Raw genomic sequence first — 71,322 nt, forward strand, 5'->3', positions numbered from 1 at the left:
TACAGGCAGTTTAGACAGATAAGACAGACTTGTAAATATCTGTAATGTATATAAAGTTTAGAATGCTTCCATTTTTTATGAGGTAGGAATAGACCTTGTGAAGACTGGGAAAATTTGATAAAAAGAAAACCTACTGTTAACATAAAAACTTTAAATGTGGCATTCCACAATCTATAGTAATCTTTTGAGTTTTAAGAAGGAGAAAGGCTGCCTCATGCAATAAACTTGACATCATTGCAATTTTAAAGCATTTCGTTTTTCTGACAATCTGGGATGTGTCCAAAATATTGTAGAAGACATTTACCCACTTCAGTGCTCTTATGTACATGAAAACTTGTGGGAAATTCCCAGCTATTCTTGCTTTGCCGAGGGTAGTAAGATGCCCACTGCTACAGCCAGATGTGTAGACAACCCATACTCTGATGCATTCATGGTGACAATGTTTCTTTATTCTTTTTCAATGAAATCAGTAATTACCAGTGGGAAATAAAAACACCATTCTGTCATAGTCCCTGTCAGTTTCAAGAATTTGTTAAACTGTTGTAAAAAATAAGAGTTAAAAATATGCTCGGTTTCATTAAGGTTAATGGTTGGTTATTCATTTTGGTTTGCTAATGAAAGTGAATGAACTAATATTTTAGAACTTAATTGGATTGCATGAAAGGATCAAAACACATCAGCGTATTTGTAGAATAGCAATAAGCAGCTTTATATGGTCTGTTCGAACGTAAGCATTTGACAGCATGTAGGCAAAACAACTGATCTGGAGGACAAAATGTTTTCCAAAAATATTCCACTCAGACTAAAAATACATAATTCTATTGCCTTTCTAAATACACATCAAGTGTGCTGGGTTTACCTGCAGTAACCTCCCTTCCCCACCTACAATTATTAGACTCAGAGGTCAAATGGGGAAATGAATGGAAACCATTTCAGAAGGCCCCTTTTATGGTAGAAAAGGTTGCTAAACTTAAAATTGAACATTCTGCTCCCCAAATCCTCCAGCTTCCCACTTTTGAATCCTCCATCATAGAAGAGAAAAAGAATAGTTTGAATTTATACCCCGCTTTTCTCTCCTGTAAGGAAACTCAAGGCAACTTACAAACTTCTTTCTCTTCCTCTCCCCACAACAGACACCTCATGAAGTAGGTGGGACTGAGCAGAGGCATAGAAAGGGGGGAAAGCGCCCGGTGCACTGGTACATCCCCTGCCCCTGCCACACACCCCATAGGGGTGTGCCCCCGCCCTCTTGGAGCTACGCTTCTGGGGTTGAGAGAGTTCTAAAGAACCGTGACTAGGCCAAAGTCACCCAGCAGGCTTCATGAGTAGGAGCGGGGAAACAAATCCAGTTCACCAGATAAGAGTCTGCCGCTCATGTGGCTGAGTGGGGAATCAAACCTGGTTCTCCAGGTTAGAATCCACCTTCTCTTAACCACTACACCACACTTATTGTTTCTTCTGGTTATTGATTGGCTACATGCTGTATATCTCCAACCTGCTCAAACTAAATGTAATTTGATGGCTATTCACAATGCCCAACATGGCCAGGCTGTCTTCATTTGTAACTGAAATCCTGATTGTGAAATAGTGACATCATACAGAGGTTAGGCAAAAAAAAAGCTGCAACATTTAGCACAAATGTATGAATTCTTATTGCACAAATAGTTGAATTGTACATTCCTCTCACCATGCTGACTCCCAACTATGTTAACTACAGGTTTATCTGTTTTGGTAAGAAACTGCAAACTGTTGTTCTCTCTGTCATGAAACTTTACAGGTGTATGAAAGGTCAAATCCAAGTTTTTTAGTGAACAAGATGAACATGCTGCTTGGACTGTTTCAGGTTCCTAATGCAGACCAGTTTAACTTAATAAGGCAAAGCTTTTATTCTTAGGATAGCTTGAGAAAGGCCTTTATGTTTTGAACCTCTTTTGAAAAGCATCATATTTGAGTAATGGTGAAATCTTTTGCGCTTAATATTTCTCATGATTACATCTAAATCCCTCACTACTTTTCAGTACTGTAAATGTTCTAAATTTTAGAAAAACCATAAACCAAAGTTGTCCAGATATATATTGATACAGAACTGGAAGATTCCAAATTGTTTTAATGTTTGCACTGTATAGATTTTTCAAAAAAAAATTCCATTGTGTTAAGTTTTATATCAAGTAGTATAATTGAAATGGCGTTGTCACTGGCATCCCTTTGGCTGCCAAGATTTCCCATGTGACTTTGTACCTCTGATGGGCAACTAAAATCTTGCAACTAATTTAATTCATCCAAAGGAGCTTTGGGCTTTTTAAAAAATAGCAGTTCCACAGCCCTATAACAACTGAAGTAACTTTCGAAAGCAGTTTGTGATGTACCGGAGTTTGGTTTTCGCAGGAAAAAAATTGATAAACTCCTACTAAACCTAACTTCTATTCTCTTGGGATCCCCACCAACACATAGTTGCCTCCATCCTGCAAATAAGATTCACATGTTACTGAAGCATATATATGATGCAATATTTAGCCAGCTCCCATGTAGGGGGTATACATAATTATCCTAAGTTTTTGGTTGCATGCAACGAACTCCCGAGAGATGGTTTGGGGATGCATTTTTATCATGCCGACACTCTTTGAGTCTAAATTAATTTATGGATCCAAATATTGTCCAACACAACATACATAATTAATTTTTTTCTAGGAATGTAATGAGCATTGCAGCTCATCCAGTCTGTAAGGAAAACACGTACGCGTGTTAAGTGCCATCAAGTCACTTCTGACTCATGGCCACCCAGACAACAGATAGTTGTTGCAATTACTTTTTTTAAAAAAACCACCATTCTGATATCATTGACATGGCGCATAGGGGTACAGTAGTTAGGAGTGACAGGTTTACTGGAATTCTCTTTTTGATGACAGATTATCCTCAACAAAGACAGGGAAATGGCTCTTAATCTGTTTCCATGCTCGTTTCTGATTTCTTGCCATCTTCTGAGATATAAGCTTTCTGCAGAAGGCAACCATGGATCACTACTGTTGGAACTTTCAGCAAGAAAAGGGAATTAAAAACACAGGGTCTTATGCACTGTGGCCTTTCAGTCAACACTACATGTCCAACCTTTTCAGGGTTTACTTACAAATATGATGAAGCTATAATATTTGTCTTGGATAAGGAAGTTCTAGGTTCAAATTGTTAATGAACAATGAAACTCATTTAGCATATGCTGCTTATGACCCAATCCAACAGGGTGGGGGGGAGGGATCATGTTATGGAGCTGGCACAGGGCTGTGCTGATGTGTTTGCTCCCTTTACCAGCGTAAGGGGCACTCCTGGAGGGGGCAAACACCCTGGCTACCAGCCACCCCTCAACAGCAGCAAAACTCAGAAGTCTGGACCGCTGTGGATATGCACTAGTGTCTGATTGGTTGCTGTGCAGGAGGGGCCGGGCCAGGGCATTCGCAGGGGTGGATCTAGCATGGGCAAGGGGCATTTTTTTCTGCCTCCCTACACCACCAGAAAGCCCTCTGGAGGAAGTGGGATGGTGCCATAGCAGCACTGCCCTGGGCCGGCTGTGGATTGGGCTGCTCACCTCTTAAGACTGTCAGAACAAAATGAAAATCCCAAATGCCAGCCTGAGGTCTATAGAGGAATGGCAGGATACCCAATTGTGGTGACTCAGTGGGAAAATCAAACAAGGAACTTGTGCATCATGGGGACAGTGAAGAAAGCTAATAGCACAGCACTTCTGCATTCTCTTTCAAAAATCAGCTCATATTAATTGATTTAGTGCAATACTAAACAAAATGTTCCATAATATACTTTTTAGTATGGATTTTTAATAAAGCACTATTTTAAATACATGTCTACCAAAACAATTTTGAGCAAATTACATCTGTATCCATGAGCAAATGGATTGTTGAGAAATCCTTAAATTACTGAAAAGTAGAAAAGAGCTTGTGCACCTCATTTTCAAGTAACTGTGAGCCAGCTAGTATCATCAGATCTCTGTGAAGTCTTTCATACTGGCAGTGTAACTTTCTAAACTGTATAAAACAAAGGGAATGTCTTGGTGAGACCTTGAACTAGCAAGATTTTCCTTAGTATGTGAAGTGTGTTCCCATGGCTCCAAAGCAGCTTGCCAATATTAAAAAAAAACAGAAATACCATTTTAAAAATCCTTTCCTCCTATGTGATGTCACTTTGCATGTTTTTGTATGGCTTCTGATGCACCAGGATATCCCTTTATAAATGAAAAGAGGCAATAGAATTTTTCTGCTTTTCACATGTAATACTGAAGACATGGAGTTTGTTTATGCATTACTAATAAATTCCTCTAAAAGCTGTTATTTATGGCTTCGTTGCGTTTTTCCTACAATTATTTGTAGCATGAGAGGGCTGTCTGCATACTGTTGCATTAAGAGCAATCTTAAATGTGTTTCCTTGGAGGCAACTCAGCTAAAGCAATAGGACTTTTTCCAAACTGGAGGCAGGGGAAAGCAGGCTGCAAGCATTCTTCCTCATCCTTCTTTGTTGTATTGTGCTTCTTGGGAATTGATACAACTGTTCCAGTATTTGAATCACTGGATTCCTCTGAACACCAAGCTTTTAATCAGAGTTAAGCTTCTTGAAGCGGAAGAGGGCTGTAGTTCCCTTTTTAAACCCCCACCACCACCACCAGGTATCCAGTTTCTGTTCTATACTAATAGTTCATCTACAATTAATGAGTATATGGATGGTCTTGTAAATTTCTCAACTGTGTGAGGAGGTTGGCAGCCACCTGCTAGCCTCTTTGATGCTATTTTGGTGATCATGATTCAGTCTGGCATTGTCAGATTATCCTTTTTAAACCATTAGAATACATGTAACTCTTCAGTTTCACTGCAAAGAAAAACAAGACAGTATTGGGTAGTAAGTCATGTTATGTGTAGCCCATGGTGTCCACAGTTTACATTTCAGACAAAAATAAGATTCTCTTCGCTGAAGAACTTACAATTTAAACAGAGATAATGGTACAGGAAGATACTCTATGCATGCATTTTCTCATTGCTGTCTTGTAACTCTCTGCTTAGTAACATGTTTTATTATGTCCCTGCTGCACATTATCCCTTCACATCATACAGAAAACCAGAATTTGTCAGCAGTGAAACTCAAATTTCCTTTATGCCAGGCAGCCAGATTATGACAAACAGGGGGTTTCTGTACGTTTAACAAAAAGAAGCTTTGCCTCCGCTTGTACAGAGGTTCTTGAAGTACAACAGGAACAAGTCAAGTGAAGGAAAGAGGTAATGTGGTGCTACCAACAGTGCAATAAGGATATTGTGCTAAAATCTCTACAGAAGCTTTGAATGAGGTGTAACTGCCAGCTTTCTTCTTCATGATTCCACAGAACAATAAGTACGTAATAAAAGCCAGAGCTTTTCAAAAAGAAACACAAATTTTATCTTTCTAACCTTACATTGATTAACAAGGTGGTTAATAAAACCTTGGAGATTTCAGTCACTGCTTGGTGGAAGTTTGCCCTGTTGCCTTTAAACACCAACTTTGAGAAACAGACTCCTATACTATAACCATATCAAATCAGGCATACGGATTTTCTCCTTGCCCCTTTACTATTAAGTGTAGACCCTAGAAACTCCAATTAAAAAATATAATTGCTTCACAAGCTCACTTGGAATGCTGCAGTTACAGGCAGAGTTTCCATGAATCAATTCAGACTAATCTTGAGTGCACACAAACAAAGAGAGGCTGGTTGGGGAAACAACATGGTTCCTTTCCACCTAGTAAGTGACAGGAACTATAACAGCTGCACTATACCTTCCTTGTGGAGTGCCACTTAAACTTCCTCTTCTTGCTTTAGCGACAGGACTATAGCAGGCCAAGCAACTCTTCCCACAGTTTTGAAAGTGCTAGCTTCACCAAACTTCCAAAGTGGTTCTTTGGAACATTCAGTAGAACACAGTTCTCAAAATGACCTCTTAGAAGAATTAGGTTACTGGTATAGCAACAGATTTACCACAAAAACAAAACCATGGCCAACTGTATAATGCATTACTAAACCACCACCACAAAAAAAAGTGGGGGGGGGGGGGAGGACTATGATCTCTTATTAATGCATGAAGGTTTCATAGGTCAGTGGAGAAAATGCTTATACAAGGTTGTGTCCAAGCAATTCACATTCCCAGTTTCTACTGTTGTTTCCCTATCCATTACAGATACAATAAAATGAGAAGCAATAAAATGAGCCAAATGAGAAGTATGTGCAAAAATATCATCTACTTAAGTATAGCTATGGCTAATGCTGGAATGGAAGATGACATATAACAGATACCTTTACAAAGAGAATCTCTGGCTGTTTCCGCACAGGCGGAATACAGCATCCCAGACACGCTAAAAACAGCGTCCCTGGGGAGGGGTTTGTACAGCCTCGCAACCCCCGAGTGGCATGAAGCTGCTGCTTTCAAACCTCGCTCCCTGAGCGAGGTTTTTCAAAAGCATTGGCTTCAAACCACTGCCGTGCGAACGGCAGCAGCTGGAAGGCGCCATTACCCCCCCCCCTTTCCCAAAAACCTTACCATCCCCTCCTGGCTTCTGGTGTGTCGCACAGGCCAGGGGACATGCCCCCCTGCCCTGCGACTCTAGAGTTGTCACGCGGGGGGGGGGGGTGTTCCCTGGCCTGTGCAATGCGCCGGAAGCCAGGAGGGGACGGTAAGGCGTTTGGGGGACGGCGCAGCTTCTGTGCAGGCTGCGCCATCTTCCCCACCCCTACCAGGACCGTTCAGGAAAACGGTCCCAGGGGGGTGCGTCGGTGTCATACATGCCGATGCACCCCCCAAGCATGGCCCTGCGGAAACGGCCTCTGAGCCAGTGATTTTGATAAGTGAAAGGAAAACGTAGTTTCAAGCAACATTCAATTTGTTTTCACTTAAAGCAAAGACCATCAATGTGACCACCAATAAAGGAGCACTAGGAGCTTTTACCAGAGGTACATTAATATGAAGGCGGGGAGAGAGATAGGGACAAGGCCAACTATGCTAGAGGTAGCATCGACAAAACCCTATGCCAAGATGAAGGGGTGGATTGCAATCTGCTCAGGGTTAAAAATGCAGCAGATTTTAGACCCGCCTGTGAGAGAAACTAGTAAAATACTGAGGGCAGCAGTGGTCAGTATTGAGTGGCTATGTACGACAAAAGCTTGCAAAGAATAGCTCTGATACAGTCAACAAGCAAACAGATTTCCCTAACTTTCCCTATACATGGCTTGCTGTCTAATGAAAGGTAGCAGCAGACTCACGAGGTAACCAAAGGATAAGAGAATTCTTTTTAGCAATAAGGGTAACAAGAGACTGTCCAATAAACTAGAGTTGCAGTCATAACAGAGTTCATAAGCAAAACTCTACAGTAAGCAACTTATAAAGAAAGCATGACCAAGCCGAGAAAACAAGCGGAAACTATTGCAAAAAGCAACTAAGCAGCTGACATGAAAGGAGTGAAAATGGTATGTGGAAGAAAACTGGTTGTTTCTTTGCTAACTGGCATGAAATGCTCAGCTTCTGTTCCCAACGTTACAGCCGCTCTACCTCTTGCCTAATGGATCTGATGCCCTTTGTACTGGGTGGAGCATTTGTAACCCAACACCACACAACTTTCCTTAAAGGAAACATCTTGGCACAAAGAGTGCTTTGATCTCATTCAAGGTGCCCTCTTCCTTTGATAAAATGAATACTGTATTAAGTCATCAAAATCAGTCATACTGATCAGGGAGGGAGTGGCTGAGATGAAAATTTCATCACCATACTCCACTTACTAACTGCAGACAGCTCATACAATTTGGTTGCACCCCTTTATTTACTGTGCTTGAAGTGAGCGTTTTGCTTAAGATGCAAGTTTGATATTATTCATGCTGGGACCCTTGTTCTGGGTTTTTCCAAGGCTAAAAAAATAAGCAAAAACAATTTCCGCCAACAATCTTTCATTTCTTGCTAGCATCCAGGACCCATTTTTCCCTTTCTAAATTTGAACAGAAAGGCAGTCTGAAGTGATAAATAAGTTATTTTCATGCTGCTGGCTGTAAAACAGACAATTTAGTCTAATTCTTGACATTTTTGTCACTGTGTATTGCCTTTTCATTTCCCTCCAATTTATTTCTGAATGAAGGAATGCTTGGAAGCTCACTAAATTATCGACAGCCTTTCTACTGTACACACATTGACAGAATATATGGTGTTTAACAGAATTGTACACTGTTAAAACTACTGATTATGAACTTCTGAAATCTAGTAAGCTTCTAGAAAAGTTTGAACACCATTACATTTTTCTTTCCTCCTTATTTCTCCTTAAGTAATATTCTGCATGAACTATTAATCATCACAACAAAGTTTGACACGTGTTCCATTTATCCGCATTGACATGATTTATTTGAAGATTGTCTAAATTGGAACAGTTTTGGTCAAAAGTGCTGGGTCTGCTAGGGTCCAGTTGAGCTGTTCTTCATGTTATGTTCTCTTCAACCATGAAGTAGGCTCCTTCGCAGAACCTAAAATGGGGCGTGAAACGGGCTTGACGTGGAATGGGTCTGTCACACAGTCCTGTAATCTATTATGTGAATTAAGAAAGGCACTAATGTTGTACAAATGTTGGTTGGAAAAAACTGTACACAGAAAATAATGCTTCTAACCCTTCCCGCTAGTTTCTCACATAAGAAACTAGAGTAAATGTACACAGATGAAAATAATTACTGAATTTTTTTTAAGATTCAAAAAGGTTTTACTCCAGCATAAGAGCTGGAGCGCTGCCCTTATCAGTGGTCTGACTATAAATACTAGAGGTCAAGAACTGCATATTTTGTTCAGGCTCCGCATTTCAACAGTCCAACATGAGTTAGTACCCAGGAAGATCAAGCTTAATGCAGAGGCCTTCAACTAAGGACAAAATCCACCCAGACAACTATGCTACTTCATTAGCCTTCATTTCAGTGAGGCTTGTTCAAGCGCCTCAAAAAGCAAAGAGGCCTTTTACTCAGCAAAACTGGGTAGACCACCTCAGAGTAAGCTTTCTCTGTCAGCCTTACTGTGCTTCCCTTGTCCCTTCTCTGAACTAGTTCTCAGAACTGGAGACTGACAAAATTCCCAGTGCTTTTGTACCTATGTGTTCTTTACAGAACTGCAGCTGCGCTTTAAAAAATAAATAAATATTAAGTATGAAGCACAACAAAATGTGATATAAATTGCAAACTCTGTTCTCTAGCTATCTGGTCAAGGCACAGTTTGGCAATAGCGTATCTGATGAGCATCTATTTATTTTAGTGGGACTTGAGGTCACTGTAATTTGGAGACAGTCAAGTTCACCTGTACTGGGAACAGAGTCCTCAGAGGCCACACATTTTAGGGGGAATTGTAACTTCTACCCTGTAAAATTCTCATAATATAACAAATATATAAAAAACTATGGAGTAGCCATCTTGGCAAGAAAAAAAAATCTAATGGAAAAATAAAGTTCTCTGTTACAGTCCATCAGTTCTCTGTTGAAGCTGCTGCCATTGCTGCCTTCACACTCCCTCGCGTGGATGAAGTTAGTTCCTCAAACTCTGTGTTCAGTTTGCCAATCACCCACTCCAAGGCTTCTCGACCCTGTTGAGGAAGGCACAAGAACTTAGTGGATTTAAAAGATACAGTGCTAAAGATACACTTTTAAATCTTTCCTCTGTCAGATTCTAGAAGATGACTTCAAAACCAAATCGCTTTGTCCCCTTTGGGTTTACAGGTAGGTTTCTTTAAGGCCTTGCACTGCTGAAATTCTACCACGATGTGGTGGGTCCACTCTGGTGGTACAGGAGCTCAAGTGACAGCCTCAGAGGCACTCCGGTCAATATGCTGCTCCCAGTAGTACAATGTCAATGAAATGCAAAATCACAATCTAATTCTATTGCAGGATCCATGGTTAGAGGAGTCTTGCTAGATAGCATCTTATAAGGCACCTGATGGTTTTGATTAGCACTAAAGAAACATCCTGTGAAGAGCTTTTTCCAAAAGCAATCCCAGATCTCCTGCATAGGGCAATATTTCAACTCTAATTATCATGAATTTACTGAAAACAAACCTTATAGAGGGTTCATTTCACCATGCCCTCACCCACACATTCTCTTCCTCCATTTTATTTTTTACATCCAAGAAAAAATTGTGTGATTTAAGATCTTGCATGTCACTTTTTGAAAACTGGTTGGTCCTAACAAGGATATATTACCAGATCTGCTTATCTAGCCCATTTGATTCTTTATCTTGAAGTACTAGGAGCTCGATCCAACGATTTCCTTTTGCTGAGCAAGGAGTCCTTAGGAAAGGGAATCACACAACCTTAACTATGCTCTAGAAGCCCAATAGTTTAGTAGTAGTAAAAACCAACCAAGTAACATAATTTTTGCAAGAATTTAACTTAAGCAAATCTGAATCTTACATTCAAGCCTACAGAATAAAGAAACTAAACAGGGAAGAGCCTGGCACCCAGCCAGTACCATTTTATAGTGACAATATGGACAACTAGCAGCTCACTTAAGGATCAGCTTAGGGTAAACACAAGCTGCTTGTCCAAGTAGAACTTGCCATAGTATGCAGAACATCCCTTTCCAAGCCAGCTATGAAGTAGTGAGGACATTCCCTTTCTCCAGTTTTCCCAGATTTTGATCAAATGTCTGGCAGTACAATACAAAACAGAGGTATGCCATTCTAAGTCAATTGAAGCTCATAAACTGTCACTGTAGTTATCATCTAAGCTACCGCCAATCCTTTTGAAAGTGTACCTTACAATACATGGAACAGAATAAACACATCCACAAATTTGCTTACTAAAGCCCTGTTCTCAAGATCTTCATGCAGAACATGAATGGCCCAATTAATGACCAGTGATGTTTTAATTCGGCGCCAAATATATTGCTTGTTCACCTACATCACCATATGTCTGCATACCATGTTTCCACAAAAATAAGACAGTGTCTTATATTAATTTTTGCTCCCAAAGATGCGCTATGTCTTATTTTCAGGGGATGTCTTATTTTTCTGTGTTCTGTTCATCAGGCTGCTTCCAAACAAAAACTTTGCTATGTCTTACTTTCAGGGGATGCCTTATATTTCGCACTTTAGCAAAACCTCTACTACGTCTTATTTTCAGGGGATGTCTTATATTCGGGGAAACAGGGTAGAGATTAGTTTGAATGGGTGTGGTCCCAATGACAACTAGATAAAAGAGACAGGAAGAATGTTAAGTAGCAGACTCAACTGATAGGCATGAGTTAATTCTAAGCACTTAAAAATCCTTCAGCTCCTCGAATGCGCATTTCCCAATTAAACAGACACTAAATAGACACACTTCCCAATTAAACATCCTATTTGTGCCTTTTCTAAAAAGTGTAAGGTGATGTGATCAAATGCAACATAATAGGACGGGATGACAGAAACAGCAACAGTACAAAAAACTATCAGACAAGATATGTAATGTAAAAGCGAAGTAGAAAACAATGCACTAAGAGAAGGATAGTACATATGACACATAGCTCCCCCCCTTCAAATCTTGGCAACTGGAATCCTTCCTCCCCCATGACTACACTGCTCGGGTTTCCCTGCAGAAAAGAAATAAATCAGTAGCTTAGATGTGTGTGTGTATTGCAGTCAAGTTGCAGCAGACTTATGGTGATCCCAGCAAAAGGCTTTTGAGGCAAGTGAGAAGCAGGCCCGGTTTGCCATTGCCTTCCTCTAATGTCTCCCTTTCTAGCACTGACCCTGTTTCGCTTCCAAGATCCAGCAAAATCAGGCTGCACCAGGCTGCCTTCCCTACCATCCCTGCCTTCCCTAGATAGGCCTCTAAAAACAAAGAAAACATATAGGCCCCACTGCTTTCAGCGAGGCCTATGTGAACATCTTTAATTTTTATTTACTTGGATCTTTTTGAAATACAGAAAAGCAAGTTGATTTTAAAGTCTAGAGCCATGGTGGCGAACCTTTGGCACTCCAGATGTTATGGACTACAATTCCCATCAGCCCCTGCCAGCATGGCCAATTGGGGGCTGGTGGGAATTGTAGTCCATAACATCTGGAGTGCCAAAGGTTCGCCACCACTGGTCTAGAACAATCAGCTTCAGTTCCAAACCCAACAGCACAGCCTGGAATCAAAGTACAAAGTAAGACTAGGGAACCCATTAATATAGTGACCCTGCTCTACTGTGATTTGGTGAGAGAAGAATTCACAGGATCACTGCAGAGTGGAGTGCTGTCACTTTCACATCACCAAGTGTTTCGGCTCATAAATGATCAGGTGCTCGCTTCAACACATTCTGCCAAACAGCATTTCTACTCAACATAAACATTAATTCGAATTGGATCATTACAGTAAATGAGCCTCAGTGCTGTTAACAGAAAGTTTCCTGGGTTTGAAGCAAAACAAATCTGGATCTGAGCACATTCCACAAAGTCACTGAGACAAAACAGTTTAGTCTGATTGGTTCCAAGCTAAAGAAGTTGATCAACATGAAGTCACTGCAGCTTTTTTGAAAACAGAGTTCTGTGGATTCCAGAGTCTCTGAAGCATTTCTTGCAAGGACTGGCTACCCATCCTTTTATAAAGTCACTTAGGGATAGGCCATAAGAGATACTGGAAGAGCCAGGAATGGACCTCCAATGTGTTTTGTATTGCAAGATACCAGCTAGGTCAGCCCCAATTTGGATCAGAGCCACAATGGAGGAAATAGCAACTTGGGGGTGAGGCATTTAGGGTCAAGAAACCAGCATGGGGGGAGGATTCAAGTCCCTTTTCCCCTGTGAAGGCTATTTGTCAACAATAAAAGTGCTGAACATCCACTATGGATATTCATGGGCCTCATCCTGTTTGACCCCAAAAGACTGATTTAATTTCAATCTACTCCGAAGGATTGTTTGACCCAAGTATGCACAACATGAGCAAAATACATTCTGACAGAGGACTGGTTTACAGGATTTCTAACGTACCGTAAAACAGCATATTATGACTTCAAGCAAGCACATTAAACAATTAAAACATGCACCTAAAATGTTAGTGCATATGGTAATAGTACTGCAAGCATACAAAATGCAAGTTTAAAAATGAGGAACAGTATTTTCAGTGGTTAGTATTTTAAACACTTTTGTATGCCCTTAAAGATTAGAATTTGCCTAAAGACTCTCACAGGCTAAACAGTAGAACTGAAAGCATACCAAGCGACTGTCAAATTTTTAGAATATATACACACACTCCAAATTCAAATGTATTCAATATGGCACAACGCAATGACATATTGGTAAGTGTTTGGACTCTATAAGTGGGTAGCAAGCAGACCAAGCACAGGAATGATTTATCTATTTCAAAGTTGGTAAGAAACAAAAAATGAACTGTCAAAGACAGCAGCTAAGATTAGGAACTAGAATTGGATAGAGACAGGTCACTGGGGAGGGGAATATTTCTCCCATGCAACTTCCCTCAATTTAAATCCCATCATGCAAACACCTAACAGAATTGCTTTTGCTTCATTGAAGAAGACACATGAATATCTGTATATTTTCCCTGTAATTGGAAGCTTTTGTAAATGGGGAGTAGATTTAATTCCACAACAATACTGTGGTCCCAATCCAATTCTCCTCTGCCCTAAAGATGCATTTTTTTAAAAGTCTGGGTGATCCTGATGACACCTTTCCTATCCAATACCTACAAGGATGCGAGGGTCAAACAAATAAACAGCTGTTTAAACAGGTGCTAAACATGCCCCTTAATACTCTACACATGTCAGATGTGGCAGACTAGGAATACAATGACAAAACTTATTTTATTCTCACCACAGAGACACTAACATCAAAACATTAAAATAAGGTTTGATAAATAGTGCTGTTTACAATAGATCATCTGCTGCCACCTAAGTTTAAAGCCTCAATAATTGAGAACGGAGTACTAGCGTGATAAACAGTACTCCAAAAGCTGGAGTGTGACATGATGCACAGTAAAAGTAGCCTCCTGTGCACCAGGTCATTACTGCTCCATGGAGTGATGTCACATCACGACATTTACTAGTCAACTATGTTTATGGAGTTATATGCAATTGCCCTCCCCAGTCGTCTACGTTTTACTCCCAGCAAGCTGGGTGCTCATTTTACCAACTTCAGAAGGATGGAAGGCTGAATCAATCATAAACTGGCTTCCTGAAACCAGTGTCTGTCGGGATTGAACCAAGGTCGTGAGCTGAGTTTTGACTGCAGCACTGAGCTTACCAGTCTGAGCCACAGGGCCATGGGCTCTTGCTGTCAAAAACCGTTGCTCTTTCTCATGATAATGTCTAGTAATATAAGATATCTGATGGGAGACAAGACTTTACCTGCCCTCATAGTGCTGTTGTTTTCAGTGACAGCCATTAAACTCATTCCAGCTCCAAGACCATCTTCATTAAATAATCTGACACCATATTGAAGTCTTTTGATCACAAGCAACAAAACTGCATGCTAAAGTACACTCATTTTGCCCAAAAAGTGATATGCTTCTACATCGATGACAAGGTACCGCAAAGCCTGCTACACCACAGGCCAAATCCAGAAATAACTGGAATCACTAACAACCTCAATTATTACTCCCAGAGCTAGTACAAGTCTAGAATCAACACACCTTCCTAAGCAGTAGCTTCAGAGACTCCCAACATGTTTTTAATCAAGTCTAGTGGGTTTTCCCCGACTAATCAGCAAATGGAAGACATCCTAGAACAGAAGGGTGGGCATTATTAATGGTTATTTGGAATTTCTCAATTGTCTTCAGAAGTCACCAATGCTCCCAAATTCCCATGTTAAAAAGAATAAGGGTGCAATTCCTGGATATGCAATGTGTGTATATATATAAGACATGCAAATTTTTTCAAGTAACATCACAAAAACATGCATAGATTTGCTAGAAACTGAAATGCTGTACCAAGATAACAAATGCTGGTATTACCACTAGTTAGTACAAACTGCAGGAGTAGAAAGAGCCTGCTAGCTTAGAGCACTTTCAGAATGTTGAATTGTCCACTCAATAGCATCCCACCCCTGGAGTAACACAGAAAAAATTTACAACTTATGGCACAGGGTTCTTCCAGCATCATTCCAAATACAAGTCTGCAATCTCAAGAGCCCACATATAAAACATTTTCAAGTACCACAGTGAATAACCTCAAAGTTATGTGTGTATCAGAGCAGGATTTTGAAGGCACACATCACAACAGCAGAGATAAGCTCGGCTCAAATTAGCATACATGCTTCTATTCAGTTCGTGCCAACCCAGTCTAAAGGCCACTTCATGTTATCAAATTCTTGCATGGTGACTTCCTTGTAGAAGCCGAATAAGGTTGTGAAATGACATTGCCTTAGAATGCGCAAATAAAGATAGCCAGAGAAGAGCTCACATACTTTTGTAAAGGCTATAACTAAATAATCTTACATGCTGGGGTTTTTTAACATTAAACAGGAAAGATGACAAAAAACTTCAGCAAAACAGCTCAACAGAACCAGCAGTTTATTGCTTTCTGAGGGGCACACAAGCCCACACAAATCTTTCAAGAGGATAGTGAACAGGGAACCAACCATGTTCAGTTTGAGCCACACCTCAGTGGCACATTAATCTGAGTGAAGACGGTGATTAATTTGTTCAGGGTCCAAAAACACACAACCTGTATTCAATCACATTATTTTAGTGCTGTTTTACTCAGCTAAAGCTCTATAGGCCAATCTATCTATCTGTCTGTGCTCAGAAGCTCCAAGGACTTTCTCTCTAGTAAGCATACTTACCATTTTCAGCCTTACAGTAGTAAAATGAGAATATTGGCTACGAGTACAGGGACTAACAATGAGAATGCCATCATGAAAATCCAGCTAGCTGGCCTCGGTAATACTCTTTTGAACTTTATTCAACTCTTCCACCTTCACAAATACATCTGGTGATGCTTTATTCTTGTAAGCCCCCGCACTCCACTGCACTAAATGCATGGGAGACTTGTATGCATCCTCCTTTAAGTACTGCTTTAAGGGAACAGTCACTTTTCACCAACTGATTATGACAAAATTCAAAATGTAACAGGTCAATGAACAAGTTGTGGCAGTTTTACACAGGAAGTAGCTTACATTTACTTCAAGACAATTCCTTCACAGGGAAACTAGAATGTAAATTCCTATGCACAGTCCTTGATACAGAAAGAAACAATAGGCATCTGTATGTAACAGTTTTCTCTGTTGTTGGAACATCTAACTTGTACACAGTTCTCACGTCCAGTGGAATAGCACTGAATACACACATCTTCATATTTAATGTAAGGAAATCATTTCTCAAACTAGAAACAAAGTTTTCTAAGCTCCCAATGCCTAATTGCTTAAAAGCATTGAATTTGCAGAAGACTTTTTAGTGGAATAAAAATAAAGAAACCTTCTGGATTCTGTCAAAAGCAAATTAATGACCACATATGTGGATAATGAAGTCATATGTACGCAAAAGGTTACTCAATTTAAGCCATTAATGATCCAATTTGCTTAAGGCACAATCAGTATGCATATTTCATCCACTTACCTTTCTAGCGTTGGAAGATATTGAACTTGCCATCAATGTTTCCAAGTAACTACTGAGACTAACACCTTTTACTGTAATAATTGCTTCTTGGGTTAGTACCGTTCTAAAAGGGGAGGAGAAATGTTATCAATACAGAAACAACATCATACTGATTTAATGCATTAGACTCAAAAGCAAAGAAGACAATTCAACTTACTGTTCAGGATTTTCAGGGTGAGGCGTATAGACTAATCGTTCATCAACTGATACAAGATTTGTAAGTGTAATCTTAGAGGGGAGAAAAAGGAAAATTCATTTTTTTCAGTGCTGTTTTCTCTTTAGTCTCAATGTCTCCAATTAAGAAGTACTGTCGGCAGCGTATATTCAAACTAGGTTCTTTGCTTTTCTACACAAAACCCAACTTCCTTCCACATGTGTTTGCAAACACATGTGCTTTTTTTAAGTAGCTAGACTAAAGGTAGCACATCAGAACCATAGATGTCTCAACTCCTGTAATCCTACCTACCTCAGCAGTTTCCTCCCTGGAACCCAGTGTCCATGTCTTGAGGTGGGGAGGCGGTTACCCTATGAGTATAGAACCACGGAACTAATGCACAGGAATCTGAGAGAAAAGTATCACTATGCAACATTTCACCTCGAATCCCTCCAGATAAATTCTATAAGACGCAGCGTTCCATGAGTAAGACCGCTGCTATTTCTCAGAAGTTCTATCTGCTATCCAAAGGATTCTAATCCTGTTCTCAGATTCTAGCGCTCGTTTTACCTCCTGTTGTATTTGTTCTATCCCAGAAAGGTAGGACTTTCTATCATTATATTTTTTTAACAAATAAATGGTTTGAACAAAAACATTCATCTTGCATCCAGTTTTAGCTTTATATCGGCATGCTTCTGCTTTGGGAAAGCCTTCAATATGCAGTGCCATAAAACAGCAATCAGGAATCCATTACTTACATTAGTGGAGCACAGCACCATCTTCTTTTCCATTGGATCTACCACAGAATGTTCTTTAATATATGTAATGGTTCTATTTGTCCCCAGAATCTAAAAAGGAAGGACAAACACAAGACTCCAAATTGTCATTGGTGAACGTAGTCAAGGTTACTGATAAAAGTACTTCTTGGAAAGCATACTTTGGTAAGCTCAATCAGAACAACTAGATCTCTCACGCTTGGTTCTCTGCATACATGTTTCCATTCTGAACATGCCCCCCATGTGAACATTTAATACTACAGCAGTTGCATGCAGTGCTGTCACGAGATATGTACTGAAAAAGTGCAAAAATCTTTAAGAGTACTCCTCCTTCAATGAAATCTTCACTCACTGCTTCTCTCTCTCTCTCTCTCTCTCTCACACACACACACTCACACACACACACACACGTGGCAGTACATTTATAGTGGCATTTAAATACTAATAAAACTGACCAAAATGCTGCTAGACTCCTGCTTATTTTTCAGCTTATTTTTCTGCAACTGACCAACACGACCTTTACTCTAAAATTATTCAATTCACAAAAGCTTACAGCTTTAACAATACTTGGCAGCCCCCATTCAGTGCTCAGAAGCCGGTGGCTGTGCAACCTTCCTTCATTATCAAGGCTTCGGTCCAGAACATCAACTCCGACCACAGATGGATTCATGGGATTGGGATACTTTCGCATTGCAGCTTTTATTACAGTGTCCCATGGATGTCTAAGAAAAATGAAACAGAAGAGAAATAACTGATACATTTTTAAGAATTTAATATGTGCAATACTGGCTTAAAACTAATGTCTTGAGATTACATTTGAGGAAATTTCAAATATACACACACACACACAAATGACACAGCTGTACAGAGTTTAACAATTGATTAGCAAACTAGATTTCCGATATTAAACTCACTCCTAAAGTTTGAGGCAGAAGGAAGCGCAAACTGTGTGCCTGTTTGATGTAAAGAATGAAGTATTTTTAAACCAGTGAGTATAGCATTTGGACTAGGATCTAGGAGGCCCAGGCTCAAAACCTTGACCAAGGTCCCACACTCAGCCTGATCTATCTCACTGGGTTGTTATGAGGATAAAGTGGACAAAGCACAAATATTGCAAGCTATTTTCATTCTTGAAGAATAGATCACAGAACCATATTCTTCTGTGTGCACACCAGGCCCAGTGCATCTCTAGACTCAGTGGTGTGGAGTTTGTAATGCATGGATCTGTCTGGTTACAAACCCAGCCATTCTGGTTCAGCAGTGATCGATTAGCAATTTCTCCAACCACAGCAGCTAGCAACACTAAATTGGGCTAGATCAGGGGTCTGCAACCTGCGGCTCTCCAGATGTTAATGGACTACAATTCCCATCAGCCCCTGCCACGATGGCCAATTGGCCCTCAAGTACAGAAGTTCCAATGCAACAGCTTCCCTCTGTATTCCATGTACCACCAGCAAGGTGGTATCAAACCTAAGTTGTTTATTGAAAATAAAACACATTTAGGGATCTACCTGCTCTGCCAACCAGGGATACACACCAGGAAGGTCCAACAGCCTGCAGACTTTTAACAGGGCTGTTAAATAACAAGTAACACAGCAGAAAATTCCAGTACTCCCCAGCCCTTGAGGGATACTCAGCTGCCGGACTGAACATGTTAAGAGCAGCTAAAAGGAACTTAAAGTATTTACACAATACAGTTTAGCCTTTGGCTGTTCTTCCAGACAGCTAAAGAACCAAAAAACCAACCATAAGTAAATGCAAACCAAATGCCAGCAGTCCTAATATAAGTGTTTCAATGCGTACAAACCCTAGGGCATCAAAGTCTAACAGTGAAACCCAAAGGGAAGGGGGATGAAACCACTTAGAAAGTGATGTGACCCAGATGCTTGTACAAATGCAACTTGTGCTGGCATAAGTAACATTTATGCCAGTGCAGAGGCACTTATACTGGTGTTTGGGAACTGCATGGCAGCACAGCCATGGCAGCAGCACTCCTCCAGCTTAGGAGCCCATACTGGTGCCAAGGAGCATGTCTGGGGATAGGGTCAGCTTTACTGAGCTTCACAACTCCTTTCAGGCCAGGAATGCCCCCATCTGCTGGCACAAACTTACACTGGCAAAATCAGTGGTGCGTTCCACTGTGCTACATTGGCCACTTTCACAGGGGAAGGGGCAGTGTCATTATTGGTTTGCTACCTCCAATGTCCTGCATCCTGTCCCGGATTGCACTGTAAATCATAATCCAACCAGCAAACTTCAAATTACAGGACTAAATCTGGATTGAAAAACAATAGGTTCATTGATGCCATAGCATACCTTTACTATACTGCAGAAGAAAAATAAGAAAACAAATAATTTTTGTTTGTTGTGAATATTCCTTGTCGCACAACTTAAGGATTTTCATTCAATTATAATATCTAGAGCAACTAGTATTAGTTTGAATCCTGCAGAGGATTTTCACCAATCCTGATCCCCGCATCAGACATCCAATCCCCCCAGTTATACTGTTCTTTTGGGTCACCCCTCTCCAAGATGCACAATCTCAGGGAGCATTTCAGGTTATGGTGGAGGGGGAAGGAAAACAAGGTCACCTCCACTAACGGAAATCCTTCCGCCAGTGGTCATTTTTGGCATGAACCAATCTATTACACCTAATCGCCAGACAGTCACAAGGGTGTGTTGCTTATGTGTCATGAGTCAGGGCAAGGTATTAATTAAATTGATTTGACATGTTTATGCCACAAGCTCTTTCTGATGTGTAATAAGCAAACTGTCCTTCCCAGAACAAGCTATCTGTACATTTAAATCAAACCAATCTTCCCCGGGGTGGCCCAGTTTGCCCCATTGTAGAACTCCAACAGGACACAGTTACGAGCTAAATGAGGAGGTGAAAAATGTGACAATAATCTCTTCTGATTTCAGCTGCTCTCCCTGAAGTGCTAATTTCCTGTTAAATTGACACACCAAACAATTTCAACAGTATGCTCAGGCCATTCAGCAGCAAGGTTTATTTATCACTTAAGCGGATTCCACACCGCATATTTATAACGAGTTGCAATCATTCTAAATGAACTTGTTTTCCATTTAAGATACACAATTGCAACTCAGTATAAATATACTGTGCGGAATCACTCTTACTGTTTATGGGGAAATCTTTTTTTAAAAAGAGGAGAAAACACCCAATCTGTGACATGCTTTAATTCATCCTCCTTACCATATAACATGAAGTCCTATTAAAGGCTGAAGAATGGGATTGGAGTCTTAAGAGCAGATTCTCCAGGTCTCCTAGCTGACCTTAGGAAGGCCTACCCGCTCCCTGCCAGCAGAATAGCAAGCCAAACAGAACGCATGGGAGTATTTTTAGAAACTAATCCTACCTAGAGGCTCACACTTATGCAGTCAAGACCTGCTCCCATGCCATGACCTCCAAAGAAAAGGTCATCCTCTTTGTCCCTAATAACGTAAGCCTTTGTATAAAGGCACAGGAGGACAGTTCTGTGCATGGACCTTCTGCTTTCCAGAAGAGAAAGAGAGAAAAAGACACAAGTTCGAACAACATGAACTTTTCCACACCAAGCACAGCAAGGACTCTGGAACTTTCCCACATCAAGCAAAGCAGGGACTCTCACCCCTGGCTCTCCCAACCCGGTTCTTTCATAACAGCCCTACTTCAACCTGTGCTGAGGGTTCTGGAAGGGGGTGGTCTTGAAAGGAATTTGTTAGGTGTATCACTCATTTCTTGAAAACAGTAATTTATTTGGGTTCCTGCCAAGTTGTTAATAAGGCCCTTCTCACACTTTTGGTCTGAGAAAGAGAGTTATGAAGTCAAGAAGGTTATCTGCCTTCTGGAATGTGTGTATCTGGGTGAAATTGTCCTCTCCCCTTCTCCTAGCTCTTTCTTTTCTGAAAATACCTCACGGGTGGGAGAAGGGAAAACCTGACGTATTACTGCTGGGAACATATAATCTATGCCTTGTGAAGATCTGGCCAGTTCAGACAATAAAGTTCACAGATTTAAAAAAAAATTAAAAATGTAATTACTAAATCTTTTTTTAAAATCCTAAAGTGAAGACCTGTACAAATTACAGTACAAACGCTAATTTAATCTTTTTGTAACATCAATTTTAATTATAACTATTACAATTTTATCCTAGATCTTTATGTCTATTTGTCTATTCTAATTTTATGCCAATAAAGGTATTTGTACAATGAAGTTATTACCCTATGCTTGCTATTCATAAAACAAGAACTCTACTTCTAAGGTACTGATTATTGTTGTTGAGCAAGGCTGGTGCTGTGACATTCATAAAGGGATCCCATGCAATAGAGTTAACATTTGGGAGCAGACCCGCTGCCATGCGTAAAGTTCTCTAAGCAGCATCCCCGGGGCCAGCGGGGTTTAAAAAGCCGGGCAGGCTGCATGAAACCACCACGAAGGTTTCCAAGGCAAAAATGGGAGGCAGCTGTCCCCAGAACCTGGTCTTTCTCCCCCACCCAAGAAGCGTCACGCCCACCTCGCGCCTTACCCGAACACGTGCTCCGAGCTCCAGATCTTCATCCTGGGGGCTTCGGACTGCGGCGATGGCGGCCAAGCCGGCTGCCTCGTCCGAAGAGAAAAGACGGAGCGCTTCCTTCCCGGCACAGGAATTGTGATGACGACACCTCCTCCACTGACGACACCGGACAAGCTGCGTCAGAGAGACGGCCCCGCCCCCATTGGCGCGGGGATATTTCACTGGAAAGCAAGCGAGGGAAAGACGCCGAATGCGCACAAGTCGCAGCCCGCTCTAGAAAGGAGGAGCGGAATTGCTAGTCAGGCCCGCGGGGCAATGCGTGCTTGCGTCATGGCTTCTCCAAAGGCTCGCCGACCTTGCGCCGCCGGGAGCACGTGATCTCTTCCCAGTATTCTTCGCTCTCGAGGCTCCCTCGAGCCGGGGCTGCACTCTCTCGGGCAATGCCAGAGACTTGAGCTGAGCCTTGTCAGGTTGCCCTTGGAGTGACGCGCGCATACCTTGGCGCCTGCAGAACGAAACCCGGCAGTGTGACCGAGCGTGTAAACGGGTGGCTAACATCGGTTTCACTGCAATGGGTGAAAGAGTGACTTCAAAGCCACTTTCGAGGTTCGAGTTTTACTAGAAAGGTTGTTGGGACGATTATGAAAACACTATAATTCTGTTGTATCATGAAACATGACTTTTCAGATGGCGTTTCAAAAAGGAAATGGAATCGGTTCCTAAAATTATCAGTCCAGTAGCATCTGAGGCCCCTTCTGCACAGCAAATGTATAACGGATTGGAGGCATGGTAAAGGAACGCGTTTTCCTGTTCACATGCCGTCTGTGCAGACAGTGAGTGGAGGCCACAGAAACAGTCCGGGTTGCTGTCACGCCTTCACATGGAGACGCTTCTCTTTTTTAATTATTGTCCTACAACACATGCATAGCTACACAGGCAGGCTGAAATGAACTCCAACAGCCATACGGATGTTCCACAATATGACTAGCTGCACCTGCACAGCTGCAAGCCACAAAATTAAAAAAGGATCACCTGTTTAGCGATTTTCAAAAAACCCAGGTTGGGGAAAATAAAACGGGGCAGACTCATTTTGGTGGTGGGACCTGTGCGACGCGTGCCCCCCATACAGCTCCCCCCCCCCATTTTTTTTTACCTGTGCGGAATGGGCCTTAGATATTAACAAGATTTTCTAAGGTGTTACTAGACTCAAATCTTAACAGTTTACTGCAGACCTACAGGGTACTTCCTAAAACAACTTTACGCCAGTGTCAAAATATTGCAGCTGGAAGTTTGGGCGAATATCCCCTTTGCCGAGATCTCTGGATTTTCACAGGGAAAAAAACAGCAACTATGCAAGGTGGGTTGCGGGAGGCACACCGCCTGATAGGCTGGCTGGGTTTCAACACAGCTGACAGCAACCCATCCAAACACGGATGAGCGCCCTCCAAGGTTATGCCTCATCATTGAACATTCTCCTCGAAATCTATGGGGCTAACGAAGACGCTGTCGGAAGCCAGCAGATGTGGCATTTTAAGCGGGTGAACTGCAGAGAAATGAACTTTAGCCTACTTTCCTCAGCAGTTGGCACCACGGCCACGTGGTTCCTGACAGCTCATCTTGCCCCATGGCCTGGACAGACCGCTCCCTTCCCTGCTGAAAGCAACCTACGGACGCCCTCGGCGCTTGCCAAAATGTCCAGGACCTCGGCACTTTCCCAAGCTGTGTCAAAGTGACTCAGCTGGAGGGGGGAGCAGTCCCAGCCTGGGGGAGGGGGCGAGGTTGTATGCGTGACTTCATTGAGCGTGACTTCACTGAGAATCTTCATTTTTGGACGGGTGAAAGTTTCTCCCCTCTCCTATGAAGTAGTAGTATTTTTAACTAAAGTATTTCAGAAAAAGCTCCGTTGGGCTTGGTGGGATATTTGTTTATTAGTAAGCATATACATGATTGGATTATACTGCAGATGATTTAAACAAAAGACTGAGCCTTGGTAGTTGACCAAGAAGCTGCTAACCTAGCTCATGAATTGGCCATGAAAACACTGTAACCCCACGCAGAAACAAGAGCCAAGTGGCCCTTTAAAGACTCACAAAATATATTCCAGTGTCAGCTTTTCTGAGTCAGAGCTGATTTGCGTCAGATGCATGGAGATATAATTTATGCTGTGTTTAAGTTACAAGCACCAGAAAAGCGAGAGCGGAGAGAGGTTTATAGTCTCCTAAAGACAGGTCTAATGCATCTGATGAAGTCAGTTCTGGGTCTAGGTTGAAGGCGCTACAGAAGTTCTTCCAGATTTTGCTGCAGCAGACTAACACGATTGCTCTGCCGGAATTATACCTACCGAATAATCCATACCATGTAACGCAGACCATCTCAGCACAGTATTGCCTTTGCCTTGGTAAAACTCCGCCCGTTACGGGCACGGAAGTCCCTGAGGCTTACAACTAGTGCACGAGAGCAGGACACAAGATTGCATCTATGGCCCATCCACTTCCGCTGAGGCAAACAGTGGCTATTTTTCATTTTAACTTTATAAGGAAGAAACTGCTGCTACATCGTCGAAGAACCACCCAAAACCCTTAATGGAACTAGTAACATTCTAAGTGGGGGACAGAAAGTGAGGGAGCACGTGCGACGCAGGGGTTGTGAGTGGAGAGACGTGGTTACGTCACACGGCGCGCCGGAGGCGGGTTCTGATGTCGTATGCGCGCGCGTGTATCTCTATGTGTGAGAGTGAGTGAGAGGTGGGTTGGGTAAGGGGGCCCCGCTTGGCTCGCCATGGCTCACCGCTACCTGTGGCTGTCGCGGGGTTGCTGCCGCCGCCGCTGCTCCCCCAGCGGGCTCCCTGGACCTCAGCAGCAGCAACAAGTCGTTTGGAGCCGCGGCCTGACGGCGCCTTCGCCCTGCCCGAGGCTGGTGAGTGACAAGGCAAGGACACACCGGGGGCTCCAGGCCGCCGCCCCCTATCATAGGAAGGGCCCGCCCGGGAGCACAGCAGCCTTCTCGAGAAGCCTCCGTCGAATGCCTTTGTGGCCTGTGTTGATTTCCCCGCTACAGGTTGAAATTGCAGGTCTCACGAAGGCCACGACAGTAAATGCTGGATGCTTGTTTTCCAGTGCTCAGAGCTATACGCAATTGTCCTATAGTCTTTGCAATTGCTTCGTATGGTAAATATAGACCACCGTTTCCATTATACAGATGGTGAGGTTGAGAGAGAGGTGCTAGGCTTTGGCCGCCAGGTAAAATTAAGGGAGAGGTGAAATTTCTTCCAGGCTCTTCCTGATTGCTGTTTGGTGTGCTGATTCTCTTTCAGCTCTCGATCGGCTCCTCTAATGTGTAAGCAAATGGGAGGCTGAAGTGAGCTAAGAGGTTGTTATGGCGGTTTAACTGATGGTAAGTTCCTACTTATCAGACTAGGGAGAGAAGTACAGTTTCTCTTCCTTTGCTAGTCATATTCTGCATTTTTTTGGGAAACTGCATGCAGATTTCCCAGGCCTATTATGCAGGGTCTACCAGTCAATTTCTGGTCAGATGAGAGTCCTGCAAATGATGCTGGACTGGATAGGTACCACATGTTCTTAAGCAAGAGTGTATACACAGGATTACAACACAGTGATCTTTAGATATGCTAGCAGCCATTAAGAGATTGAGTAGCCTTTGTACATCATGATTATGTTGTGGCCAGAAGATAACTGTTCATTCCTGAAAACACTGAAAGATAGTATAGTGAGTGCTTAGAGTTCTAGGCTGGGATCTGGGTAGGCCCAGGTGTTACACAGCTCATTGGATTATCTTGGGCCAGTCACACACACACATGCTCTCTCTCTCAACCTAACCTTTCTCTCAGGATTGATGTAAGGATAAAACGCAGAAGGCCCGTGTATGCTGCTCTGATATCCTTGGTTGAAGGGGGATGTGTAAATGTGCCAAATAAATACAGCAATGCTATTAAAAATGTGTTTCTTGCATCATATTGGCGTAAGGACAGGGCTACAGTTAGATGAATTTTGTTAAATAACCAGACCTTCAGTGTGTAAGAAGGGACTTCGCAATTATGTTGCTTTGTACCAGATCCCCATAGTACAAGCTTGAGCAGCTTACTAGTTGCTTCCACATAGAGCTTGCACTGGTACAAAATAACATGTGAATAACAACCAATGATGAAATGCAATGTCATTGGCTTTTCTGTCCCATAAGGTGTTTCATAATCAGGATTATATATGCCTTAAACTTTCCCAAACTATAGGTGAAATTGTTTGCATTTATTTGGGGCATGTGTTTACCAACACTAATGTTAATGTTCAGCTTTAGGATAGTACATATCTAATGGTATAAAGCCAGTTCGTTATTCTTATAGAGATTACTCTTAATTTTTCAGCTTCAAGACCAAATTGCCACCCAGGTTCCTGCAAGTCGAAATAATGCCCTTGTAAATGTAATTGCTGCTTACAGACGACTCTGCTCCCAACCTCCGAAAGGTAATTATTGCTGCCTGGTAACACTGTAGAGAGGCTTATAGAACACTGAATCCTTTTATTGTGGAGCTGGTCTTGTTGATGGCAAGGATTGTAGTTGCAGCTAACTCTGAATAGAGAAAACTATGATCTGCTAATCATAATGCCTTTTACACAAAATAATATTTGGTTTCTATTTTGCCTGCATTGCTGTAACTTCATAAAATAGGCATTTGTCAGATATTTAATACCATACAATAGTGGATCAGGCTGGGAAACCCAGTTAGCTGAAATCAGTGGATCTTCCACATGGTATCTATAGGATAATCCTTAAGTCTCTGCATGAAGCTGCTTTTGAAGATTGTTCAGCTGTGTTCAGAGTGTTGATAGGGTCTGGCAGCTGCAAGTACAACTGTGTTGGCTGCCAGTGTGCTGTGAGGTCCTTCACTGCTTCATATGGATTTCGTATTGTAAACTGCCTTGAGTGTTCATCTGTAAATAGGCAGGGTATCAGTGGTCTAAATAAGTGATTAAAAGTCTTGGGGTTCCCTGTCTTAGGCTGATCTGTTTTTTTGCTTTTTAATCTTAGAAAATATCTCCTTCTGCCCTCTGAAGCTGCTTGTGTGGAAGGTTTCCAAAAGAAAGGAGGCTGATAATTTCAACAATGCATAACGCCTTCTTCTGAAGTCATGTAACTTTTAGAATGTTTACTGAAGATGAATGGTCAGCAGCCAGACTTGTGGTTGATAATATGCAAACATTAATTTCCCCTCCCCTGTTTTCTCATCATCACCACCTGTATGAGTTCCAGAGCCTCAGGTGTCCTTTTCCTGTCCATCCCATTCAGTTGATAACAAGTCATTCTTCAGCTCCTCTTTCACTGGCACCCAGAATCCTTTTAGTCACCCTGCTTTTTGTATGCACAAAACCGGGCCAAGCCATGTAAAAAATGGAACCTTCCCATTGCTTGATTTGTGAAACAGATCAAGAATCTGTTTTCAAAGCCAAGGCTCATTGGATCCAGAAAATATAGTCCCTCCTTTCCTTGATAAGAATCAAGCCTGCACCTTGTTCTTGCTTGCTTTCTGACTTATTCCCAAAAGTGGAGACATGGAGATGGATATTGTGTACTGTATGTGGAAGGAGCTGTTGGGATCTCTCCCTTCCCTCAGCAGTTCCCTATGAGTATCAAAAGGGCACCAGAGGAGCTGAGAACATCATCATCATCATCATCTGTTTTGTACCAGCAGGAATACTGCTGACATGATGTAGAATTGTTCCCCCTCCCACCTCTTCCCTCCCATTTTGCAATGGAGTTTTTGCCCGCACAGATCCCCCGATTCCCCACCTCACTTTTTGAGCATTCTCAGGGAGCACAGATGGAAAGCCAGGAAAATCAGCTTCTCTTCTGTCCTCTGAGAGAACTGTGAGGATCTCCCATCTCCCTCTCCTTACTTCTGCCCAGATACTTGCATTCCCTATATTACATAGGTGACTTTTACTTTTGTTTTCTTCCCTCTTAACAGGATTTGAAAAATATTTTCCTGATGAGAAAAAAGCTAATGAAACAAAAGCATCAGATGGAGACACAAAAGGTACAAAGAATCTGTTCAGTCTGTGACCTCTGTTTAGAATAAATACTGTTGCTATACATTTTGACTATTTATGAATTAAAGCTGTGACAGACTCCTGTTTTTACACACACCCCACCATCCAAGTCCTATCTCTGACTGTAGATATTAATTGCATCACAGAACATTATTATGAAGAAGACTCCTTTTACAGTGATCTAGTTCCTATGGTTGGCTTATATTTTGCAGCAGTCATCTTACCTTTTAGATAGCCTTGCTGTAGTTCCATTTTCAAATTATTAAATACAACTTTTGAGTTCTCTATCAGGCTTTTATATATCTGGAACAGCTTGTTCCCAAATATAAAAAGATTTAAAGGTGCCCACCCACAGGGGGGTGGGGAGGGAGGAGGATCAGGGAGGGGGCCCATCATCTGGTCATGGGCTACCCACCCTTTGGGGAAAGTTATGGGAAGGGGGCCTGTCATCTTGTTGTTGCCTGCCTACCCTAGGGGGAGGGGGATCTTTAGAAAAAGATCTAAAGATCTTTTTAAATCTGAAATAACTAATGCTGCTATCCCCCTTTACATTCCCAATCTTGTGTAGTTTTTGAAGTTGCTTACCAGTAATGATTTTGGTGTCAGTTTGTGATCTGAAGCAAGGAACTGAATCTTCTGTATGCACAGTGACAGGAGGCAGGGTGACAAGGCAGGGGCATACACAGAGCTTGCTTCCTGAAATAAAATTGTTTATGTTCTTGTCCTAGTGACAATTACTTGTATCTTAATAATGAACTTTATGTCTAATTGATGGGTCAAATGATGGGCATGACCTGAAAAACTGAGTGTGGAACATTTCTCTAAGAAAAAACTAATTGCAATCTGAGCAGAAGTCTGTATCTGATTAGATATGGTTTTGTTCCTTAGAACCTTGGCCATAAGTTTTTTACAGCAGAGTGATTTTCTCCAAGTATCTTGTGATGTGTGTTCTGAAGAGCTTTCAGCTATCCAAACCCAGAGGTGGTAGGGCGTGGCACTGATGCATCGACTCCTCCAAAAGGGCTTTTTGGCGATGCGGAGAACATGGAAAAGCCCTGAAACCTCTCCGCTGCCCAAAAGCCCCATAGGGCTCACAGGACATACACTACCCAAAGGGAGGCATAAGCTAAGGGGTGGTTCACCATGCTACTGGCTCTCAGTCCCAGAAGGGAGATGACTATGCCCCTGGGAATTTCCTGGCCACCCCCTCCCACACTGGTTTTCAAGTGGGACACTAACGCAGCCCCACCACAGCCTGGAGTTCTGGGTTCTGTAGTGGTGAAGCTGTGTAATGGGTGGCTGCCAGCGTGTCTCTTCCTCCTCTGGGGTGAGTGCCCTGGGGAATGCAAGCACACTGGTGCGAGGGCATGGTGCTCCCTCAAACCCTTTGGAATGGGCTCTCACCATTTAAATTTTGACATGTCCTGTTCTAAGCATAAGTTGGCTTGGGTAGCTTTTAGTAATTCAAGTATTTATCCTTCAAAAATGCCAGTTTTCTTGGATTTTCTGTATGAGTCCTAATTTGTGCAGAGGAGTTTCTAGCTCATACCTCATGCTGGTAATCAGCTCTTATAAGATCTGATTGCTACTATCAAACTAAATATTATGGTGTTTCTGCTGAAAACGGCTGCCTCCCATCTAGTTTTTCCCTTTATAGTTTCTAGTTTCTTAGCTCATGTAGTGATATAATATCCTTCATTTCCACATCCTGTGTTGCCAGCAGCCTGTAACATTAGATCATGCAGAGGTTCATGTCATGATACAACTTTTACCAGATTTAAGGTTGAAAGAAATTCGATATTGAGCAGCAGTTATTGTAGGTAGCTCCTTATTTACTGGAGTGTCTCATTTGACCTTTATTAGCTTTATAACTCTCGGAAAATACAAGTATGACAGAATTTATGAAGGGCTTTAGAATCTTACTTTTTTTTCTTTTTTAGATGTAAAACCAAATAATTCCCAGCGGCCTGCCAGAAGCAGCACTGGAGGAGGTGGAGGGAGCAGTGGCGGCACTGGTGGCAGCGGGGGGAAAAAAGGTGGCAAGAAAGAAGATACTGGCTGGTGGTCTAGATTACAAAAGGTCAGCATGAGGGGGTGAGGGTGGCTGGGTGGCTCTTCCACCTTCTGGTCAGCTGGTGGTAGTCTGTATTGGTGTTGCCTAATGTGCCAGTACATGGCCTTCTTTAAAGCTAAATTGAGCCAATAGACTGAGCATGACATTCTTGTGTTCTAAATATTGGTTATTGGCTCTTGTGAGGTTTGCCAATAAAGACGTGTGATCATTTCAGTTAATGATACTCAGGTAAAGTTCACGTTGGAAATTCTGTTGAGTGGAAATTCTATTTAAATGATGCTGTTCAGTCACTCTGAAACAGGTTGTGTGAAGTATGTTGTTTAGCGGTGTGTTGTGCTTGTGGATATATTTGTGGTCCAGTGAGCTCTTACCAGAGCAGGCATCCATGTTCATTTCAATATAGCATGTAGCAAAGCACTTGCATCCCTTGTTTTGGCTCCAGGTATACCCCCTCCCATCTGCCCCACAGCTGAAACAAATACGAAAATGCTTTATGTAAGGTATTTGTATGTTAACCTTCTTAACGAAGCTATTTCAAGACACTGAGGTTATTTCCTTTTAGCTAACTGTATATTTTCTGTCTTCCACCATCTGATTTATGTTGGAATTAGGAAGGGTGGCTGTGTGCATGAATGTGAGCATTCCAGAGCAAAAGAAAACCAACTCACTTGCAACACTTCCTGATACTTACTATGTATTCAGTGATTGTAGTTTTATCGGCCACATTTAAAAATAGTGGCTTGTGCATGTGGGTGTACGTGTGTGTAAAACAGAAAGGCAGGCTGAGGACCAGAGTTACAGCATTCTGGCCAGTTTGTTCAATGCCACTATGCCAACAGTTTGTTCAATGCCAACAGTTTGTTCAATGCCACTATGACCCATGTGACGTGCTAGGTGACCTTTCCATGGAGTCAAGCATCTCCAGCCCTCTGGCCAGCACTACAACATAAGGGGAAGTGGCCCCGAAGCAGCAGAAATGGTTGGAGCTCAACAAGCCTAGTCTGAACCAGTTAGGCTATCACCAAGAAAGATTTGGTGCCAAGCAAGAACTGGGCAAGCCTGTATATTCGGGCTGAGGGGGAAGGGCAGAGCGATGTGAATAAAAGTCAAAAGAAAGACTCACAGGACCATGATGTCATCAGCTCTACAAAGGAGGGAATGAAGACAGGCAAAGTTTTACTGTCCATCGTTGGAACTCTGTGCTTGAGCAATCCTTGCATGCATCTGGGCCTGGTCAGTCACTAGGGTGAGTGTGACTATTGGGAAACACATGTAATTTCAATACAGCTTTCAGTTTGTTAAAAGATCCAGGCCTAGGACTGTCCTTCCATCTATTGATGATGCAGGGCCTACAAGCCCAGCTTCCTGTCCAAGGGGCTGATCAGCCCTTGATTGAAGGTAAACAGGGCAAAGGTGCAGCTCTGTACCTAACAAACTGTCCTCTTAATTGAAGTGATAAGGGAAGGGCTTGTGGGTAGGTAATTTTAAGTTATCCCATGGTTTCATTGAATTGTAAAACTGGAAATCAATAGTCCTATGTAAGAACAGCTTATCCTAATCCATTTTTTCTTTTTTCCCTTTTTTTGTAGGGGGAGTTTCCCTGGGATGACAAAGAATTTCGTTTCTATTTTATGGGCAGTACTATTTTCTGGGCTGGTGTTACATATTACTTTTTCTTCAGAAATGCTGGGAGAGAAATCACATGGAAAGACTTTGTCAACAACTATCTTTCAAAAGGAGTGGTAAGTACTGCAGGAGATTCTTAGTAAGCAGCGATTGTTGTAGATGCGTATGAACTGATAAGAACTGTAAAATCTGGAAAATATAAGTCAGTTTCAGTTAAAGCAGTGGTTGCAACTTGGACCCATATTTTACTCCCGCCCACTTGATCCGCTGAGCTCGAAGCATATGACAGGAAGTTGTGTAATACCACTGTCACATAGCAGGCAGAGGAGGAGCCCAAGTTATGACCTTCCTTACAAGGGGTAACAAAGCAAGACAGCCCAAGGAAGGAAACACCAGCTTCCTCCCTTAAAATATGCCTGTCAATTTATTATTTATTTATTAATTAAATTTATAGGCTGCCTCATCCCCGAAGGGCTCGAGGCGGCTCACAACATGGCTGTTTCCAGCAGCAATTTAATACAGCATAAAAACTGAATCCACTAAAACACAACAGCAGTTAATAACAATAAATAGATTAAAACAACTAAATTGTGTAAAACATACACACACAGGCGCCCGATCTAAAAGGCCAAAAGAAGAAAAAAGAAGGGGAGGAGGTAGGCAGGGGCCAGGATGGAATTAGGGTCCAACCAAGGTGATCCAGACAGGCAGCTTTGATTTCAGTGGGGGGCGATGGGACCGCGGCCGGCCCCTCCAAAAGCCCGGTGGAATAGCTCTGTCTTACAGGCCCTGCGGAACTCACCAAGGTCCCGCAGGGCCCGGACAGCTGGAGGTAGAGCATTCCACCAGGCAGAGGCCAGAGCCGTAAAGGCCCTGGCCCAGGTCGAGGCCAGCCGCATTGTCGCAGGGCCAGGGATCACCAGCAGTTCTGCCGCTGCCAACACCTTCAAAAGTTCTGGCAAACAGGCAGACCTTGCTGTGCCTCCTGAAGCTCTCCAAGGAGGGACTGCCCTCAACTCTTGAGGGAGTCCATTTTACAGAGCCAGAACAACTATGGAACAGGCTTTGATCTGTGGCAGAGGGGCCACTCTAAGTGGTGGAATAGCCACAGATGACTTTAGTTGGCACAGAGCGGAGTATGGAGGGAGATGGTCCTTCACATATCTGGGTCCCAGGTCAAGGAAGGTTTTGAAGGTCATAACAGCACCATGAATTGAATTTGAAAGCAGTCTATGGCTCTTTCAAATTGGGCAATGTATTTTCCTGGTGACTAGCCCCCAACAATAGTTGGGCTGTACCAGTATAAACTGGGGCAGGGCAGTATTCAGATACCTTTCTGCTGTGCCAGAAGAGATACATCCCATAGCCTAAGTTTCAAAACCAAAAGTCCTACCAATTGTACTTTGTCTTGCAGATGTGTCTGATCCACTGGGGTTCATGGTCTGGTATGGAGAGCTGTTTCTAACATTGGGGCCAAAGTATTGATGGTGATATTACACTTGAGAGGGCATAGACGATGGTGGCTGTGGGTGCTGAACCTTTCTGCACCTGCCATTTCTTCCTACAGCTATTCTCACCCAGCTGAAAAAAAGACATTAGCGATTGGCTAGAAAAAGACTGATGTTGCAGAGGGACTGCAGAAAGAAACAGACCTGTGGGGAGCGTGTCCAACTTGTACTTTAAGTCGTACAAACATGTATACTCCTTGGTTCATGTGTTTCTATGGCAGATCCCTATTTAGAGACCCTGGTTGGCCTCTGTCAGGGCCATTCAGCCCTCCAGTTGTTCAAGTCCTTTGAAGCTCTACGGGGCTGGTGAGGAATGAAGTTAAGAATGCCGTTAAAATCCTAATCATTTGCCTCTGAAAAGATAGTTCTACTATGATTATTTTGCTGTTACAAACTCCTTATTATTGCTTAAATACATGCACACTGGGAGTTGTTCATAATTTCTTCTGTGTCTTCACAGGTGGACAAGCTAGAAGTAGTTAACAAGCGCTTTGTCAGAGTGGTCTTTACTCCTGGAAAGTCACCTATTGATGGGGTAACTTGTATTAGTTTGGCTAAATGCATTAAATGGGGTAAAATTCTTAAAAAATGTTAAATAGAAGTTTGACTTTTAAACTAAGTTGTTGGGCAGAAACAATGTCTGCTATATATCAAGAATATATAAAATTTTCTGTGTGCTTCAAAACTCTGTAAAATTTATATTCTGATGTTACTGGATTTTTTTTAAAAAAATCCAGTAAATGTATTTTTTAATTTGCCTTTAAAATGAGGGGTTGGTTATTTCTAATTTAAGCTTAGTTTCGTGAAATCTGAAGGCTCTACGCTGTTCTAAGTACACTAACTTGGAAGTAAACACCAATTAATTTAGTGGGATTTAATCCTGAAGAAATAGGCATAGATGGAGCTGTACATTTAATTTTGTGTAATGTTATGGTAGGAAGAGAGGAGATGGGTATTTCTTTGGTGGAAAACTCCTTTAGACCAAGAGTTTCCAGGAAAGTACCCTGGAAATCATCACCACCACCACTCAGGACCTCCTGAGATCCTCTAGAGCAGGGGTAGGGAACCTGCGGCTCTCCAGATGTTCAGGAACTACAATTCCCATCAGCCCCTACCAGCATGGCCAATTGGCCATGCTGACAGAGGCTGATGGGAATTGTAGTTCCTGAACATCTGGAGAGCCGCAGGTTCCCTACCCCTGCTCTAGAGTGAGCCCTGACAAATGCAGTAGTCTTCTAATGCAGTACTAGAACAATAACAAAATACCTTATAACAAAGCTGGTAGCGTCCATGTAGTCTAGTATATGGAAAACAGATTAAGAGAAATATGCAAGAGAAATAGATTGCTCTAGTGAAACCTAAAAATGCTTTTATAAATAGGTTATTGGAAAAAAGAGAAAAAAGGGGGAAGCGTGACTGGATTAAATAGGGGTGGAAAAAGGCAAAACAAAATACAAGAAATCACACAGCAACAACAACAGAGATCTTCAAACAAAAAGCAGTGCAGTTGAATTAAGTTAAACACAGTACCTATGCTGTAGCTTGTTCCTCAGAGCATATGCAGTTTCTTGTGGTGACAAGAAGTCAAAGGAATCTTTAACCCTACCCAACTTCCTGAGGACACAGTTTCCACTGAAAACTGAAGATAGAGAAAATCCAAAATGAACAGATATTTATAATAAATGTACAGATATTTATGTTAAGCCAGCCTCCTTTCTAAGAATGACTGGTGTATTTCTCCCACCCTATGATAATTCCCATCTCTGATGTCAGCAGCTGCTTTTATTAATGAGAGCCATATCCCATATAGTCCCACCTCCATCAGGCGATAGCTCTGAACTTCCACAACAAATAGCTGGTCTGGTCTAAATTGGGTTTTGTTTATCCCTTTTTACAGCAATATGTCTGGTTTAATATTGGAAGTGTGGACACTTTTGAACGAAACTTGGAAACTGCGCAGCTTGAGATGGGAATAGAAGGAGAGAACAGATTGCCTGTAGTATATTCAGCAGAGAGTGATGGGTGAGACCTGGACACAGTGGGAATTGTGATAGTTTATTGTATATTGCCTTGGTCCATTCTTTTTGGCAGTTTTGCTGTCTTTTAAAAGCTCAGTTTGCTAGACTAAATCATGAATAATGGCACCATTGTAAGACCAGCTGCTCTACAAAAAGTGTTGAGTGACTGTCACTGGACTGTTGTAATTGGACAGCAAAAGTAAACAGATTTCTCTGAGCAGCTGTTTCTGTTACCTGGTGGTTATCTCTAAGATGTTATTGTAAACATTACATTCTAAACAAACAATTACTTTCTAGCTGCCCTTTAAAAGTACTGTTTTTAAATCCCATTTTAAATAGTTGCAGCGATCCAAAGAGCAATTCAAGTTCACACACATCTCTTGATTTTTTTTCTTTCAAGCTAATGTTGTATCACTAATTGCTTTTGAGTCTTCCATCAGTTTCAAAATCAATTTGCTATGAGATATTTGGGAGTGGGCTGCAATTCAAGAAAAGCACGTCTAAAGTAATCTGGGGCTCATAGCTGTACTTTCATGAGTCCTTGGATCTTCCTAAAACTTGCCCAATCTTTGGTTTTCCCTTTCCATAAGCTTTCCTTAAGTAAATCATCCTGCTACCTTGTAATGACAAAAAGAAAGAGTTGTGAACCGAGACACCAAAATACCGGCTTTCCTTCCCAGCAACTGTCTCCTAGTTTTTCCCTCTGTCCTCCTCCCCCAGGTCCTCTGGCGTGAGAGAAAAGCAGGGATAGCTCTTGTTCCTCCTAGAGCCAGAAAAAAGTATAAAATGGCAGAAGCCTGCCATAATTCTTCTCTAAACATTAGTGCAAGAGACTAAAACTCTCCATGTCTCCCTTGAGCCTCCTTTGTGTATTGGAGGATTTTAGGGCAGATCCTTTCTCACCTTGAAAAAGGTAAACATCAGGCCCTTCTCCAAACCAAGGAATGGAGCCTGTGTTTTTCAGCAACTTACTTGCCAGAAATCATCAAACATTTACCCCTGACTCTTGGTAGATCTTATTTGGGGAATGGTTTGGAAAGGAATGACACATTTTCAGTTTTATTCTGCAAAACAATTTTTTGCTATTACTCTGACTTCTATAAATAACACATCTATATATTTTTAAAATTCACTAGACTTAGAAAGGGATGAATTCCTGAAATGTGACAGGAATTAAGTTGCTTCTTTCTTGAAGCAAACCAGAAGGCAGAGCTAAAAAAGCTGCTGTGAACTCTTTTATTACAGAAATCTTTGTATGTAATAGCAATCTTTGTGTGTAGTAATAACACAGCGTATTTTCAGTGCAATCACACTTCCCTGGGGTGATTGCTGAGAAAATACCTTTGTGCATGAGCTTTTGCTTGTCTCTGTCTTTCCTCTGTGCTATGAAAAAAATCTGTTCCTAATTGTCGGCATTTACCCATGTTTTCAGCTCATTTCTTCTGAGTATGCTGCCAACAGTGCTGATAGTTGGCTTCTTGCTCTACACGTTAAGAAGAGGACCTGCTGGAATGGGCCGGACGGGACGGGGAATGGGCGGACTCTTCAGCGTGGGTGAAACAACAGCCAAAGTTCTAAAGGATGAAATAGATGTAAAGTTCAAAGATGTCGCTGGCTGTGAGGAGGCCAAACTGGAAATAATGGAGTTTGTTAACTTTCTGAAAAACCCAAAGCAATATCAAGATCTTGGAGCAAAGATCCCAAAGGTGAGATTTTCTGCTTCTGAAAAAAAGGAAGGGTTGTAGGGGACCTAAATATACAAAAACCAGATTAAATGGGGGCTGTAACAAGATAAGAAATTGAAACATTTGTGTTTGGTTGCTGTCATGAAGTCACAGATTCTTAAGGGAAACACAGGACTGGTAGAGTTCAAAATAAATAAATCTATTTTAAAGTTCTTATAATTTGAAATTAATTTTTTCCTCTTTCAGGGAGCCATTTTGACAGGACCCCCAGGCACTGGGAAAACACTTCTAGCTAAAGCCACAGCCGGAGAAGCCAGTGTTCCTTTTATTACAGTCAATGGGTCTGAATTCCTAGAGATGTTTGTTGGTGTGGGTCCTAAGCTAAGAGGTAAGCTCTATGTCTCTGCTTGAAGTTATTGCAGTGTCAGTTGCTAAAGGCCGCTCTCTAGTTTGGCAAGGCCAAAAACATGGTTATGCAATAGCCTGCATCAATTGCCCAACTATTTTAATTAAGAACTATCAGTTATAGAACACTCAGGTGCTAGAAAAGTTTATTGCTATTGTGGCCTGCAATTTTTTTACTTCATATTAATAATTAATCATGTTAGGGATATTGAAGTATAATATAAACATAGCTACTGCATTTGTTGGAAGAGTGGCTTTATTTATCAGCAGCACATTAGCAACATATGCAAGGCTGAGAACTGACACAGCAACAGTGAGCTAATCAACGTCTGAAAAATGTTGTTAGGAAAAGCTGTTTATTGTCCCAGCAAAGTATGGTATTAGCAAGGCATTCATGTTTAGGTGTTTAAGCAGGAACATGCCACAAACTGTCCAGAAAGAATTCCCTGAAACGGATTTTGCAGTTTACAACTCCACAGTAAAGAGAGATGGTTAGAATTTGTTGAATATTATCCCCACTTCAGGGAGACTATTAAACCCTGACAATTTAATGTGGTTGCAGTGTTAACTAAGATTTAGTCAGCCAGTCCAGTCATTTACGCTTTCTCTGGGACTGTGAGGAGAAAGAGTTCAGTGTGAGGTGAATGGCTGTCATAGTTTGTGTTGTAGCTTTTAAAATATAAATGAAAACAGTGATGCAAAAGCCGGAGAATATAGAAGTATCATAGAAATATTGTCTTCTGCTGTATATCTTAATCAGTTGTGTTACAGCATACATAAACAATTGTGTCATCACTCTTTAGTACAGCTGGTTTCTGTTCCAACATGCAGTAAATGGTTGCCATCTTTCTAATAAGTATACGGGAGCTAGCCGTGCTTGCTAGTCATGCTTGCCCGTGGTTGTCATAATTTGGCATACTCTCAATAATAATGCCCTAGAAAACAATAAAGGAGATTCAGTAAATATATTGTTTGGTATGTTTGAAGTATGTAATAACTTCATTCCATGTGTCTTAGTTCTTATCAGAAATCCAATCATTAGATCATACTTTGTTATAAAGTTATGGGGTTGCCTGAGCCGTAAATAATCTTTATAAGTAGCTTGAGGAGCAGGAGTTGATGGTGAGTTTAAGAACAGGTTACAAAACGCCATTGGATTTTCTTTTCTTTTATACTGTGTATGGTGAAGTCTATGTAGCATTTCATTCTGACAAAACATTTATTTCAAGCTGCTATTTAGACATAAAAACTTTGTTCTGCTACTTTCCATGGTTTTCTAGAGTTTTGTGAAGGTGAATGTTTAGTTTATTTCATTATTATCATATTGGCTAGAATATAATCTTCCTAATAGTCATGCAAATTACCCCATTTGTATCCATATTTGAAGAATATGAATATAGTTTTGGTGGTGTATTCTAAAGTCTAGGAAAATTGGGTGGATAGCATTACATGATTGAAAATACTTTGTGTTTTCTTTTACAGGTTCGGGATTTATTTGCTCTGGCTCGTAAAAATGCCCCTTGCATTCTCTTCATTGATGAAATAGATGCAGTGGGAAGGAAGAGAGGAAGGGGTAACTTTGGAGGGCAAAGTGAACAAGAAAACACACTCAACCAACTACTGGTTGAAATGGATGGTAACTATTTCATTTTGTAAACCTGGTACACCTCTCCCCTTGTATATTAGAGCAACACCTCAGTTGTAAACAAACTATTGCTCTGGAAATACCGTATATACTCGTGTATAAGTCGACCCGTGTATAAGCGAGGCACCTAATTTTACTACCAAAAACTGAGAAAACTTATTGACTCATGTATAAGTCTAGGGTGGTAACTCCAAAGCAGGCGGGGGCAGGGAAGAGTCAGGGTGCCCGCTCCCTACCAGATCACCCCCCCCCCCCCCCCGGCCGCCTCCTGGATCCCCACAGCAGCCCCAGCCCTTTGCTGCTCTGGCGTTTCCTTGCTTGCGAGCAAGGAAACACCAGACAGAGCATTCGCCTGCTTTTGGGGTTTCCTTGCTTGCAAGCAAGGAAACCCCAAAAGCAGACGACTGCTCTGTCTGGCGTTTCCTTGCTCGCAAGCAAGGAGACTCCAAAGCAGGCGGGGGCAGGGAAGAGCCAGGGTGCCCACTCCCCACCGGTCACCCCCGCCTCCCGGATCCCCACAGCAGCCCCAGCCTTTGGCTGCTCTGGCGTTTTCTTGCTTGCAAGCAAGGAAACGCCAGAGCAGGCGGGGGCAGGGAAGAGCTGGGGCCACCCATGATGCTGGGCGCATGCCTGTGGGGCGCCCAGCAGGCTCCTGCCCACCGCCACCTGTTCGATGCTGCTGCTGCTCACTCACTCATCTTTTTCTTTCCCTGCAGGCTCGGTTCAGGGAAGCTGCCACTCCGGGCAGCCTGTTTCTATCTTTCTTAAAAGGGCAATGCTCCAAAGATTGCTTAAGCTTAAAAGGAGCATTGCCCTTTTAAGAAAGATAGAGACAGGCTGCCCGGAGCAGCAGCTTCCCTGAAACCAAGCCTGTAGAGCCTGCAGGGAAAGAAAAAGATGAGTGAGTGAAGGGGATGACAGGTGGCGGCGGCTGCCAGTGGCTTGCATATAAGTCGAGGAGGGCTTTTTCAGCACAAAAAAAGGTGCTGAAAAACTCGATTTATCCGCGAGTATATACGGTAGCTCTGATACGAGTGCTATCAAGTAAATTTCTTGGGGGAGGGGGTTATAGTTAAAAGTACAATAAAGAGCTATGACATGTTGTTAAAAGGGATAGTTAAAAGTAAGAGATCCAGTGTGGTGTACTGGTTAAGGTTTCAGACTAGGATCTCAGAAACCCAGGTTTGAATCCCCTCTGCCATGGAAACCTTCTTGGATGACCTTAATCCAGTCACACACTCTCAGCCTCAGCCCTGGCAGGTATTTGGATGGGAGACCTCCCAAGGAATGCTAAGCGTGTGATCTGGAGGCAAGCAGTGGCAGGCCACTTCTGAACATCTCTTGCCTTAAGAGACAAGATTGCTGCAAGTCAGCTCTGACTTGATGGCAAAAAAAAGGTAAAGCAACTTCTCCAGGTGCTATGATTCGTGCTATCAGTACTATCAAATCAGTCATCTCCAGACTGATACTTCTGATGTTTCCTCAGCGCAGCAAAGAGGTTTTCATTATCTGTTCATTTGAAATAAAACATTCTAAAAGTTGTTTGAAATGGCAAAGTTCCCTTTCTTTTTAGTTTGTTGAGTAACTAAGTGAATGATGTGGAGGCAGGCAATGGCAGACTGCAGTTCCAAGTTAAGAGTAAAATTTCCTGCTGCGGCCCCCAGTCCTAAGGGTCAGCGAACCTTTGGGAGCAGAATGAGACGCAGCACGAGAGGCTGACCAGATCTGCGTGAGTGGACCCAAGGTCACAGAATGGTTTTCTTGGTAAACATGCAAAAGTGCACTTATTATGGTTGTGAAAAGGTTGTGTGTGCTCATAGCAGTCGTACTTGTACATAATTAGGTGCTTGGTTTTTATTCTGTTCCTAGGGTTCAATACTACAACAAATGTAGTTATTCTAGCAGGGACCAACAGACCAGATATCCTAGACCCTGCGCTTATGAGGCCTGGACGGTTTGATAGACAAATCTTTATTGGTAAGCTACCCCCCATGTTGGGGAGGACATAATATTTTTATTTCACATTTATAACCCTGGGAGAGGCTAAGGGTGGCATACATGGGGGTTATTCCAATTTAGCCCCTGTGAGGCCGATGAGATGGAAAGTGCTGAAGGTCATGCAGTGAGTTTTATGGGAAGCATGTTGGAACTAGTTCTAACTACATTGCTGCAGATTAGTAAGAACTGTTAATGCTTAGAACATTTTTCATAAACAGTAGATTTAAAAAATCTTTTTCTTTTAAACTCCTTTAGGGCCACCAGATATAAAGGGAAGAGCATCTATTTTCAAAGTTCACCTAAGACCCTTGAAGTTGGATAGTAGCTTGGATAAAGATAATTTAGCACGGAAACTTGCCTCTCTGACGCCTGGATTTTCAGGTAGGTACTCTTATGAAACATTCATTATTTTGGAATTGGTATAATATGTTACTTGTTGGCATCCCATGAACCAGAGGTGATATAGTGGACGTTTATTCTTCATTGCTCTCATGTTTCTTTATAAGAAGGCAATACCGTATATACTAGGCCACCAAAAAGAGAAAATAATGAGCCAGAGATGACCTTTGCCAACCATCTGCAGTGACTCTCGAGCAGTTCAAGGGAAGTCCACCTCAGCATTTCAAAACTCTGTTGTGCTTGCTGTCCCCATGGGTGGTCAGAATTCAGTGTACAAATTGGCTGACTGCCTCATGACAATGAAGTATTTCTCACCTTCTGATCTTTCACTTAGGGTGATTCTGCATGGACCAAGTAAAATGGGTCAATGCCCCTTTTAAAGTATGGGGGGGGGGGGAAGATCCCATAGAACTGCCCCCACCCCAGACTTCTAACCAATTTTTTTTGGCCAGAACCCAGGTTAAATGAAAATCACGACATTAGCGACTTTTTTTGTTTAACCCAGGTTTCAGGTGTTTCCTGCTTGCCCGTAGAAACTACAGCCCCTGTGATGCACCAGGAGACGAGGGACGGTGTTCAGGGACGGTGCAGCCTGTGCAAAGGCTGCACCGCCACCTCCACCCCTACTTGGATCGTCCATGCGAACGGTCCCCGGGGGGGGGGGGGGCGTGCCTCTGCATTGTTTATGCCGACGCACCCCGTACTCGCGCCCGTGCGGAAAGGGCCTTTGTTCCGTTGGGAAGTTTCAGATCCACATTGTAAATAACTCTGATTTTAATTTTTTGGATCTTGCTGGTCAGTGACCGTAAATAAACTATCTATCTAACTCTGATTCTTTTCTGTGTGCCCCCTTCCTTCATTCCATCTTCCTTCTGGAAGATTAATCTGTCCTGACTCCAATTTTAAAAGTGTGCTGGGCACAACTGCTGTTTCCTCTTCTGAACATTAAATTTTGAGTTGGCACCTAAAAGAGTATTGTAGTGCTTTATTTCCCAGGATGGCGGGAATTTAGCCTCTGTCATAAGCCTCTGTCTTTTAAAAGACATTGACTGGATCCAAAGGTCTGTTCTAGTAGCTTTATATTCCCAAAGGGAATATAAGCAGGAAGCCCTCCATTCTGCATATCTTTTTGGAACTCAAGGGGAGTCTCATGTGGCAGGGCGATCTGCTGTTCAAAGAAAAACAAACTTCAAAGGATGTACCTAAAGAAACTGTCTGAATTCCCAACTGTCTGAATCCCAGATGATAAATTTCCCTTAAATATATAGGACAAACCCTTAATGCTGGATAATTATACAGAATGAGTTGCTTTAGCATAGTATATAAATGAACCATGGCTTTAATAGATAGTTTAAAGTTGCAGGCACAAATAAATTTTAATCTGTTACTAGTAATATTTTTTTTCCACTGGAATGTTAACTATTTTTTTAGAAAAAAATCTAAAATTATCTCCTTTGTGGATGAATATTGTAACTAAAAGTAGTTCTGTTTGTCTTCTCTTGGTTTTTTTAGGTGCAGATATAGCTAATGTGTGCAATGAAGCAGCTTTGATTGCTGCCAGACATCTTTCAGATGCCATAAACCAAAAGCACTTTGAACAAGCAATTGAACGAGTGATAGGAGGTGAGAGAATAACTTCCTGAGACTGCATTATCAGCACCATTGGTGTGGCAATGTTCTTTTGAAGTTCCTTGTCTTTAAATAATTGTGTTGCTTTGTAGTGAATATTTGTAGTGAAAAATTGTCTTCTGCCTTGACTTTCAATCCCTCAATCAAGGGATGTTAGAAAGGAGAGAAAAATGGAAAGGGTGCTATCTCATTAATTCCTAAAAATATTGCTTTTCTTTCCTTTTTTGACTGTGTGATGCATGAGAATCAGAATCCCAAAAGGACGAGAAACAGAAATTGTTTTTTCAACTATTTGGGTGTAATGTGTGTAATAAAAACTTTTTCTTTAAATGAAAGGCTTGGAAAAGAAAACCCAAGTTCTGCAGCCAGAGGAGAAAAAGACAGTAGCCTATCATGAAGCTGGACACGCCGTTGCTGGATGGTTTCTGCAACATGCTGATCCACTTCTGAAGGTAGGTTGGCTTGATAAGCAATCATTATTAAGAGCCTCTTGTGCCAAAAGATATGTCCTTGGGCTTGTGGAGCATTTTATGGTTAGCTGCACTGAGTATTATGATGCAGCCCAACTATTCCTTTTAGCTAAGTAAATCTTGGTGGAGGAGAGTCAGTTTGTCACTGTCAAACTATTCGTGACTGAAATGTTCTCGTACAAACCAGAATAGAAGACTATTGGACATTGTGTGTAGGTAGGCAGAAATGTGCAGTGGATCTTTTGACTTACATCAGAGGTTGTTTTTGTGCTAGGATAAAGTCTGAATCATGAGGCACCACACACTCACAAGGAGTCTGAGAAATGGTAGCATTCCACCGATGGGTGTCCTTGCTTGGGGTTAGTGAAATGAAGAGTTTGATTACGGGTGCAGATGGTCTAGCACACGCTCATAGTGGTGTGATCCAAGATTCCCGCACAGGTGTCCACACAGCTGCATTCTCATTCGGCACTTCAATGCCAAGTACTTGTGGAATTTATTATGATCTTAACCCCTGTGTCAAGGGGAGGAGATATCCCTTCATTTCCCTGAACTCCAAGCAATCTATTACTCCTGCACTCACCAAACTAACCAGAATGGTACAGAATTTGAGAAGAACAACACAATGTCTCCTCCCATTTTACTGCTCCTCCTTGAGCCACAACTTCCACACAAGTAGCAGCTGAGGTAGGAGAAGATATGTGGTGAAAACAAGACTGAATTTTTAATCTGATTTCTCAGCAGAGACATTCATTTGCTCCCTTTTCTTATACTCTGAGCTACATTGACCTTTAATGATGATCCAGTCAACCTAGTCTTGATTTTCAGAGTACTCTTGATCTATTTTAACTTGTGTCTCATAATAGCTAACATTAACCACAACTGCTTTTCTTTTTAATTTACATGCATCCTTGCAGGAATAATCATAATGTGAAGCACAGATCTGTCTTACATTAGGATGCCTTTTTTGTTTCCTCTCTGGCACAAGGTATCTATTATTCCACGCGGCAAAGGATTGGGGTACGCTCAGTACTTGCCTAAAGAACAGTATCTGTACACCAAGGAACAGCTGCTTGACAGAATGTGCATGACTTTGGGAGGCCGTGTGTCAGAACAAATCTTCTTTGGCAGAATTACAACAGGAGCCCAAGATGATCTAAGGAAAGTTACTCAGAGTGCATATGCTCAGGTTTGTGTTTCTTCTGTAAGCCTCTTTTGCTTTCTATTGCTGTCACTGTACACTTGATTCATCTCTTTATCTGATGGATTCCAAAAGAGCCAGTGTGGTGTAGTGGTTAAGAGCAGGTCCACTCTAATCTGGAGAACCGGGTTTGACTCCCTGCTCTGCCACTTGATCTGTGGAGGCTTATCTGGTGAACTAGATTAGCTTGTGCACTCCACATGCCTACTGGGACCCCTTGGACTAGTCACAGTTCTTCCGAGTTCTCTCAGCCCCACCTACCTCACAGGGTGTTTGTTGTGAGGGGGGAAGGGAAATGAGTTTGTAAGCCCCTTTGAGTCTCCTTACAGGAGAGAAAGGGGGAATATAAATCCAACTCTTCTTCTTGGCATCCAACATCATCATCTTGGCATTGTTTGGATCTTAGTGTACATATTATTAAATTGTTATAAATTGACTTAACAAATTATTTTAAAATACTGAAGGACATGGAAGATTTGGGGTGGCTGTTTGCTTTTTTGGAGTGTAGCTAACAGTATGCAGAAGCAGTTTTAATATCCTGAGAATGATACCATTTTTGCTGCTTTTATTTAATAGTTCAACACATGTGTAGTATTCAAGGAGTGTTTAAAGAGCAGAGAACTTAACAAAGCATGAAGAGTAATGCACATGTTTTAAAGGGTAAACATAGATCTTGATTGAAGAGGTGTGTAGAGAAATAATCCTAATGATTCCTTGGAACTTCTTAGAAGTTCACATTTAAACATGTAAATGTTCAATGTGGTCAGCAGTGACTGCTGTGGCTAAATAACCAAAGCTGGAATAAAAGCTCTACATGTTGTCACTCATAGTTCAGGCTTTTTAAGAAACAACATTGCACCAATGTATCTGCTATACTGTTGAACCCTCAGATCGTTCAGTTTGGCATGAACGAAAAAGTTGGCCAGATCTCATTTGACCTTCCTCGGCAAGGAGACATGGTGTTAGAGAAACCATACAGTGAGGCTACAGCAAGATTAATAGATGAAGAAGTGCGAAAGCTTATTAACACAGCTTATGAGCTGACATTGTCCCTTCTGACTGAAAAGAAGGCTGAAGTGGAAAAGGTACGTGCCTAAATAAATTGTTAATATTGTTGCTTATTTGTCTGGAACACAGATATTTAACAAAACTGCTGTGATCAGATTGATGAGAAAGTAATGGTCATAATTCAAGCACAGCTCTGGTGGTCCCATTTTCCTCTACAAGAGCAAACATTTTCCTCCTACGTTAGTGGAGAAAGCATGCGTGTAGAGGAGATGAATATGCGGGGCTTACTGCAACTCCTTTATCCACAGAAAGTGAACAGTGTCATTTGAGTCTTGGAGATTGCAGACAAAATCACTGGGTATATTGGACATCCTATATAATAATTCCCAAGTGTGCCCCCTATGTGTGGATACTTTGGGGCATGCTTACCCCAAACAGATGTTTCATCCAACTTGGGTTACTGCCCAAGTTTCTAGAAAACTTGGGTTTAAATTGGGTTTAAATTCTTCCCCCCACCCCACCCCAATAAAAAAGTGTTGCAGAGAACGCACTTCCTTTGGCGGCAGCCTCCAGCCGGACCCCGGATGTGCAGCTGTCATGGAATTGCAGTGGTGGATCCCCGGATCCCCTCCAGGCCTGCCCAAAGCAGCCCCCTGCTACCGCTGAGCTGGAATGTGAGTGAGAGTGAAATCCGATCTACCCCGTCACACACAGGTTTTGCAGAGCCCCGCTTGTCCCGTATAATTTCCATGGGACTTCATACTAGTTGCTACTTAGAACGTGTGATACTAGCTGCTGGTAGTCTGTTGCTCTTGATTCTAGGTTCTGACCACACACTAGTGAAATTTCAAAAGCTAGATTACTCTTCTGTCCGTTATGAAAGCCAAATAATTAGGAACTTAATTAGGTGTAATCTGATTTGTTCTAGGTTGCTTTACGACTCTTGGAGAAGGAGGTGTTGGATAAGAGCGATATGATCGAACTGCTTGGTCCCAGGCCATTTGCTGAAAAATCTACTTACGAAGAATTTGTTGAAGGCACAGGCAGCTTAGATGAAGACACCTCACTTCCAGAAGGCCTTAAAGACTGGAACAAAGATCGCGAGAAAGAGAAAGAGGAGACAACAGATGAACAGGTAGCCAGACAAATCACAGGAGACATGCCATTTTAGTGTTGAAATGTGGCATTGTATAAACTGGTACAGTATTTTTCGTGCGCACGGAAATGGAACAGTGCGCTTGTCCCAGAGACTGGCCTTCTGCTCCTGGAAAGCAGCAAACGAGCCATGGTGGAATGAGGAAGAAATCTTTTTTTTAAGCTAAGAAATATCCCAATGTCATTGGAAGTCATGTCCTGGAAATTATTCCCTGAAAGAGACCTTGCAGCTAATGGGTATATGCTGTGAATATACCCTTCCAGATACGTATCCAGATTGTATAACACCTGCCCATCAATGGGAATATTTAATCTGACGTGGAGTCAGAGTCAGCCGAGAAACTTCAAAAAGTCTACAAAAGTTAAGACTTTCTGTCAAATACAAGTTGCAAACTGTGCATCACTTGACCCTTTTATCAGGAAGTCAAGGTAATTCATAAAAGCACTTTCTGTTCTACAGAAACATCCAGTTTTCATTTGCTGCCGACTTAATTTCATCACTTCACCTTGCTGTCCGTAAAGATTAAGCCAGTAACTGTAATGTATATTGGCAGTGAAACTGGAAACCTACTAAAGAGCTTTTCTGTCATTTATGGATCTGTGACTACAATGAAGTGTAAAACCTAAATTATATGATTGCAGTTTTAATAAGGGTGTTTTCTATAGGGACCTGTAAGATATCGAACACATGAATATACTGAGGTTTTTGTAAATACAGTTTGGAAACAATAAAATCAGATATTGGACTTTGAACAGACACATTTTCGTGTACCTTAAAATAGTTGTCCGAAGGATTTGAGTAAATATTACTACAGATATTTTATTTAGTTGCAATCACTTTTAGGAGTAGTTGGTGTACCTCTGAAGATAAGGTGCTAGATTTATGGATGAGCTTTTATTTTTCCATACAGGATATCAGCACAAGCCTTTGGAAGGGTTCTGAAGGTTGGCATCACTCTTGCATTATTTCCATATACTGAAAAATCCTACTTTTAGGAGTACCTGAAGTGACTGAAGTAGAATCAGGAAATGATAGTAAGCTTACATTAAAGATGCAAGAACTATCCTGGCAATTGCAAATAATAAAAAGGTCATGCTGAATAAGCTAAACCAGTGGTTCCCATACAGTGCTCTTTAGCAGCAGTAGCGTAGGAGGTTAAGAGCTCATGTATCTAATCTGGAGGAACCAGGTTTGATTCCCAGCTCTGCCACCTGAGCTGTGGAGGCTTATCTGGGGAATTCAGATTAGCCTGTACACTCCCACGCACGCCAGCTGGGTGACGTTGGGCTAGTCACAGCTTCTCGGAGCTCTCTCAGCCCCACCTACCTCACAGGGTGTTTGTTGTGAGGGGGGAAGGGCAAGGAGATTGTAAGCCCCTTTGAGTCTCCTGCAGGAGAGAAAGGGGGGATAGAAATCCAAACTCTTCTTCTTCTTCAGAGCCCTTGGTGCTCCAGTAAACATATCCAAGCATCTCTGCAAAGAGATCTCAAAATTGTGAATTTGTGATGTTTTGAAAAAAACAATATTTAAAGTTCTAATTTTTTATAAAATGTTTTGATCAGAATTTAAGCTATTGAGAATTTAAAATAATTTGTACTTTTGCTATGTGCATGATAAAAAACTAAAAGCTTAAAAAATACAGTTAGATAAAAACAGCCAAGAATGCACCTACGTGCCTTTGGCATAAGGGTGACAGTAGTGCTCCGTGATGAATTTCTCTCCTGAAAAGTGTCCACAACTTGAAAGTTTGGAGAATATTTGAGCTAGACACTTGAATTGGGTTAAAGTTTTTAGAGAGCATCAGCACGCAATTTAAACCAATAATTTTCAAATTACATAATCTGCTGTTAAGAACATTTTATACAAGAGATCTCAGAGGAAAAGCAAGTCTGATTTTGCCACTGGGTTGCCTCTATCCTGTGAATAATAAAACATCTGCAGAATGGGGCACTCTCCCTTCTCACCACTTTTAGGGGGCACAGACCCTCAGCAGTAGCTACAGTGGAAGGAGGATTGGGCAGAAATGATACTCTCCTCTGCCAAGGAAAGTGCTATTCTACTAGTGTTGCTATTAGAACAGTGAAGTGGTATCTTCAGATTCAAGTCAGAGTCTTTGTATAATATCTTTAAAGTCCTGAAGTGTCTTAGATCTTCACATTTCACGTAGAAATAAGTTTGTGCTTACTGGACTTTAATTTTTATTAAGCATGATAGAATTCTGCTGAAAAGTAGCAGCATTGCAAGGGGTACCTTTAGATCTTTTCTATATTTTAAAGTACAAATAATTTCAAATAGGGTTTCTTTCTCAATTTGTCCTTTCCTCAACTGCTGGCTCACAACAGTGCGGGGGCCTGAAGGTAAAGGAAACTGGAGATGTGCAAAATATGCTGTGAAACAAAGCTGCGAAAATGTTCATTTGTCAGATGCCTTTCACTTTTTTAATACATATATGCAGAACCTGTGGTGGGTGACTCTCTCCCTTTCTTAGTAGCAGTAGCAAAGAGATAACAGTGATATTCCAAATGGAAGAGTAAACATGAACTCTTTGCCTCCAAAGGACAGTTATCCTCCTGACTCCAGTGCCAGCTTTGTCGTCTGGGGTCTTCATAGCTAATCAGAACGTACCCCTTTTTAAAAAAAATTGCACAAGCACTGGGAAATAGAATGTATTCCACTACTGGTGGCTCACTTCATCCAGTACTCAAAAAGCAATAAGCTTGTCACCAGGCTGTGGAATGGAAAATTGTTTTAATCAAAGCTGACAGTTCACTGAGTATCTCCATTGTGACAGCTGTTTCAACACACAGTAGACAAGAGAAAATCCAGTTCCAAAATAAGTGGCTATTAAAACATGCTTTACGAGGTTGTGTTAAGAATATAGCTGCTATTTTAGAAGCTGTTGGGAGTTAAAGTTACTCACCCACTTCTGAAGTCTGAAAAGGTACTACTTAGCAGGGCAAAAAATGGTTTGTCTCATTTTCTGCATTCCTCAGAGCTTAAACTTAGCAGCTTTCAGTGTGTTGTCATTTTGTTTTGCTGTCCTATTCATAGCAAGATAACCAAAAAAAGCTATTTAACTCACCAGACCTAGTAATTTCTCCAGCCTGAGCACACCTTTAATAATTTTCTTGGCAAGTTTCTGCTTGTTCACAGGAGAAGAATTCAGTTTAGGATTTTGTTGAGCAAGGTCAGATTACAGCTAGAAGGGCTGCATGGGCAGAAATTAGGGTAGTTAGTCCAAAGCACACCCCTATACCATTCCTGCTTTTAATTCAAGACCAAAAGTTGAAAGAGCTTCATGTCAATTCAAATCAACATAATTTGAACCTTAGAGACTATACCTTGGAAACATCATAAACCCAGTCTGTCAGAATTCCTAAATAATAAAGAGGAATAGTGAGTTATCCTGATATGTTACATTTTACTTATTTGGGGAGTTATGGAATCTTCAGCTAGTATTTTAAAAACTGTTTTAAAGGCCCTGCTTTGTTACCATTATAAATAACTGTGGGGGGAAGTGCCCTTAATCTCAGCCACTCCCTAAACTCCTGCAGCTTAAAGAGCATGCATGTTGCGGACATGCTTGTTGAAGATTGAAGATTGGAATAGGCTTGCAATGTTGGAATTTCGTCTTGTGCAAAGATAAAAGATCTCCTTTGGTTATTTTGATCTAGATCCGTGGTGGCGAACCTTTGGCACTCCAGATGTTATGGACTACAATTCCCATATGCCCCTGCCAGCATGGTCAATTGGCCATGCTGGCAGGGGCTGATGGGAATTGTAGTCCATAACATCTGGAGTGCCAAAGGTTCGCCACCACGGATCTAAAGGGTCACCTTGATTGAACCTCAGAAGAACATATTACAAAGACTTCTTCAAGAGGTGTAAATTATGTAAATCAATTCTGTAGACACTATTAGAAGTTACAACACAAAGAATTTGGCTCTACCTCGTGCTATGTGATTTTAAAGATGTGCTTTGAATAAACCAAATATCTGAACTCATTCCAGAAAGATGAGAACTAAATCCATCAAGAGTCCTCATCTATTCAGTGTAAAATGAGTGTACCAGAAGGGAGCATTTAAAAAATCCAACGAAGGATAGTTAATTGGTCATGCTTGATATCAGCTACTAACACAAGTCATAAAAGAACAATTACTTACTACCTTTTTAGTTGGATTGCCAATATATGTGTATCTGCAAGCACTGATTCATAAACATAATATAGAGAAGATGAGACTTTTTCCACTATTTTTATTAGTAGAGTTTGTTCCCGGCAACTCACCGCTGTATAGTCAGTACAGAATAGCACACAAAAGACTCAGCACAGCAATTCTCACTATAATTACTAGAAAGTCCCACTGATCTCAGTAATACTGACTTTATTTATATTTCAAATTTATAGGCCGCCTCTTCCCCAAGGGGCTCGCCTCTTCCAGTAACTGTCCATAAGATCACAGCCTCAGGTGTTTTTTTTCTGGTTAATCACTGTTCAATCACTCCTGGGAGATAGGTGAAATTATTTGTTTGGTGATACTAGTACTGGCAATAAGCCAGAGTTCTACCAAAAGTATAAATTACTTGATCAACCAGAGCAGAATCTTAGGTTCCCATCTAGTAAGGAACGCTCACTTCCATCCCAGAACCAATCAATAGAGGCTGAAAAGGTAAGCTTTGAAAGATAAGCTCTACATGTCTACTATCCTGAAAAAGCAGAACTGGATTTGGGAATGTTGGGATTGGACAAAAGACTATTCATTAATTTCTTCTTCATCATCTTCAAATGTTTCTTCTCCATCATTTGCTGTAGCTTCTTGGTACTGCTGGTATTCCGACACCAAGTCATTCATGTTGCTTTCCGCTTCTGTAAATTCCATTTCATCCATTCCTTCTCCTGTAAACCAATGAAGAAATGCTTTTCTCCGGAACATAGCAGAGAATTGCTCAGAGATTCTTTTGAAGAGCTCTTGAATAGCTGTGCTGTTGCCAATAAAGGTGGAAGCCATCTTGAGGCCACGGGGTGCTATGTCACAAACTGCCACTTTTACATTGTTTGGAATCCATTCCACAAAGTAGCTGCTGTTCTTGTTCTGGATGGCCAACATCTGTTCATCAACCTCTTTCATGGACATGGGACCTCGGAAGACTGTAGCAACTGTCAGATATCGTCCATGTCTTGGATCACAAGCCGCCATCATGTTTTTGGCATCAAACATCTGTTGCGTGAGCTCTGGAACAGTAAGGGCTCGGTATTGCTGGCTTCCTCTAGCTGTCAAAGGGGCAAATCCTGGCATAAAAAAGTGTAAACGTGGGAAAGGAACCATATTTACCGCCAGCTTACGAAGGTCTGCATTTAGCTGGCCTGGAAAGCGTAGTGATGTAGTTACCCCACTCATCGTAGCAGACACCAAATGGTTCAGATCTCCATATGTTGGGGTTGTAAGCTTCAGGGTGCGGAAGCAAATATCATACAGTGCCTCGTTATCAATACAGTAAGTTTCGTCTGTATTTTCAACTAGTTGATGGACTGAAAGTGTGGCATTATATGGTTCCACCACAGTGTCAGAGACTTTAGGAGAGGGCATGACACTAAAGGTATTCATTATCCTATCAGGATATTCCTCTCGGATTTTGCTGATCAGTAGAGTTCCCATCCCAGAACCTGTTCCTCCTCCGAGAGAATGAGTGAGCTGAAATCCTTGCAAGCAATCACAGTGTTCACATTCTTTCCTTACTATATCAAGAACTGAATCTACAAGTTCTGCTCCTTCTGTATAGTGTCCTTTTGCCCAGTTATTTCCAGCACCGGTTTGTCCTAAGGAAAGAAAAGGGAGAGAGGTTAATAGATTTACTGAGTCACAGAGACAGACTTCAAATATTAGTAGCAGGGTCATTTTTAATTCCATAGTTGTGTATATGTGAGCAAACTCTTTCGGACAAGCAAGCTGCCAGTTCTAACAATTCCTAAAAACTGCCATGTTTGATCTTATGTTGTGCATGGGGGCACCACAGAATTGATGAAGAGTACAGGCTTGCCTCCACCAGAGCTTTTGCATGTGTGGAAGGGTTTCCAACTGCAGAGCATGTTATTCTTACCTCCCTGATCATGCTGCAGCTTAAAATGCCTTCCAAAGTGATGTTCTTGGGGATCCCTATGCCTCAGGGATAGCATTTCAGTGGTAGTGAGAAAGTCACACTCCACAGAGAGGAGTTCTTCTACTTAGGGCAAAGCTCTGGTGGATCCAAGCCAATGTTTCTTTCTGTCCCTTGCCCCTCAGCCCCCCTTACGCTCTGTTTAGCGCACTAACTTACAACAGACAGACAGCGTGGTGTAGTGGTTGAGAACAGTGGACTCCAATCTGGAGAACCGGATTTGATTCCCCACTCCTCCATATGAGCAGCAGATTCTTATCTCGTGAACTGGATTTGTTTTCCCACTCCTAGCCATGAAGCCTCTGGGTGACCTTGGGCTAGTCACAGTTTTCTCTCAGAAGTCTCCCAGCCCCACCTACCTCACAAGGTGTCCGTTGTGGGGAAAGGGAGAGGAGGAGGTTGTAAGCTGCTTTGAGACTCCTTAAGGTTGAAAAAAGCAAGTTATAAATCCAAACTCTTCCCTCGTTACTTTATTACTAGTGACAAACTGCAATCCTGAAGCCCTACTACTTCACAATGTTGTTATCTACATAAACCCTTTAAAGTTAATTTGGGATTACCTGATTAAAATATTGATTTAATGTACTTTTTGTAGCAATGGCTTAGACAATTATTTTAAAATCTACTAATTTTAAAAATTAAACCAAAGGTATTATGTTCATTAAACTAAAGGTCTCCTTTCACTTAGAATTAAACGATGACTTACATCTTGATTTCTTTCCATTTACAAGGCAAGCCTAGAATTAAACCAAAATCATTTGTTTCAAGCCACGTAAAGTTATCTCATGCATATGTAATCACATAAGGAGACTTTAATTTTTGTACAAGTCATCACATTGTAAAATATTTAATTGGGAAAAGGCATTGGAATGCCTGCACTTGCAGTCTAAAGCCGAGAGTTGTCTCACAGCACCAGACTGCCGCCTCCTGGAAGCAGAAGCTAGCGCACAGACAACTCCGACAAAGAGTTAACACACAGCTTAGTTGACTTTATTCTGAGGGTAGCAAAGCAGCACAGGTTTATCATCTTAGTTCCAGGAACATAAATTAAAATTTTGATTTCATACAGGAGCTGGCTGGAATCAATAATCACCTCAAAATATAATCATCAGCACAGATCCTTGAGCAAGGAACTCAGGACTGGGCTTTTCCCCAGGTATGCTATCAAAAATAGAGGGAGTTGTCTTACATTAACATACAAGCTACTGTTATGTCCAGTATTTTGTTTTTATGCTCAGGGTTTTTTCCCTTTCAGGTAACTACGGTACATCTCATGTTAGCCAAAGCATTACTAACTTTAGGCCAGGAGTTTAATAAGGGAGGAAAACATATTTTCTTACAACCATATGTGAGCATTACAGTAGTTTTTCCAGGAAAAGTCTCACAGTGCAATTATAAACACTTATATGCTTCCAAACCCACTGGGATATCTCTTAGGTAAGCACTGCCAGTTTCTCAACTACTGCTTGATAGGACAGCTTTTGCAATATCCTCTAGAACCGTGGTGGCGAACCTATGGCACTCCAGATGTTCATGGACTACAATTCTCATCAGCCCCTGCCATCATGGAGTGCCATAGGTTCGCCACCACTGCTCTTCAGTTTTTGTATTTTCTCACTGTAGAAACCTTCAGATAGGGGCCACTCTGTGATGTTTATATTCCAAAGCTACTCACCATGACAACTGTGTCATATCCAACTAATATTTTGCTTTATAATGGCCAGCCAGTAGGTCATCCAAACTGCTGTGTAGATACTAAAGTACACTGAGCTGCTGTTTTTTTCATTTTTCTTGCATTTCTGATGGGCTAACATGCTCAGCATGTATCTGTTTTCATAGAAACAGTGTTGGTAGCTGTGTTTCCCACTAGTTGTGTAAAGGTCAAAATTATAATATGCCATTCAATGGCATTAGAAATCTTGCAACCCTCCAAAAAACAAATATTACAACCATGGTCCTAAGTCATTAACAGGGCTATCCTAAGCCTAATTATGCCTTTCGAAGTCCATTAATGTCAACAACCTTAGAAAGGTAACTCTGTTTAGGACTGCATGGTAATTTACAGATTAGGTTATAGACTAGTCTCAGTGGTAGGCAGCAACTGATAACCACATGCTCCTTGAACTTTTGCATCAGTACATTCAAATCCCTGCTTTGCCATGATACTCTCTAGTTGAACTTTGGCCAGCCACACTCTCTGTGTGCCTAACCTATCTCACAGGATTGTCATGTTGATTAGATGATGGAGGCCACACATATGCCACTCCAAGCGAGATCCTTGAGGATGATGAAATACATCCAAATATTAAATGACTGAAGTATGTATATCTAAAATGGGAATAACCACATGTAATTACTTGACCATCCCAATTTCATAAATGCAGGTATTTGTTTGAAATTATTTGTGAAAATGCCATATCTACGTTATTTATTTTCCCCTTTATTTATACTCTTTATCCCCAATGGGGACTCAAAGCCGCTTACATCAATCTCCTAGCCTCCATTTCATGCTCACAATCTGTGAGGTAGCTTAGGTCAAAAATTTGTGACTGGCCCAAAGTCATCCAGTAAGCTGCCATGATGGCAAATGGTTTTTTGTCCTGTGCGTCCCACCTCCTTCACAGTTGCACAGAGAAATATACATTTATAGAAGGCTGAAACATCTGAACTCTGTCCAGTATGATATCTTGAATAATTTTTCATGTGGGACAGTTTCAGAGCAACGACTCCTTTACAAGTGAGAAGCATTGATGTCATCACATAAGACTTCTACCACTTCAGATATATGAACTCTGAGGTCATTCATATACTTCTGGACTAAGATTATGTGGATTTTCCTACATAACTACTGATTGAATTTGAAACTTAACAATAAAATCAAAAGAAGAATTCTCAGAATGAGCGCTGAAATGGTTTCTGATCTATATTACTTTGAACATCTTTATATTTCTTTCTATCTTGTTCCTAAGACTCTGGTACAAATTGTTAACATGTTTTTAAACTGACCAGTGAAACAATGAGGTAGTCATTTTATCATTTCCCAGTGGGGAAAAATGGGTTTCTGAAGGTTGTAGCATTCAGCTTTGGGCAACATGTATTACTGGGATATTAAGAGACATACTGTCACCAAAATGTCCAGTAAGCAAGAATACACATGTTTTTCAACACATCTTATTTGAAAATTCAGTCATCATCACAGAAAATCAACATACCAAAGATGAAATTGTCAGGTCTAAAGAGTTGTCCAAATGGGCCAGATCGTACACTATCCATGGTTCCTGGTTCCAAATCCACCAAGATTGCTCTGGGCACATATTTTTGTGCTAGAAGAAAAATCAAATGCATCTGTATTTGGGATTTAGTCCATAAATATGAATTGCCACAATTCTATCTTATGCAACTGTATTAATAACTGTATCAGTTTCAGACATCTTTATGCAAATATACATTAGCTTATTCCTAGATGACCTTGGTAAAGAGCAACTAACCTACACTTTTGTTAATCTGGACAAGTCAGACACTTAGCTAAATTATTACAATAAAAGAATTATTTCCAAACTGTATAAGCCTAAGTAAGTCACAATATCACAGTATTTCTCAAAACTTCTCTCTTGCCATATCATATCAAAGCCCTTGGTGTGAGCTTAGGTACACGTATTAAACTATGCATGATAACAGTGCACACAAAATGCTTTTTAAAAAATCCCTAGATTTATAATCTACAGAAGAACCATGCATGTATGAGAAAGGAAATGAACTGAGAACAAAGAAAGAAAAAAATAATGTAATAAAGGACACTGAAAAAAATTACAAGTTTCCACATAAACTTGCTCTATCCAGGAACAAGGATTAAAACTAGCTTTACTGAGAATAAAATGCCATTTCTCTCTCAGCCTTGTAGTAAGTATTCATATTTGCTGATTCAAGAAATATGGATTTGCTGGTTCAAGCAAGTCCTTCATATTTGCCTGTCAGTTTGTTCTTTAAACATTTTTACAAGGTAGACCTCATATGACATGCAAATTGTATAAGAACGTTCCCTTTCCTCACAGCACTAATTTGAAGCATCCTTTAACATTCATTAGCAGTTGCAGTCATCCAGTCTGTGGGCTTGCCAGAGGCAGCTAGCACGACACTGTGTGAACAGAATGCTGGACTTTATGGGCCTTTGATCTGATCCAGTATGCCTCTTTATGTTAGAATTTCCTTCTGAGCTCAAGCCTCAGTTCTTCAGTTTTCAGAAGTTAACCACTGGTCAAGGCCATGGGAAGAATGAAAACTTGAGACAGGACCAGATAACTCACACAATTTTCCATGCAGAGTCAGCAGCTAAATGCTTATGAAAACAGGATGCTGCAATACCTACTCCAGATACTACTGAAAGTAGGAGATACACTGATGGGCAAGGGAAAGCTCAGTCCTGCATGTCCTCAGGCAAGACACATAGACAGTGAGTTTGGGAGTGCTGGAGACAGGGAGAAGCTCATCTCAAAACCAAGTGTGCTTACTTAAAGCAGCTTGACTCTTTGCTAACCAGAGAAAACTGCTCTGACAGCATGTTCTGTGCAAAAACAAAAAAAATCAAGCAAAGCTGAATTCTGCTACAAGTAAATTTATATGCAAGTTTGACATAAAGTATATTTTGCATATTGTCTTCAACTTCTGTTCAGAGAGCAGTTCAACCTTTCTTCCATTTTGAGTACGTAACACTTGACTTCAGCCCATTTACAGCCTTTAAGCAAAACAAAAGAGAGGCATTCAAGATTCTAAATTCATTCCAGATATCTGCTATAGTGCAGCAGACAAGAGAATGAGCTGCGCTCAGGTAGGTCCCCAATTCAGCTTGGCCATTAATTCAGAAGATGCCTTAGGCAAGATTTGTTCTCTCAGCCTCATGGGCAATAGCTAGATGATAATAATAATGTCAGCTACTTTTCATGATTTTTGGAAGGATTGCACAAAGCAAGTCTATATGCCTAAACCACTGCACACTGGATAGAGTTGTCATTATCTACTGGTTTCCATAGTTGGGATCGCAGAGTTGCAGAACATAGAGCTGTGATCCAGAGCCACACAATTCATTCGAAAATTATTACCATGTTATTAACATTACAGATCAGCTGCCTGAGACTAACAAAGAACAAAACAAAAGACTTTTTTAATGTGTGTGTGTGATATGTTAAAAGAGATCATTTGGGATAAACTTTCATATAGTCCACACCCTGCCCTCATTTTTAAGCCACCTCCTTGCTATTTCCCAGAAAGTTAACAAGCAACATTCCACAAGTTAGTCTGCAAGCAGCAAAGTAAAGCAGGAGTCCAGAGGCACCTTAAAGACTAAACACAACTTCATGGGAACATAGGTTTCTGAGCCAGGGCTCCCTTGAGCAGAAGTGAATTCTGGTTCCAGAAAGCTTGTGCTGCAAGAAATGATGTGCAGCCCTTGAACGTGGATTCCTGTTTTATTTAGCAAGCAGCATGTCATTGCAGCGGCTGGATGGCTGAGTCCTAATATGAAACCAAGTCACGTCAATTCAAGTTGAGCAACTTCTTGCCTTCCTTCATCGTGCCACCCCATCCCCCTTCCCCACAACTTACAGGAAGATTCATTGTAATAGACGTTGATCCTCTCCAGCTGGAGCACCGAGTCCCCGACGTAGCCGCCTGATGGGTCAATCCCATGCTCATCGCTGATCACTTCCCAAAACTTGGAGGCGCGACAGGGAAAGACAAAACGAGGGACACTCAGCTAAGTGCCGCCTGACCCCCAGAACCCCCGCCCCCGGTCCCCTTGCTTGTCTGTCTCCCCATCACTGCCATAACTGACAGGTCACCCAGCGCCACCCCACCTGGCAGGGGCAGAGTGAGGCATGTGGTCCAGCGACAGCTGCTGCATTCTTGGCACACTTGCGAGCTGCTGCTCGTCTGAGCCCCTCCCAGGCCCTCTGTGCACAGCGGAGACGGGAAAGGGTGGGGCTGGAAAATGAGTCCCAAAAGCTAAAACACATCAGGATTTCAAACCCAAGAGAAAACGGCCAAGAGTCGACCGATTGTCTATTTTGGGTCCCTTTCCCCCGCTGCTTTCCCCTGTCCCTCCCGCCCCCGTCCCGGTCCAGTTTTTCCAAAGCCTTTTATGGTCAACGTGAAAGAGACGAGCCATTTAGTTCCCATTTTGAGGCTCCTCTAGTTCTGTAGGGAAGGGAGACAGAAGCAGCGGCAGAATCAGACTTTGCTACCCCCATCCCAAAAGAACATTTCCCTCCCCCCCCCCAAAAAAAAACCTTACAGTGGGCTCTTTCTAGAACTTGTCTTGAATCAATGTACTAAGGAGTGAGAGATGCCCCTCCTAAAACATTTGGGTTGGTTCGTTTTTCTTTCAAACACTTGATAGAAAACTGAGTACCAATATCAAAGGAAGCTTCCTACACCTATTCTGGAACTACTAGAGGCATCTTTAATACTACTACTACTACTACTAGTAATAGTAATAAGTTGTAATGAAAGACCAACAACAACCAGCTAAAGAACTGTGATAGCAAACAAAATTAAGTAATAATAAGTGGCTGAAGAGCATTTTCTTTTACCTTTGTTCCAATTTGGTTTCCACATTGACCAGCCTGGATGTGAACTATTTCCCTCATGGTGCTACTGAAACTTGTGCAAGCCCCGGTCGGTCTCTCTTCCTGAATCTTTACACAGCGTCTGTGCCTCAATGAACGTTTTATTGGTTCCTGGGCTGTGATTCACCCTCCCTGCTCTGCTCACTCTGCAACTTCGGGGAAGAATGAAAGGGGTGGGGGAGCAGCTGGCTCTGTCCAGCCTTCCTGGGGCCGTCTCTTGTCTGAACGGCATTTCATGTCATTGACTCAAAGCTCTCCTTTAACATTTGGGGGAATCACCTATTATAAAAGAATTTCACGTGCATTTCAGTATTCCCCTTTAACAACATTATTTATGAATTTTGGCTATTGATTGCAGACATACTGGGGTGTGAATTACCTCCGGTGACTGGGTTCAAGAGGAGTAAGAGTTTGGGAGACCTGTAGATGCACTCTGATATGCAAACCAGTGATGAGCTTATTATGAAATTAAAGGATCGTTATGAATTTGGTAATTGTAGAGCATGTCATTTTGCTATGGAGACAAAGGAGTTTCAACACCCTTCTAAAACTTACAGTAAACCGTTATGACGTTATTCTAACTGTAATACAAACAATGTAATATATTTGGTGAAATGTCCATGTGATCGCATCTACATCCATAGCACTATCAGACTGGTGTTTTAAAACAAAAATCTAGAATATGTAATAGACTTTTACAGGCTCTGGTTTCTCATTTCCTATCTGAAAATCACAGATCTGAAAACCTGTCATTTTTAATTTTGATGAAATATATTGGCCATGGGTACAATACGATCAATATCAAAAAACGGCTGTTACACCAAGAGGTGTTTTATATTTTTGAGTTAGATACTTTGGAACTAAATGGGCTTAATTCACAGTTAGATTTATGAGCCTACCGGTATATATTTTTTCAGGAGCCAGCTTACTTCTTTGTGTAACTGTATTGACATTTCTGTATATATTCACTAGTAGAATGAATAGTTAGTAAGGACTTATGCAATTGATACTCATGTATGTGATCCGGCGCAGTCCATAAGGTATAGTGATTCTCTTGTTCATATATTGTAATGCCTTATGATGTTTTTGTAATCAAATGTGTAGTTTAAATGCATCTTTATAAATTTTATTTAGAAAAGATTTGTTAAAAATTCATTTGGAAGACATTCCTGCCTCTGACGAAGGGGAGATGAAACAATCAATTACCAGAGGCTTATAACACAAAAAGAAAAAGAGAATGACTAAGAAGATTTAAAATTGCCATATAACTAGATTTGGAATTAGTATAAAAATTTTGGACAGTATGAACATTTGCACTTTTGCAGTGACAAATGAAAATGCATTTGCAAAGACAGTGATTAAAATCTATAGATACGCAATTGGGATACATGATGATTTATTAATTTTGTTTATATTTGAAACAAGAAACAAGTTGTGATTGTTAGATTTGATTTCTTGTATAACCGTGAATACATTGGTGTGTAACTTTGGTTTTGGTACAGTTTTTTGTTTTCTGATTTTGCTTGTTATACCTGTATCCAACCCCCCACCCCACCCCCGTTCAGAGCACCCAGCATGGCTGGCTGAGGTTTCCAGTTGTGGTTGCTGTGCACCACCTTCTCTAGCTGGGAATCAGATGCTTCCATGCAAAGAGGGAAAGCAAGATGAGCTGGCCACAAGGGGTTCAGGAAGATGGGCATTGGGGCAATCTCCAACTGAAATGGTAGATAATTTTCCCCCCGTTTACATAAGGATGACTAAACAGGATGTAATACAAATATATCAAACTGAGCATGAGTTGGATAAAATGGAGAGACAATATTTTTTCTCTTGCTCCCATCAATATATCTAATTTTCAACATGGTCCCATCCGTCACTTAAATCTGGAGACTGTGGCCATGGACATACCAGACAGATCTTTCTGCAAACCTGAGAAAAACACTAAGTTTGCAGAAAAATCTGAACTCTTAAAAATGCTTTGATAAGTTATAAAATGCAACAAAATAGACTGGTAGTTTTGCCTGCATTGGGTTATGGTGCCACTCTGTGTGGGCATTCACCATGGCAAGGCCATCTTTGACTTTTTTCCTTTGTTTTCCATGATTTCTTCATACTTTTCCACAGGTATTTAAGTCCACAATTAACTGGGAGAATTGCTTGGGTTATTTTATTCTAATGTAAATATTCTATATAGTCTTGTCATAATTTCTTCTATTAGTACAAGATTATTTCCACAAGCAGTGGTGTATATAGTTCATACAAGTCCTGAGTTACTAAGCATGCAAATGACTTCTTAGTATCTCCAGATGGCTCCTTTTTGAAGAGTGTCATTTAATAAAATTGTCATGACTCACTTTGCTGTGCAAAATGGCCCTTCCTTGCTGCTTCAAAATGATCAACATAGACTCTAGTGGGCAGCTGACTGCTCCACGCAGCTGGAATCTGAGTCATGTCCACCTGCTAGGGTGGGGTCTGGAACAGCTTTGTATAGAAGAGGGCTGGGAGACGAACTGAAAGCAACAGGTTTGTACAGGGATGACAGCAAGTTTATTTACATTTGGAAGGAACATATAGAACATCCGTTGCTTTGGAACGTGCAGTGCCTATCTGTGTATGTGCTCCTGAAATGTTTCAACCTGAATGCACATAAATAAAGGGATAATTTCAAAAACTCCAAGAGCACAAGCCAGTCAAAGTCAAACCTTTTTAAATGTGGGGAAGGAAGGTGGCATGCTATAACCTAATCTCATCAGATTTTGGAAGCTAAGAAGGGTTGGTACTTGGAAAGGCCACCGAGGAAGACTCTGCAGAGTAAGGCAACGCCAAACCACTAGCTTCTCACTTGCTTTGAAAGCCCTTTGCTGCAGTTGCCATGAATCAGATGTGGCTGGATGGCACTTTACACAGTTTAAATAGGACAGTTTAATAATGCTTAATTTCATTTTAGAAATAAATGAATAGATGTAAAATAGTGACATTTAAAACGGCTTCATTTTGATTGGGTCTAACCTGGATGGCCAGGCTAGCTTGAGCTGGTAAGGTCTTAGAAAATAAACAGGGTCAGCCTTGGTTAGTAATTGAATGAGATTCCACCAAGGGATTTCAGGTTTAATATGCAAAGGCAGATTACCTCTGTTAGTCTCTTGCCTTGAAAACCATTTGGGGTTGCCATGGGTTGGCTGCAGCTTTCCACCATCAACTGGTTGGACTGAGTCTTTAATACCTGAAGTGCATTCATTCCCAAAGGAAAGTCTGTTCTGAACCAGCAGAATTGGAGGCACAGGATCAAATCCCTTGGTCAATTGACCCTTCCTGGTTTCTCACCCTAATCTGCTGGTGGTGGTGGAAAGTGCTCCCAAGTCACAGCCAATCCTGCTTAGCTTCTAAGATCTGACGAGATCTTGAGCCATCCAGATCAGGGCCAACCTAATCTATCTCAAAGCATTGTTCAAAGGGTTACAAAAGGGAGTACTATGTATGCTGGCCTAAGATCAAATGTAATAAAATAAAATAGTCCTAAAACAGAAAAGTATTTCTGAGAAATGTATATATATTAGGATGCATGCACACCCTTTCCCCCAACACAGTCAGAACCCAGGGCTTGTGATACTAGATAAAAAAAAACACTGTAAAGATGTGAATGAACAGATACAACACAGTTAAAACTTCAATATTAGATTAATTTAAACACTGGTAAAAACAGGTAATTAAACACATAATTAAAACAGTTAAATGAGAGCCTACTAAAACTGCCTCATAATCTCTTTTAAACAATTCTCTTTTTACAGCCTCACCAGAAGCCCCCAGGGATCAGTGTCTGCCTTACTCCTTTCAGGAGGCCATTTCATAATAGCGAACCACCCAACAAGAGGTAGAGAAATGTAGAGTGACAGACAAGGACAATTGGTTTCAGATCCTATACTCAGCCTACCTTATGACCTTGGTTCAATTACAATATTTCAACCTTAAGTAAAGAGGGGAGGAAACAATGTGAATAGCCACTTTAGACTCCTGATCAGGCAAAAAGTGGAATGTGAAAAAAAAATAAGCACATTTAAAAAGCAACAAAAAAACCCCCTCAGCATGAGTTGTTACAGTCTATTCCCTTGACAGTGAGAGGGCTGCTATGAGATCCTGTCGTTAGGAGAGCATTTGGTATACGTTCATATCAGAAGACTGATCCTTCATGTGTAGTCACAAAGAGCTTTGTAATATATATCTGAATCATAAAATAAATATTTAGGCATACAGAATCAGGACAAGGAGCTAAATTGATAATATATTATTACAGTACACCAAAAGTAAAGGAGTGTGTTAGCAATTTCACATCCTGCATGTGAGCTCTCAAGGGCACCTGTTGGGCCACTGTGAGTAGCAGAGAGCTGGACTAGATGGACTCTGGTCTGATCCAGCTGGCTTGTTCTTATGTTCTTAGTGTAGTACCTATGAACTATGAATTCGTTTGCTTGTAATGCAGCTCTATGAAATGACTAAAATGATAACTTTAACTTGAGAAAAATATATAGTATTGCTTTAAACTGTTTATTTTTCATATAGAGTTATTCAGTACTGAGACTAATCTGTTTTGTTGCCTAGTGGATAGAGAGGAGAATTAGCCCAGTGACAAAAAGAGTGGACTAATGGAGGATGGGGCTATCAATGACATGAGTAACAATGGCTAATAACTGGAATGAATATCTACTTCCTGCAGTACCACAGATATATGCCACTCTATATCAGTTGCAGGGAACACGGGCGAGAGGATGGTGTTTGCTTGAGGCAACTGGTGTGCTATTGTATCAAGTATGCTGGACTTGGTTTGTTCTGATCCAGCATGGATCTTATATTCTTAAAGTAAAACAGAGATTGCTTCATCTTCCCCCTCAGGGCCTTCATCATATACAATCTACTGCTCTAACTTTTTCCCATACTAAATGGTCAGGAGTAAACTCAAGCTTCCATAGGTCAGGTTCCAATTTTTCATCTCACTGTTCATACTCTCTCCAGTGTGACTAATTTTGGCTGTTGTGACCATTAAGACTGGCCAAGCATCAGAACCTAAATTATGTTTTGGAATTCTTTGAATCAGGTGTGAAGACATGAAGGTGACAAACCACGATGGGGGAGTGGGGTGGATACTTTCCTCCTTTTGCTGTATCATGACTGTGCTCCCTAAGGGTAACTGTGTTAAAGAAAAAAATATTAATATGTGGTACAATATACAAAATAAAAGGATGAAGATCATGTTGGTAATATTTGGGTTCCTGAGAGAGAGAGAGAGAGAGAGAGAGAGAGAGAGAGAGAGAGAGAGAGAGACTCCATGAAAGAAAAAAACTTTATGAAAAATATATACTTGAATGTAGCTTCAATGAACTGAGAAGGCATACAAAGGCCATAACATTGCTTACACTGCACTGATTGAATGCAATTTGTCAGTCTGTTTTGTACATATAAACAAATGTGGAGAAGGAACAACTGAAAAAAAATTAACAGTTAAACTGTACCATCCATGCAATTTGCAAAGGAAAAGGATTAATGTTCATGTGACCTTTTTACATTCTGCTACAACCAGAGGCAGACAATTCAACGATTTAAATTTTCCATATTAATGTGCCCTCCAATAGAACATGTTTGTTAGTTTGCTAGTTTCACATGCTGCCCTTCTTTACCTACACAATCTAGTAGATTCGCCATTGGTGGCATCAGGCTTAGATAACCTATCTGAGAATACCTGAGGCCTTTTAGCAAATTATTCACTCACATTACATTCATAGATAGTATAGGGTAGCTGAGAAATCCCAACTGGATTAAAATTTGCCACTAAAAATGCAGTTCAGCAGCTCTCACCCTATTTTTCAACGAACGTGAAAAGGCATAGTTCTGATTCCCTGACCATACTGCCTCTCCCTGTGGTCAATGCAGAACAAAGTATTTCTGTACTGGCCACAGGAAAACAATGAAAGCAGGGTCTTTTCAGCAGAACACTGAAGGAATATGGTAAAAGTTCACATTTAGAGGAATTGTCACATACTTGCATGTGATTTATTTTGGAAACTTTTCCTGCAGAGCCAAAACCAGTTGTTACATTCAGATGGACACCACAAGCAATGTTACCATGCCAGTGACTTAAAGGCATATGAATGCCAAGAATTTAAAGAGGACACAGTAGCCTCTGTTTATCTGAGCCCGTTCCATAGCTCGCCTACATTGAAAGATCCATTTGTTAAACAGCATGCCCAGAATATTGGATTCACATTACACATCATTTGCTCAACAGAATGCATTGTGTTGAGAAAGGAGGGCAAATGCACTGTTGTAATCACCATGCTTGCAAAATGTAACGAGATGTACCTTGTTTTACAAAACCACAGCTCTTACCAGTTGTTTAATGTTAAAAATGTTCAATTGATCTCCTTCATTATCTCTTGCACAATGATTCATATCTATGTAACACTGATCTATTCTATTATACACAAAATAGTTTGGAAAGTTTTTTTTAAATTGTGATGGTAATCAAAAGGCAAATATATCAAGGTCTGCTTAGACACCAGTATGGAAAGGGAAATTTGGAATGCGTATGGACACAGAGTCTTAACCAAAAGGCTATAGCAACAGAGGACAAGTGATCATGGATTCTAGGGTTTCTATTATAGAGTTTTAGCCCAAATATCCGATCATCCTGTGTTGCTGGCAACATGATGATGCCACTTCCAGCGCAAGCCATAAGTGTCATCATTGCATCTCCAGCAGCACAGGAGGCATCTTGTTGCTACCAGTAAATCCCCTCCCACCACCAACTGGTTGCCAGGGAGGACAGAGCAACCCTAGCTCCACCCCTTTTAGCTTCCATTTTGTTCTTGGTCCCATCTCCTGCAGCAGCCATTGTGTGGTTTCATCTACCATCCTGGGTCAGAATTACAAAGGAGCATGAAGGCTCAAAAAGTATAGAACTAGTATAGAATTAAAAAGGCATGCTTAAAATATACTCAAAGTATGTTGTACATACATATTCTTTACAATACAACAAATGCAGACATGATTGATAACCAGAATTTGGAAATCTGTTCTAGCAGTTACTAGAGGTCATTATTATGTCATTTTGCTAATAAATGGGATTCACCTGAAAGATAAAAGCAAATAATTGGTGATTTGCAAAACAAAGTCTGATATAGAAACACTTTGCCATTTTAAATATTTGAATGAGGAATTTAAACTTTGGAATCTAATTTGTGTTGTCGAATCAATCTGACAAATGGAGGACCCTACAATGATTTGTGGGTGGATTCTTACTTTTCCCTGTATCCCCTGCCCCATTATTTCCTTTCCTTTTTTTGTAGTTCCCATAATTTCTCTCCTTTGCCTGCTTCCTATGCTCCTTCTCATCAACCAGCCAGCCTACTTTGATATGTGTCCCTGTTTTCAGCTTTCCCTCTTTCCTCCCACTGGAAGCCTTTTCTTGGATAAAGTCTGACTGAGTTGTACAGTGGATTGGGGTGGTGCTTCCTTCATCAGATACCAATATAAACATCAATAGCTCCCTCAATATAAACATCAATAGCTCCCTCAAGAATCTCCGCTTTTCCAAATGGCATTACTTCTGTCTCTTCATGATTCTGCCTCAGCATGTTCTTCTTCAGCATCTCTACCACAATTGTCACACAATGTCTTAACGTGATGACAACTGCTTCTGGAAGCTTACTTAACGTAATTATAAAGGTTGTCATCAGTATATTGATTACAATGTGCAAGGAATGTACATGTTGAATTGCATTCCCCCCCCCTTTGTTGACCCAACAGTGAAGCTAGACCAGGGGTAGGGAACCTGCGGCTCTCCAGATGTTCAGGAACTACAATTCCCATCAGCCCCTACCAGCATGGCCAATTGGCCATGCTGACAGAGGCTGATGGGAATTGTAGTTCCTGAACATCTGGAGAGCCGCAGGTTCCCTACCCCTGAGCTAGACTGTGAGGTGTCAGAATATCTGACGGAAAGGTTTCTGACAATTCGTCAGTGTCCAAAGTAATTCTGTTCTAATTTGGAGCAGTATGGTATTTATGACTGAACATGATTTGGGTCTTATCTTGATTAGTTTTTAAGTGTTTAGTTTTTATTGTGTTTAGTTGTATTATGATTTAATTTTGTTGTACACCGCCCAGAGCCCTTCGGGAATAGGGCGGTATATAAAACTAAACAATTATATACCGCCTTATATATATATATATATATTCCTTGCACATTGTAATATAAATAAATAAATAAGTAAGTAAGTAAGTAAGTAAGTAAGTAAGTAAGTAAGTAAGTAAATAAGTAAATAAGTAAGTAAGTAAGTAAATAAATAAATAAATAAATAGTTGTGTTTAGAAGAATAGTTTGGCAGGAACGGAGGAGACAGCATGTCTTTTCGGCGAGTGAGAGAAGCAGGGGGCAACTCTGCAGTCCTGTTTCTTCCCAAGCCCTTTTATTGACCGTTTACAAGAGGAAAAACAAACAAGGCAGGCAGGCAGGGGGTTGCAGCACCTGGATACAAAACAATGAACAGAGCAAAGGGCGCAGGGGGATTTGGGCAGGGGATATGGCATTTGCACGTACACACATTGGAGACAGAGGGTCTGCAATGTCAGCAGTTTTCTCCGAAACCACATTTTGGAAGGAGAGATCAGTCGGGGGAGTGTGGAATACCCTTTTCCGGTGGTGTGCCCCCATACTCGAGCGTTTCCCAGGCACTCAGGCCCTCCAACATCTGATGGCACATTTCTAATGAATAGTGCTTGTTGATGGAAGTTGTGAATTTTCACTGAGAGGTGAGTAATGGAGGAAGAGAAGTCAGAAGTTAACTATCTCTAATGTCCTGAAAGAAACACACATCTAATTATATAACCATTACCGCACATCATAGAAGTAGAATTGCTGTCCGCTGAATGAGATAATCATTTAGGATTGGAATCTGTGAATAGAATAGAATAGAATCTTTATTGGCCAAGTGTGATTGGACACACAAGGAATTTGTCTCCGGTGCATATGCTCTCAGTGTACATAAAAGAACAGATTTACAATTTCTGACCAGAAGCGGGCTACTCCAGGGAAGCATGTGAGTATAGCTAACCTGCAAAATGCATTTATGAATGCTTAAATGTTTCTTAAGGAAGAAAGAATGGCATATTCATCCTAAATATTAGATAACTTATGGTTTGAATAAATATGGCATCTTCCTTTTCATCCCTTGTAAAATATAGGATAATGTATACAAACAGCAGAGACAATAAACTCAGAAACTCTGATTAACTATTAAAGGCAGTCCACACATTCTATTTCTACACTTTTTATATTTGTTTGGCATAACTATAGGTGAATGAGTCCTGTAATTAATTTTGTGCCATGATGAAAGTTGTATTTTTTCTTTGCAAACATGTTTGATCTACAATGGGGAAGAAAAATTATTTGGAAACAACCATGATAATGCATGAAGCAGCATACTTTCGTTAGCATATAAAGCTAAACAAATGCCAGTAAAATGGATGAGAAGCTCAAAACATCTAAAGTGACTGAATCAAACTTGCTAAACAGTTGGTAAGCTTGCACTTTCACAAAGGTTTTGTTACGGCACAATGTAGAACCAGGGAAATAGCACAATTTTCAGTTTATAAGAAGAAATTATTTTATATTCCTCACTTTTCTCTACCATAAGGAGTCTCAAAATTGCTTGATTGTCTATTGATTTATTTGATTTATATTCTGCTTTATCCTCACAATAGGCACCTTGAGAGGCAGGTGGGACTGAGAGAGTTCTTAGATAACTGTGGCTGGCCCAAGGTCACCTGGCAGGGTTAATGTGAAGGAATGGGGAATCAAACCCAGATTTTCAGATTAGAGTTTGTTGCTCTTAACCACTGCATCATGCTTATGAAGTGCAAACAAGTAAGCAAGCAGTAGTGAAACTTTTTGTAAATATTGTTATGTGTTTGGTCATCCTATTGTTACCAGAACCACCAATGGTGGATAGGTGGGGACCTGTTTTTAAGACTGTAGTGTCTCTACCTATCCCACCAACCTGAGAATTCAGTTCCAAGATGGATGCCATTCAGTGCACAGGCTCAGTATCACCCATAAGGACAGAAACCAGCCTAGACTAGCCTCCTGCCAACATGAACTTTCAAAACAGCTTGCCTCACCTTTTCTTAAAGAGATTAGGAAGAAACAATACCTTTGGCCTTGGAGAACAGTTCCCATTCCAGTGACAGACTTCCAGTGGCGAAGCCACAAGGGGGCGGTGTGTGTGTTGTGCACCGGGCGCTCGCCTGGGGGTGCAAAAATCACCCCCAGGACCCTCCCCCTTCCCCCCTGTGGCACCCCCCACCCCCCTTCCCAAACTTACCTTAGTTCCTTTTTCAGAACTTTTTCAGGCTTCAAAAGACCTTGTTCTCAGTAAAAACGGCCTGAGGAACTACAGTTCCCAGGAGACCTTGGGGCTCACAAGGTCTCTGGGAAAGTATAGTTCCCATCAGCTTCTAGCTATTCTGATAGAGTTACACACAGATATCACAGCAAGAGTGAGAGTAGGAAATAAGGGCCAACTGACAGATTCAATCCAGTTGAGGAAGGGTGTAAAACAAGGTTGCTTGTTAGCCCCATTCTTATTCAATTTCTTTATAAATGACTGTGTACAATCTATGGAAGACCCTACTTTTTTCCCTCCAGTTCTGGAAGGGAGACAGATACCAATACTCTTATATGCCGACGACATGGCTGTCATGTCGATCACCAAAGTAGGAATGAAACGAATGCTCTCTAGATTAGCAATATACTGCAACATCAATAAACTAAAAATTAATGGCAGCAAGACAAAAATAGTTGTCTTTGGAAGCAGAAATAAGAAACAAAACTGGAAAATAGAGCAGCAGCTGGTCGAGCAAACCTCCCTATATAAATACTTAGGACTAACCTTTCAGGATTCTTTATCCTGGAGGCCCCAAATAAGGGAAAAAATTTCCAGCGCAACTTGTCTGTCCAATGGGCTTCTTAAATTTTTCTTCGGCAAAGGAGGCCTACTGATTCCACCAATTCTTAAAGCGTTTCAGAGTAAAGTGCTGGCGCAAGTACTGTACGGAGCAGAAATTTGGGGTTGGGACATCGCCACAGTAGAAAAACTGGAAACAGTCCAAAATATCTTTCTGAGAAAGATTTTGGCCCTGCCACCCTCCACCCCCGCCCCGTTGCTCCGAATGGAAGTAGGACTACCTTCCATCAGGACTAGAATCCATGTAAGAATACTTCTGTACTATAAAACCCTGGCAACTCTAAAGCCCAACCAATTAGTAAATCTGAGTTACAGACACATGATGAGAACAAATAGGTGGAAGGACCAAATTTCTCCCATACTAGCTCTCTATGAAATTCCTGACCTGGAAACTATTCATATATGGGACGTCAGCAAAATTCGTGACTGGCTCTATAGTAAAGATGCTCTACAAGACAACCAACTTGCTGCCACCCAGAAATACTCCCCATGGTTCTCTCGTGTTAAAAAGAACAAATGTTACGCACAATATCTTACAAATCTCAAGGAAGCAAACCTAAGAAAATCATTCACTTCCCTGTGATATCAGACATCTAAATCAGAACATTTA

General features: G+C 41.3%; 4 protein-coding genes across 7 annotated transcripts in view; 2 read left to right on the forward strand and 2 right to left on the reverse strand.

The window, feature by feature from the left end:
• The window catches only part of SPIRE1 (spire type actin nucleation factor 1), a 107,632-nt gene extending 107,124 nt beyond the window's left edge, over positions 1-508 (forward strand). For all 4 annotated transcript variants that reach the window (XM_048507611.1, XM_048507613.1, XM_048507612.1 and 1 more), the window contains one exon: positions 1-508. This exon is cut by the window's left edge and continues 3,085 nt beyond it. The gene's annotated coding sequence lies outside the window, so the exon portion shown is untranslated.
• Positions 509-8,374: 7,866 nt separating this feature from the next.
• PRELID3A (PRELI domain containing 3A) lies at positions 8,375-22,323 on the reverse strand. The gene is made up of 6 exons (XM_048507429.1): positions 22,053-22,323; positions 18,080-18,248; positions 17,509-17,598; positions 16,754-16,824; positions 16,558-16,660; positions 8,375-9,614 (listed from the first exon to the last, which is right to left on the reverse strand). Exons 1-6 carry the CDS (start codon positions 22,082-22,084, stop codon positions 9,498-9,500), a joined length of 582 nt encoding a protein of 193 aa, XP_048363386.1. The 5' UTR covers positions 22,085-22,323; the 3' UTR covers positions 8,375-9,497.
• Positions 22,324-24,744: 2,421 nt separating this feature from the next.
• On the forward strand, positions 24,745-47,676 carry AFG3L2 (AFG3 like matrix AAA peptidase subunit 2). Its single transcript, XM_048508245.1, has 17 exons — positions 24,745-24,956; positions 26,419-26,518; positions 28,021-28,089; positions 30,043-30,182; positions 31,766-31,918; positions 33,771-33,845; positions 35,208-35,332; positions 36,761-37,034; positions 37,260-37,412; positions 38,901-39,054; positions 40,933-41,040; positions 41,317-41,442; positions 42,973-43,083; positions 43,426-43,541; positions 44,548-44,748; positions 45,651-45,845; positions 46,697-47,676. Exons 1-17 carry the CDS (start codon positions 24,819-24,821, stop codon positions 46,937-46,939), a joined length of 2,481 nt encoding a protein of 826 aa, XP_048364202.1. The 5' UTR covers positions 24,745-24,818; the 3' UTR covers positions 46,940-47,676.
• A 3,485-nt stretch (positions 47,677-51,161) lies between these two features.
• TUBB6 (tubulin beta 6 class V) lies at positions 51,162-59,844 on the reverse strand. Its single transcript, XM_048508343.1, has 4 exons — positions 59,662-59,844; positions 58,676-58,784; positions 56,290-56,400; positions 51,162-52,739 (listed from the first exon to the last, which is right to left on the reverse strand). The coding sequence occupies exons 1-4, from the start codon at positions 59,716-59,718 to the stop codon at positions 51,676-51,678; spliced, it is 1,341 nt and encodes a 446-aa protein (XP_048364300.1). The 5' UTR covers positions 59,719-59,844; the 3' UTR covers positions 51,162-51,675.
• Between the last annotated feature and the right edge of the window lie 11,478 nt (positions 59,845-71,322).

This window comes from Sphaerodactylus townsendi, linkage group LG09 (genome assembly GCF_021028975.2).
Source record: "Sphaerodactylus townsendi isolate TG3544 linkage group LG09, MPM_Stown_v2.3, whole genome shotgun sequence".
Lineage (NCBI taxonomy): Eukaryota > Metazoa > Chordata > Lepidosauria > Squamata > Sphaerodactylidae > Sphaerodactylus > Sphaerodactylus townsendi.

Excerpts from the sequence above, each read along its gene's own strand:
- PRELID3A (XM_048507429.1), bottom strand. The coding sequence starts at position 22,084 with ATGAAGATCTGGAGCTCGGAGCACGTGTTCGG. Across the intron at positions 16,825-17,508 it reads TGGTGCTGTGCTCCACTAAT|ATTACACTTACAAATCTTGT; the intron begins GTAAGTAATGGA and ends CTCCCCTCTAAG. Across the intron at positions 16,661-16,753 it reads CACCCTGAAAATCCTGAACA|AACGGTACTAACCCAAGAAG; the intron begins GTAAGTTGAATT and ends CTCCCCTTTTAG.
- AFG3L2 (XM_048508245.1), top strand. The coding sequence starts at position 24,819 with ATGGCTCACCGCTACCTGTGGCTGTCGCGGGGTTGCTGCCGCCGCCGC. Across the intron at positions 28,090-30,042 it reads ATCAGATGGAGACACAAAAG|ATGTAAAACCAAATAATTCC; the intron begins GTACAAAGAATC and ends TTTCTTTTTTAG. Across the intron at positions 35,333-36,760 it reads TATTCAGCAGAGAGTGATGG|CTCATTTCTTCTGAGTATGC; the intron begins GTGAGACCTGGA and ends CCATGTTTTCAG.
- TUBB6 (XM_048508343.1), bottom strand. The coding sequence starts at position 59,718 with ATGAGGGAAATAGTTCACATCCAGGCTGGTCAATGTGGAAACCAAATT. Across the intron at positions 58,785-59,661 it reads GAAACCAAATTGGAACAAAG|TTTTGGGAAGTGATCAGCGA; the intron begins GTAAAAGAAAAT and ends CGCGCCTCCAAG. Across the intron at positions 52,740-56,289 it reads ACCTGACAATTTCATCTTTG|GACAAACCGGTGCTGGAAAT; the intron begins GTATGTTGATTT and ends TTCTTTCCTTAG.